The following is a 72089-nucleotide window of genomic DNA, read 5'->3' on the forward strand; positions in this document are numbered from 1 at the left end:
TCATGTCGCCTGTCATGTGCCTGGATGCCCCACTATCAACAATCCAATGACTACTGATAGTTCCTCCTGGAACACCCTGCACATGAACTCACTTGATTAGTTGGAGATGGGGACCCAAACCATTGTGGTCTTGGGTCTTCCATTTTTATCAACAACAATAACTTCCACCCTTTGATGATTAGGAAATTGTGATGGTCCCCCTGAAGTTGTGGTCACTTTAGGTTTCCATGTCTGTTGAGTGTTACCAGTTTGATTGTTTGAAAGTTTAACTTCGTGATTGTTTGAAGTTTTTGAAAACTTTGAATTTTCCGATTTAACTGGAACAGATTGTTTTTGAACCACATCAGTTTTAAGTGCTTTCTCAATCACCTTGACTTGTTGGCGTTTCTGTTTCTTTTCCCTTTCTCTTACAAGTCAGGGATCTTGTTTTGAAGAAACAGATCGCTTTTGGTGATTTCATTCACGGGGATCATCAGCCTTTGCTTTCAACTTATGAAGATACGGACAGTTTCGAATTATATGTCCAATTTCACCACATTCAAAACATGATCTTCGTTCAGCAAACCCCGAAGTATCATGTGATTGTCTTGTCAATGATGAACTTTGTGATCCCGAGGTACTAGGTTTTGAACTGTTTGGTTCATTTCTCTTCAACACTTTTGTTTGTTTAACAAAATCTAAGTTAGATTTGTTCTCAAATGTGTCAATTTTGTCCGTTCCCTTTGATTTCACAAAGTTCACCTTCTTGTTCTTCTTTTGGGTCTGTTTCTTTTGACCCTGAGTCGTTGATTTACCTTTTGGTTTGGTATGATTTTGCTGCTCTTTCATTGTCGATAACTTCTGATTGCCATATTGTTTTCGAACTTCGGCTTTTGGGATAGGAGGGCACTGTGTTACCACAACATGTGATCCTGTCTTTCCCAAAAACTTACTTGTTGAATTTTCAAAAACTGTACTGATTAAGGATTGATTTACATTCTTAATCGGAAAATCTTTGTCAGAATAAATTTTATCATCACCAACAAGAGTGTACAGCAAATTCACACTCTCCGACTCTTTTGCATACGAGGACTCGATTGCAACAGTCTTAGCGGGTTTGGCAGGAGGATCACATAGAATATGATTCTCAAGAGGTATGTCCTCTTCTTTGATTACCACATCAGACTTTGCTGAGTTAGTATCATCGGATTCATCATCAGAAGAATCAGCATCCTCAATAATCACTGGAGGATCCTGATTAGGTTCAGCAGAAGACACACATGTATCTGCTGACACATCTGAATCTGATGATACTTCTTTCTTTTATCCAAGTCCTGTTGCAAATTCTTAACGTCTAAAGGAACAGATGGTTCAAAGTAAGTTCTATCTTCCTCATCAGGCATGGCATCATAATTATGTCTCACAGGTGGTGGACATTTCTTGTATCCAATGCATGTGACATCCCATTTCTCTTTCTGAACATCAATGATGTGATCCAACACATAGCTAGAACTTAAATAACTATCTAACTTAAGCTGGATCGCCTCACTTTCAGTTTTAACACAAGCCATCTCTTTTTGCATTATCTCAAGGCGAGTGATATACAAATTTATGTCAGTTTGTTTTCTGGAAACCATTTTTGTTAGCTCGGTTTTATCTTTCTTTAATTTTTCGATTACCGATTTAAACTCCTTTTCATGGTTTTCATAAAACATGTTGGCTTCTGTGCACTTAGAAAGATCCACGGTCAACTTTTGGTTGTGGATGAATGTCACATCATACTTGACATGCAAAGCCTCATGTTTGCTTTGCAACTCACACCACTTAGCATTCAACGAAACATGTTTGTCTTGCAAGTCAAACAAACTAGCTTTTAAAGCATCATGTTTGCTTCCAAATCAGCACATTTACCACTTAATCTAGCACAATTATCACAATTAATAGCAGTAGGTTCATCGACACATACCTGACTTGATGAACTGTCGACATTAGCCATAAAGGCTTAATGGAGAGAAGAAGAAGAAGAATAAGCAGCTTGATCCACCAATATAGATCTTCTATGAGTTCCTGCTGCAGCTTCTTCCAATAGCTCATCAATATCTGCATCAACTGACGCACTTGAGGTGTCATCCAAATGATCATCGCCTGAACTTGAGGATTCTTCATCTGAGCTTCTATTGTAGCCAGAACTGTCTTCGTCTTCAGAAGATACATCACCATTGGTAGAAGATTCTCCACCACTGTCATGCTTAAGATCCTTGACAACCTCAGCAAAACACGCTGTTCCATTAGGAGCATCATTTCCCAACTAAATTGACCAATCACAACCTTCATCTACTTGAACCACAAGAGCCTGGTTGGCATTTGATGGTCCCGCTTGACTTGGGTTGTTGACAGGTATCAACGTATGCTCATTGTTCCTGTTCTGATTCTACTGGTTGCCTTGATTTCTGAACGGATTCTGGTTCCCATGCTGAGCTGGCTTTGTACATTCCCTTTTAAAATGACCCCGTTCACCGCAGTTGAAGCACTTGACAGCCTGCTTATCGAACCCATACTTGGTGTCTTTCTTGCTTTCCAAGCTAGTTCTGCCCGTTCTCTCCATGAAATCCTTTGCCCGCCTTACAGCACTTGCAAAGGCCCATTTGATGTCCATCAAATCCATCTCCTCTTTATCAATCTGCTGATAGTCTTCTTGTGTCAGATTAATGTTCCCAATCTGACCTTCTACTAACCCACAATAGGCGCTCACCAAAGTGTTTAGTAGCTCCATATGTTCCTTTGCTACTTCCACACTGACTTTCGAAAAGCTTGAAGTGTCGAGCCGTACTGTATTTTGCTTAGATGGCTGACCAGCAGATGATGTGCTTCCATAACAAGCTTGTTGTTGAGCAGGAAGTGGATTCCCATATAGATCAGTTGCTACGGTAGATGGCCGATAGACTTGTTGTTGTGGAGCTAGCTGTAGAGGATTTCCATACAAGTCTGTTGTTGGAGCTGGCTTGACCGGAACTTGTATCGGATTGCCATATAAATCTGTGCTTGTGACAAATGCCGTTTGAAGAGGAGCATGAGAGACTGGTCTTGTAGAAGAGGTGCTGGAAGTTCCATAATACATATCAGGATTCTGTGGTACTGGAACCCTTTTTACCTTTAGGGTTTCTTCCTGATCTTTGTTTTCCAAGAGCTGCACGAAGTCATTGATGTTTGTTGTAGCCAATACTCCATTGTACTTCAGAATCTCCAAGAAACTATTCCATTGAGGTGGCAACGCATCTGCAAACTTTTTCACTACCTCTGCTGGAGTTGTTACTACCCCAAAATTACCCAATTCAGTAAGCAAATGATAGAACCGACTTGTCATATCTCCCAAAGATTCCTTTTCCATACACGTGAAGCCATCAAATTTTTTCTTGAGTAAGTCGTGTCGCAATTGGCGTGTTGCTTCATTTCCTACCCCTCTTGTCTTCAATCCATCCCATAATTTCTTTGTCGTCTTGAAGCTGACAAATTGATGGTAAATATCCTTGCTTAATGCCTGAGTAAGAATGGCATATGCCTTCTTTTCCAAATCATATGTCTTTTTCTAATCTTCAGGAAGATCGGCAAATGTAGCCGCAGTTGAAGCGGCAACCTCTATAGCTTGATCGAAATCTGTGGTGAAACGTAGCCACAATTCTGTATTTTGCCCAAGGACGTATGTATAGAATCTATCAACCCATCCCAGATATTCGTTTAAGTGCATCAACTTTGGAGGCCGATTTAAACTTCCGGTTTCGCTCTCGCTTTAGAGAATGCTTTGAATACTTGGGGTTTGGTTTGATACGAATGCCCATTGACCGGTAGAAATTGCATTAGCTTGCGAAGATACCTGTACGGGAGACTCGGCCCACGAAGGAGACAAACCCGTACTTCTATACTTTCCTTCATCTATAGACGGAGTACCCCACCAACTTGGATTCATTTTAAATGCTTATTGATGAATACCTAGACAAAACACTTGAAACAAACAATTAAACCTTTTATGTAAACCTTCTGTTTAAAACTGAACAATAATCACGATGAAACACGTTCCACGAAACAGACTTTGATACTTTGGAGTTGACGAAACACTTTTATCTGATTCAAACGACGAAACACTTATACTTATGTAATCAGATATGTCAACAAAACAGGCCCTCGATGAAACAGAATTTTTCTGTTGGGCTCCCAGATTGACGAAACAGACCAAGTTAATCTAAAGGCCCAATGACGAAACCGGATAAGATATTGGACGACGAAACGAGTTTTTCTTTTTGGGCTCCCAGTCAACGAAATAGCCCCAAATATTATCGACGAAACAGGCTCTAACACCTTGGTGACGAAACAAAAAAAAAATATCCTTTGGGCTCCTAAACGACGAAACAACCCAATCCTAGCCCAAAGTTCTACGAAACAAGTTGGGCCCAAAGTATGGACGAAACAGATTAAGCCCAAGGATGTCGACGAAACACAAACTTGTTTCGTCGAGAATGCTGATGACGAAATAGAATTTTGTTTCGTTGATGTGCGTTTCATCGAAAAAGCAGCAGGAGTTGGTGAAAAGTTGGTGTGACTTTTTGGTTTAATCTTATCCTAACTGACATTGCAGACACTACTTTCGGCTACACCATCCTCATTTCACCAACCAAGGTATGGCAAACAATATTTTAATCTTTTCACAATTTTCAAAACACTAACAACTTTGACAAATACTTGACCAAGATCAAAAAGTGTAAAACTTGAAGAATAGCTTTGAAAATATGAAGAACACCTCAGAAACTTTGAAATTTCTGGTAAACCGACAACTTTCCGAAACACGATTTTGCTCAAAACTTCACTAAAAACCAAGGTTTAACATGTGAACATGAAGAAAAGGATGGTTTTTATAAGAACTTTCAGCAAAACATTAAGATTTTCGAAGCTTTAAACAGAATTTTTCAGAAAAACTAAACTTCAAAAACCCGAAACACACCCGAAAACACTCGGTTTTAACAAGGAGAAGAGCCAAGGCTCTGATACCACTTGTAGGTCCGGCTAGGGGAGGATCTAGTCACCTAATCCTTGTGTACAAACTAACCCAGTTGTGCGGAATCCAACCGAGATAGCAAACCGAGATCGAACATAACAAAGGTAAACACGAGATACAAGACACGAAGATTCAATGATTAACACCCTTGTATTAATACTTGAAAAACAGTTATAGCTCAATGTTTACAAATGCTCTCTGTAAACTCTCTCTAGTTCTCTCGTGTGTGTGTTCTATGTTTCCTATCTGTCTTCTGTCTATATATAGTCACAGAAACACAGCATCGACGAAATGGAATCGGCGAAACAAAACATTAGCGACGAAACAGAAGCAATAGCGACAAAACAGAATCAATGTCGACGAAACAGGCTTGTTTCGTCGACCCCTTCGTGTTTCGCCAACTTGGGCTTAGGCCCAAACAGTGAAGGCCCAGTTCTTGTGTTTCGTCGACTTTGTTTTGGCCCATAACTTGCTATCTTGTTATCTGTTCAAAGTTTGGCTCTAATCTTCGTGTATTGAACTTTGGAACGCACGACGGAGGAATGTCGTAACGTTAGACTTGAGCCGAATCCTTGTTGAACCGAACTGAGTTGCGTCCACATATCATATATCAACAGATCCTAACAAAACTTCAAAACACAAAGCTTTTGTTGCTCGAATTGAAGAAGATAGCGATGATGATAATGATTATTATGCAAAACGAATGCAGAAACACTTGAAAATGATGGCAGAAAGTGATAGTGAAGATGAAAAAGCTAAAAAGAAAATGAAAAAAATTAAAACTCCTGTCAGCAGTGATGATGAAGAAGCTCCAGTGATCAAAAGGAAAGTAAAAGAAGGTCCATCTTTCAAAATTGATGAAGAAGCTGATGCAAGAAAGATTCCAGTGAATTGTGAAAATTGTGAGATTATAAAAAAGAAAAATAGTGAATTAATTAACAACATGAACAAATTGAAGGAATCTTACGATGTTCTGAACAAAGCCATGAATATGTACAATGAAACAAGCGATGAACAAGCAACAGCAATGAAAACACTTCAAGGAGCTTTCATGACAAAGCAAAAAGTCGTGAACAATTACATCGAGAAGTGTGCTATTCTGGAACAAAAACTGGAAACTCAAAGAATTGAAACAGAAAGAGTTAATCGATTGTTAAAAAGTTACTCATGTACTTCTTATGTCATTGACAGGATTTATCCAACTGTTGAAGGCATGAAGGCATTTGAGGATGAAGAAGTAACTGAAGAACAGAAGGTTTCTGAAGAAAAGACTCCTGAAAAGAAGAAAGAAAAGAAGAAGGATACTAAAGTAAAAACATCTGGTAAGAAACAAGGTGTCAGTTATAACAAGTGTCCACCCCCGCTTGAAAATGGATATTCTCCGAGAAATCCAAATTCAGAAAGAGTCGAAAAGGCAACAAATTTACAGTGGGAGTCAGAGTCTTTAGTTAACTTGCCAGAAAGTATTGATGTCACATTTACATCGTCTGACACTGATCAACAATCTCAATTGATGAAGAAAGTGGTGGATCATGTGTTAAATAACGATGAAATAGAGGAGTCAAAGTCGGAGTCTATGTCGGAGTCAAAGTCTGAGTCCAGCACTCCGAGTCAAACCGAAAAACAGGGCAAAAGAGTTTACAATAAAGAATTCCTGTTATCAAAATCTAATTTGAATGACGAAACATTCAAAGTTGCATACACTTTGAATAATCAGACAAATTATATTCTGATGAGAAATTTCCAATAAGAGGTGTTAAATCAGAAATGATAAAAAAGGTTTTCAAACTAACAGAAATTGATATTTCTGAAATAAAAGATGTAAATCTTAATGATAAACCTAAAAAATACACCTTAAGAGTTCAACAAAGAGAAAACAAGAAAAAAGGTTACAGTTCTGGTTCTGGGTATCGAAAGAAACCAAACCATAATGGTAATTTCAAAAACAAAGGATTGGGATTTATTCCACCAGAAATCATAAAAATGAAAAATATGTTCGAGATTTTAAATCAAAGATGGTTTTTGTTTCAGGAACATCTTCTGAGGAAGAAAAAGAAAAATTGTTCAGAAAGCAGTCGAACAGAGATTTCCTTGCGAAGAAGCAAGAAGAATTGCAGAATGTTGATCAGAGGAAGGAAACTCGAACCTGTTTTAAATGTGGAAAAATTGGACATATTGCCATGAAATGTTCACAGGCAAAACAAATCAAACAGGGAGTTTCGAAACTGAAAGAAAAAGTGTTTGAGTTTGAACCACCAATTGAGAGAACAAAACTTTTCAAAAATTCAAAATTTTAAATTGGTGAATGTTCGAACAGGTTTTACAAAAGAAGTGCAAATCTTGACAATCAAAAGTGGGTTGTTAAGAAATCTGATGATGGGTCTAGCAATGATCCTGATATGTCAAAATCAGAAGAGCTATCTTCTGGCGATGAATCTGATTCCACAAAGTCAGATGAGCCATAGGTTGAAGAAAAAGGTGAAAAATCAGTGCCGACTGTGGATGATGTGAATTTTCCACCACTTCGGGCTGAAAATTTTAAGAAGAAAATTGGTAAAATTGAAATTTCAAACCAATTTTATTCTGATAAAAAGGTTTTTGATGTTGAAAAGGCCTTTAACCCCAAAGTGAAGCACATTTTCGGGAAAATGATTGATTGGAAGGCAAAAGGGGTTAAGGAATTTTATGAGAAGAAAATGAATGGTAAGAAACCGAGTGTTGGTAACTCGGTATCACCCAAGGCTGGTCAGGCTTGGGTGGATATATTCTTTGATTAAAAAACCTGAATTGCCGGAGCTCCCAAGTTGGTAAGAGTGGACCAGGAATCGGCATCATTATTTGTATCAGGTTTGATTGTGTATACATACAAGTGGTAATTGGTTTGACCTACAAGTGGTAAATCGGGGAGATTAAGTTGTACTTGATTTTCTACAAATGATAACTATTGATGAAAATTAAAAATTGAACAAGGTGATGAATTGAACCCCGAACCTACAAGTGGTAAAATCAACAAAATTTATTTTTTGGAAAAACCATTTTGATTAAAACAAACTTAAGTGTTTTGAAATCATAATGGGAAAATAGTTTGTTGTAAGGGGGAGTTCTGATTTTTTATGCCAAGTGAATGGAGAATTGAAGCGATTCACATCAGGTTGTCAGTTTCTTGTATAGTTTGTTTTCAAATTTTTTTAATGTGTTTGCATTTTAGGGGGAGTAAAAATTTCATAAAATCCAAAAACATTAGAAAATTTAACAAAGCCAAAAACATGATAAAATTCAAAATTGAGTTTTGTTGTGAAAAGAGGAAATGATAGTACATCAGTGGACTATCACAACACGCTAAAGAATTGGAAAATCAAATGTGATAAACAATTTCACTGTGGATATGCCAGTAGGTTTTTATACATTCAGTAGATTGTTTTTGAGATATAAACATAAATTCAAAACTTACTTATTTCGTGGGGAACATTTCTTGGATATATGGGTAACCCCCGAAATCTTGTTTGAAAGGTCCCTTTTTCTGAGATAGTAGGTCTTTATACTCAGTGATATCTGGGGTATTATTCCGGGACTTCTGATTTTGTGGAAGCAATGGCCTAGTCCCTGTATAATACTTTCTGCTTGCTTGAAATATAGCGCTGCCCTCAGTACAAAAATGATGAAACATTGAAAAATGCTAATCATGTGTTGTTGAAGAAAAGATTCTCTAAAGGGAACACACCAAAAGACGAGCCGTCATCTCTTCGCTGAACGGCAGTTCTGACCTGAACTCTCACGGTTTCACATTTAACCCTTTTACAGATATCATCTAGGTATACTCACCTGTAAGACTGAATATTGGGATCCGGATACGAGAGTATATTCAAGTGGTGGGACACGCGAATAAGTTTAAGTGCTTAAAACACTAATCTCGTATCTCGAAAGAATTGAACTTTGTGTGAAAATTTAAGTGGACCAGTATACTGACAATCTAAGTGAATTATTTAGAACTTAAAATGTTTAAAGCTTAACGGTGTTAGTGATTTGTCTCATAAACTGATATGATCCTCTTACACAAACTCACAAAAATATTGTTTGTAAATATTTCTTTACTTCATTTCTTTATAAAAATCCAAAAAGATTTTCAGTGTGTTTTAGCATAATTTTTGAAAAATTTCAAAAAGATTTTCGACAACTGATGTTGAAGAGCTGATTTTCAAAATTTCCAAGTGCTAAACATGATGAACATTTTGTGAAGGGGAGTTTGTGTGTGTGTGCTTACAAGTGGTGATCAGAAGATTTTAATTGTTAATTGTTACCTGCAAGTGATATAAATTTGTCAAATTATAAATTCGTGAAATTTACTTTTAGGTAGAGTATGTGCAGGTTAGCCAGGTTTCGATACCTGAGGATTCTGCGTTTAAAGAAAGCCAGGTTTCGATCCTGAGCAGAGTGTAAACCAGGTCATGATCCGGACTGTGATCCCAGCTTATCGAAAGGGGGAGTCTGTAGATGTTAAGAGCCAGGTTATGATTCTGGAAGCCTGATATTCACGCAAGCTGCTAATACTGATGAACTTAAGGAATCAAGAAATTTGATCAAGAGAATGAGAAAGCTTGAGAGCCAGATTGCGATCCTGATTCATTGAAGATCAACATCAGAGAAAAGATTATTTGTTCGAGGGGAGGCTGTTGGTGCTGAAAGAGAAGAGAAGAGAGAGATTTGAGGATGCTTTACAGTGTTATATATTTCAAAAGAGTTCAAGAGGACTGATAAAGATTGAAGATGTTGAAGACTCGACACTTAAGACTCGTCAACATTCGAGGGGGAGTCTGTTAGTGCATGCGTCTGTCGACTTCGTCTTGTATCGAGTCTTGTACTAAGAATGTTAGATCAGGGCACGTAGTTCGAGAATATAAGTAATTTCGCATGAGAGGGTAATTCCGCTTGAAAGTATTGTGCATGTAATTCTGTGCGGAATTAATTCCGCTTGGAATCTAATTTCGTTTGGACCTGTTCAAGCGGAATTAGTTCACTATAAATACCCTTCAAACGAAATCAGTTGTAACTTTCCGGCTTGGTGTAACGAAGTGCTGCCGAAGTGTCGTCTCGCTGTAACTTGTTGTCAAATCAATCAAATCGACAGTTAAAGTGTATTTCTAGCTGAATTGAACTCATTACGTCTGTTTCCGCCTTTCGTTTTGAGCATAAACTCTTCTGATCGACTCGTTCGGGTCTGAAAACGATCCTACAAGTTTTTGGGCCAGTAGTCCATACAACAAATGTTGTAAAACATATTAGAAACAAACAGGTCTTTTATGCTAATCAATAAATGAAAAGTAAATGGTATAAGGCAAAATTGGTGGCACAAGTATTTCGCAAAGACCTAATATTGATTATGCGGAATCGTATTCTCCAGTGGTGGATACAATAGCTTTCCAATATTTAACTAGTCTGGTAATAATATTAAAGAGAGAATTGACATGCGTCTTTTGAATAATATTTATCACTTGATACTGAAAGTTTACATGAAAGTCTCTGGAGGATTTAAATTATCAAAATCATGTAAATAAAGTTCTCGAGAACAATATGATCGTTGTATACATATTCATATTTGAATACGACTGAACTCCTGATGAGTTACCTAAAGGTGAATTGAAATATCTTAACGATGTAATTCTTGTGCGCCAATAATGATACATAGAAAACTTGTACATGATGATTATGATATCTCAATAAATAGTGTACACGCATTGTACAATATGGATTTTGGAGATAAAAGCAACTAAGCAAGTGTTCATGACATTTTTGCATATAATATAGATATCTATGTGTTAAATGGGCAAATTTATGTAGCAAAACTTCTGAAGAGTGAAAGCACATGCATATTTGGATAAGATGGAATGAATTCCCTCATGGATTGATAATGCCAGAAGCATTGATGTCAAAACCTCAAGAACATATTAGATGAAGTTGACAAAATATGTATGGACTAAAATAGTCGGGTCGAGTGTTGTACAACTCAAGATATTCGCCTAAAAAGGGATATAAGTTTGATTAAATTAGCCATGTTTTATCAACATTCTACTTTTAAAAATTCACTATAATCGCAGTTTACAGTGATGACGTCTAGGCATCATCGAGAGAAACTGTCGAGCTTTTAGAGGGAGAATTTTTGAAAGACATTGGCACAGTCTAATTATTACTCGAACTGCAGTTCGAGTATATATATGTAATCATATTTTATCAATCCCTCAAGTACATCTTGAAGATGATGTTGGGATATTTTAGTATGGACATAGTTGAACCTTAAAGTATGTTAAAGGTTCTTAAGTCACTTGTTATAAGAAATGCCTATTATCATTTCCTATCGAAGTAGAGATTCTCATTCTAGAAGTACCATCGTTAAATGCATATGTGCATTAATATGTTTTGCAAGCTATGTATGGTTATAATATCTTTAACTTGAGCTTATTGTCATGATATAACCTTTGTCAAGCGAAAAGACATTGGAACGAGTTCAAAGAAATATTTCAGGTATAAACGATATTTGATTATAATTTACTAACCCATCAAAACAAGCTTGGTTAGTCTTGTAGATGCAGGAATGTAACAACAGACAATCGTGGACATATGATATTTCTTGAAAGGAGGCACCTAAAGTCTCGTTAGAAGATTATACAACGTTGCTCAACATAAATGACTGCACATTAAGGGAGATGGACACGCGTCATTGACTACAAAATATTTGATCAACTTTCAAGGAAGATGGACACGCGTCACTTAAATGAGACATGTTAAAATGAGGGGGAGACTTATTCAAGTTGCACTCTTTTTCCCTTACTAAGTTTTGTCCCATTTGGGTTTTCTTTGTAAGGTTTTTAACGAGACAACAAACCTGATCTAGATGTAACAGGGGGAGAAAATATGCCTTACAGGCTGCACTCTTTTTCCCTTAGCTATGGTTTTGTCCCACTGGGTTTTCCTGGCAAGGTTTTTAACGAGGCAGTATCTCCAAGCATAAGAAGTTGATAACCAAGAGGGGGTATTATAAATATATTATTATTATTATTTATTATGGTTATCAACACCTAAAATAGATTAGGCTTATTCTCCAAGTTACATCTCCTATGTATATATATATACAATTATACATCTTGTATTATATACATCTCAATCAATGAAATATTAGATCTCTTCTCTCTATTATTTTCTTGTTCTTTCTTTCCTATTAGGTCAGTTTCACAACAACCTTGTCTTTTTGAGTTTTCCTTCAATTTGTATGTTTAGTATGTTAAAATTATTATCCATGTATTTTAAGTATTAACTGAAAGTGTCTCGCACGCTTCTTGCACGTGCCCTACTTGAACCCATATTCTCTAGTTTCATCATCTTTCATTTCTCACAACACAAATTATATTCCCAGTCGGAAATATTCAACCTGTAACAGATGTCATCGGCGATTGTGAGATCTACTCTTCGTACGGCGGTCCGCGGCGGCCCTCGCTTTAATCCGGCTCCCAGAAGGTCATTTTCCGCCGGAGCATCGGCTGAAGAAGAAGCTCGTACTATCCCTTTTCTTTTCAGTCTATTTTCATTTATAGTTGAATATTTTTTTCGTCTTTTAAAATTTAGGTGGTATGAAACGCAGTTATTTGTACTAATTTTTTTTAATAATATTACGATCTGAGCGATACATTTGCTAGATTTATGGTTAATTTGTCTCAATTGTGAATTTTAGGGTTTGTGTTTGAGATTAGGTGAATTGATTATATTGTTATTGTGTGTGTTTTTTTTAACGTGGAGTTCAAATTTGTTTGAATTTGTGTTATATGTTGATATAAATGAGTACAAATTGTTTGTGTGTACACAGGTGAGGCGTCGAAATGGGAGAAAATTACTTATGTAGGAATCGTTGCTTGTTCGATTCTTGCGGTTGTTAACCTGTCAAAGGGTCATCCTCATTTTGAAGAACCTCCTGTAAGCTTCAATTTTTTTCTGTTGATTATATGTGTTTAAATTAGTCTGTTGTAGTAGATGATTATTGGTGTCTGTATTGCCAAATAAGCTGCAATGGTTGTATGGGTTTATAATGGGGAAAGCGCGCCGAAGCAATAGGGTTTAAAAATGAGGCGCAAGACTTAAAAGTGCACTAGTTTTTGTACGAGGCACGATCTATGTTTTTGTACGAGGCGCAATCTATTTATATACATTTGGCATAAATAAGTTTTATATATGGTTTAATCTATATTTAAAATCTAAAAAGCTATATGTACCACTTCTTGATGCACAAACCTCCCCCCCCCCCCCCCCCCCCCCCCCCGGTCCCCCGAAACGCACCCCTCAAGACTGCGCCTCATGCCGATTTTCTGTGCGTGTTTTGCGCCTCAAGTGTGCTTTGTAAGCGTCCCTCGCTTTTTGTAGTTTGAAGTGCAAGCTTATATGCGACTTAGGTTGTCTTGAGCCTAGGTGTGTCGCGTGCTTTTTTAAACCAACACTGGTTGACATTTGCTCTATGACACTAATTCCACTGTCAGACGCCTTGTTTTTTGTTTTCATTATGTTCTTATGTTATGTGTACGTTTGTAGGCGTATCCATACTTGCACATTCGGAACAAGGAGTTTCCATGGGGTAAGCTTTTTGTAACCTAACTACAGATATACGGTGTAGTTGTTCACTGCATTCTTACTTTATTTTAGTTAAATCTTTTTTTCCCAAGTCAAGTGGTGTTATATTTTATTTGAATATCATGTTATTAGCACCTTGGTTTAAAAAAGCACGCTTAAGCGCAAAGCGACCCTAGGCGCAAAGAGCAGCGCCTTGTGTGGCATAAAGCGAGCTCTGTACAAAAAGCGAGCTTTTTTTGGAAAATAAACCTAGGCGCAAAAGCCCTCTGCTTTTGCGATTTGCGCTTTGATTTTAGACCTTGTTGCTTTTTTGCGCTTAGCACTTTTTTAAACCAAGATTAGCACTTAGCTTCAGGGGCCTTAGTGACATTTGGTGAACATGGTTGAACCTTTATTGACCAGTTTGTGTTTTGAGGGGTAGGCTGAAGTTGTCTTGGTTTTACTTCTGCGTGTATCTTGGTGTTCTCTTGTGCTCTAGAGTTTCTTGGTGTATACTATAGTATGAGTATGAAAATTAATGATGTCATGTGGTGCAATACGTGCCTTATTCAGAGTATAGAACTGTAATGTGATACAATTTTCTTTTTCTAGATTTTCTAGATGGATTTTTTTATTGTATTTTATTTTTAAATGGATCTAAACATTACAACACAAGCTGCCATGAAATAATGGGTTCAGGTTGATTCAGGTCATATTTTAGCATGTGTAAATTGGGCGAGTTAGGTTGACCCGCTAAACATTTTTCAAACAAAATAAGTAACTAATTTGTTAATCGTGATCGTAAAAAGTATAGTATTACGATGAGTATCTAGATCCTTGAATTAAACGATATAGGAGTTGATATGAATAAAAAATTTGACTTTGGACGATTTTGGATGCATTTGACCTATTTGACGAGTTTTCCTTTTAGTTACCCGTTTGAAATAAAAAGAAACAACCCAAGTCATCCATATATAATAAACGGGTTGAAATGGGCACCTCTTGCTGAAAGACAGTCAGTCATTCTAATGGTTACTACGTTGTAATGCTTTGAAATTATTAATCTCTACTGTTATTTTTGCAGGACCTGATGGGCTCTTTGAAATTAAGGAACACCACTGACGCCCTAGTTGGATTGGAACTTGTTCACGGGCATTCAAAATAATATATCATGCTTGTGTTCCATCCCATTTATTTTTGTTATAACTGGGGATTGTTTCTTTTTTCCATTTGTTTTTATTTTGCTTCTCACCGGCATCTAAGCCTAAAAATGAATTGATTCAAGACGATGTTTCATGTTTTCTTGCATCTAAGCCTAAAAAGAGCTTGTGCCTGTAAATTCGCTCGTTTAATAAACAAGTCTAAATCCTGAGCTTTACCTTATCAAGTTCAAGTAGGCTCGCAAGCTTGACCTCCTTGCTCTCGCTACTGAAGCCCTCACTCGAGAAGAAACCACACATGCGCAAGTCGCTGGTCTTATTAATGTGTCGAAGGAAATCGTATTTACCTCCGGCATGAAGCATTTTTACAAAGAGAAGAAAAACGTAATCACAACTCAATGGGAGCGCAAAATCGTTCTTGATTTCTGTTGGCCTTTACAACAGTTAATTTTGATCTGATGAATCTTCCGGTGAAATTGGACGGTTTGATTGATCTAATTGAGCTACGATCTTCAATTTGGAGTGACAGAGGCCTAATTACGGCGATGAGTGATGGCAATGAATATCCCCTTTTATATAGATGCTGCTGCACAGGCGTTAGGAAAGGTCCTAGTTAATGTGAACTAGTAAAATTTGCCGCGTGTTGTGGCGGAAATTTGGCCGGTGTTGATTTGGTTCATTATGGTACCAACACTCGTTACAATAACCGAAAGAGAACTTAAAAAACTAAAGTTATGATTTGCTCAAAAAGATAACGACACTTATTTTACATCGATCAAAAACTATAATATCTGTATCGGTACGGTACCAGCACTCGTATAGATTAAAGTCGTGATATGCGATTGTATTTAAGTTCTTTCTTGACATTACGATATAAATTGAACTTGAAAAAAGTTGTATCGAAATAACAGTAAAATGACGAACTGATATTTACAATGGTTTTGTTACACAAAAGTTGTTGGATGTAAGTCAAAAAATAATGTCATCTTTTACGTCCATCGAAAACCATAAAAACGAATACCGATACCGGTACCGGTATCGAAGTTGTTGGTCGATACAGACTTAGTTTGTCAATATACCATTATTTCAAATATAACTTCGTTTTAAATATAATTTATATGGGAATATCAAGAAATTTTTTAACATAAACAAGTATTTAGTTTAAAAAATAATAAAAATAACATATGAAAATTATAAGAAAAAAATAAAAATGTTGGATTAAATACGTACATTGTTTATACAATATACTGTATAAGATTAGTAATTAAAACTTATAGTAAAAAAAGAAATAAAGAAAAAGAAAGTCAAGACAAATATTAATTAAAACCTAAAAAAATAAAAAGAAATTCACGACAAATATTAATTAAAACCTAAAAAAATAAAAAGAAATTCACTGTTCATCAACTTTGTAAATGTTATATAGATAATGTTATATAGATAATAATAAGTGGAACATGAGCTTGATGTCATTGAGTGGGCATAAGATTTACGGTCTGAAGGGCGTGGGAGCTTTGTATATGAGTCATTGGCCTTGAACTAGGTTCAAGCCGCAGATGACCGAGGGTGGGCAGACCAGAGAATAAAAAGTGGTGTAGTGCCAAACTGCCAACACTGTTGGTGGTCGGAATGGGTGTTGCGTGCAAGATTGCAATGAAGGATATGAAATATGATGACAAAAAGGGTTAGAAAATTGAAAGATAGGCTGCTGAATGATACCAGGGATAAGCTTGATGGGGGGGGGGGGGGGGGGGGTTAATGGTATTACCGAAAGCCGGTATGAGGGTAATCTGAACTTGTCATTTGCATATGTTGAAGAGGAAAGCTTTTTGATGGGGTTGAAAACTTAAAAGAGGTGGCTGTGTCAAGTAGGAGTGCTTGTAGCAGTGCTCGTTTGGAGCCTTCTTATATGATAAGAGTATTGGGTGTGGATGAAGATAGGTGCATACTTCAATTGAGGACACGGGGTGGTCCGTTATACCACCCCACAACGCGTGAAACTTCAACGGGAATACCGCCGCCGCCGGTTATATAACGCGTGGAGCTATCACGGCGTTGAACCGAGCACGCGTTGAACATTTGAAAATTTCGACCGTTTGAACATTTGACCGTTTTAAAACGGTAAACAATCAATTAAAAAAAAAATTATCCATTTTATCTATTTATATATCTACATTTTAACCATTTTACACACACCACTCTACATATTTTATACCAATTTAAACCCATTTCACACAATTTTTATATCTTTCTCAAATGAAATTCCCTACGGATTCGACGTTTCCAATATCTAGCGATACCGATTCCGAGTCGTCTTCCGACAACGACACGCTAAACTATTTTGTGTCGGTGTATAACGAGCTTGATGCCGAGTCGTCCCGCCCAAAGAAGAAGATGGTCGACCGTGATCGTATACGTGCCAACGAAGTTTTGATGAACGATTATTTTGTAGAAAACCCGCTATACAATGCCGAAACGTTTAGAGATCGGTTTCGTTTACCCAAAGAATTATTTTTAAAGATTGTTGGAGACATCGAAGCAAGCGAGGAATGGTTTCAAGAACGTTACGATGCGAGGGGCAAACCAAGTTTCACGCCGATACAAAAATGCACGTCCGCCATTCGCCAACTAGCCACAGGTAACCCACCCGATCAGTATGATGAATACCTAGCTATGTCTGAAAGAACTTCACGTGAATGTTTGCAATTTTTTTGCAATGCGGTAATTAAGTTGTATGCTAACGAGTTTTTACGTAAACCGACGAGCCACGACATCTCACGTATTTACGCCGCACACGAGGCTAGATGGCATTTTCCCGGGATGCTCGGTAGCATCGATTGTACACATATCGAGTGGAAAAATTGTCCAAGAGAGTTGCGAGGGGCGTATGTGAGGGGAGACATCAAAAGACCAACCATCATACTAGAAGCGGTGACGTCGAATGATTTATGGATTTGGCATTCGTATTCGGTGTTCCAGGTTCAAACAACGACATCAATGTGTTGCACACGTCGCCGTTGTTCCAAAGCGTAACGGATGGTACCGCACCTTCCTCTCCTTTCTATGTTAACGGTCGACATTACAGACGAGGCTTTTATCTTGTGGATGGTATCTACCCGTCTTGGTCTGTTTTTGTGAAAGCTCCCTCATTTCCTGTCGAGGCTAAAGAAAAGGCGTTCAAAAAATTGCAAGAATCGGCAAGAAAAGATGTTGAGAGGGCATTTGGTGTTTTAAAGGGTAGATGGGGTATACTACACCGACCGGTTCGTTCGATGACCAAGAAATCAATACATAGCATAGTGTATGCATGTATCATATTGCACAATATGCTGATCAAACACGACGGACGTGCAATATCCCCGGATTGGGTGCCGGATCCTCCTACACAAGTTCAAGTTCCACAAGATATCCATTTACAATTGCGTAACGAAGAAACTCACTTTCGGTTGAGATTCGATTTAATCGAACTAGTAGGTTCTCTAGGTTTGGAGTTTCCGGATTCGGACGAGGAGTAGTTTTTTTTTTAAATTGTATGTTTCTAGTATGTTAAATTGAAGTAGTATGAATGAAATTTTTAATTTTAGTGTTTTATTGTTAATTTCTAATTTAAAATAAAAAAATTAAAAAAAATTAGTGAAATTTATAATTTTAAAATGAAAATTAAAAAAAGTTTGGGAGTGATAGAATTCCATCACTAGTGATTCCACCCCTCCTACATTTCTATCACTAGTGATAGAAATTTGGTTGATGACATGGCATGTTTTTATTGGATAGTTGGAGTGATAGAAACTATCACTAGTGAACCACCCCTCCTCCCCTTAGGTTTAGGATCAGGAGGTTTACCACTGAGGATGAGATAGATAAAGTGGTTGAGCTAACGGTTAATCAGGTCGAGAAGTCGAAGGAAATGAGCCCCCTTTATGAAATGTTGAGGAAGAGCTCAATATCAAAGATATACTATGGTCTCAACACTAGTTCGATTCGAGTATATCGAAGAGATGCAGGCTTGTACTAACCGGGTATACCTTTATTTACTATGTTGTAATCCTGAGATGAAAATAGTTTGGTTTTGGGTTTCCTACTTGTCATATATAACCTGTTAAACAAAACGGGTCGTGCTCTAGTTGGTTTGCTTAACTCGTTTCATTAAACAGACATGTTAAGTCATCTAAAAGAACAGGTTGACCTGCCAACCCTGTTTAACACATATATCACAGCCCTCTAACCTGTTTAACACTTTATGACAACCCTACCCATTTAAACATGTTTACAACTTGATTACAACCAACCAACATGTTTTGACCTGTTTAGATAAATGGTTTTGACAGGTTGTGTTCTAGTTGCATGATTCTAAGTGTGTCCGCTTTAGGGTGGATGTCTTTGGCACGAATAAAAATACGGGTCATGTCCAATTTGTCTAACATGCCATTTCCTTTACCACTAACGATGAAACTATTGGCACTATTACCAACCACATACCCAATGCAATCAAAGACTCCCCCTATCACACTGTACCCATATACATTCCACGAACCTAATTCGGACCAACCCCCACTCATATCTTAACAATTCTTCAACAGAACTATCCCTTTGAATCCAAAATCTTTGTTACATTTCAAGTAATCAACCCGGTTATCATTCCATGGAGTCGACCAATCCAACTTGTTCCTAACTTTTCACCGAAAGACCCGTTTGATTCAAATATTAGACCTGACCCATGATAGGATACAAAAGGAACAACATTTTTTAGGAGTCTAGGTACCAATCAACTCTTTTGCAGATTTAACCCAATGTAAACGCAAAGAAGTAGACTAGTTGGTCAAGTTTTGATTATCACACATAGTGTAATGTTCACCCTATTCTTTCAAAACTTGTGTTTTTGAACCCATCATGTATCACCTTCCTATGAAATTGCCATGGGATTCCAAAAAAGAGGTGAAAAACATCCAAAATATACCACTTCACACCATATCTCGGCCCTATACTTTGATCCTATTGAAAACTCCACCAAGTACCTTTTATCAGCTATGATCGTATCACACATCCTCAACCACACAGGTTGATATGGATCGAGATAATCCACTGTTTTCAATCCTAGATTCTCAACCGTGGCCAAGGCCACGACCTTTTCACAACTACCCCCATCAATCATTACATCACATACCTTGCCTTTGGCGATGCACTTGGTTCGGAAGAGACTATTCTAAAGCATCATCATCGTTGGTATCCTTAGGAGAGACGCTAAGCATCCTCTGGATGACTAAGGCCTCAGCACGATCGGGACAAACAACTCATCAGCGAAAACCACTTCTTCACCATCTGCAAGCTTCTCGTATTCATCAAAAGCTAGTAGCGTGTCATCCACAAGAGTTATCAACTGTTTATTGGAGTATTCCTTAGAATAGTGAGTAATCTCGTTACGTTGAAATCACATTACAACCCACCCAATGGTTGCGACTCTCTTGGCTAACAAGCCAATAGTACTAGTGGCTCGGTTGATGATCACCCGAGGGGTGGTAGTTATCGCGCATATTCCATTCGTAGGTATGACTGCTATCGCTTTAGTTTTCCTTTTTTTGTAGTTTCTCCACCTTATGTGCTAGCCTACACATATCTGTGTAGGTTGAGTATTTTTGCAGTTGTACCATATCCCAAAGTTTCAAAGCTGCGAGAAATATCGTGATCACATGTATCTCTTCTTCATCCACCACACACTGCATCCATAGACAAACAAATTAATAGGCGGTTGAACCATATGGTGATAATCGTGGAAAGATTCCCGCTGATGATTTGGTGAGAAAAACCTTTTGCTCCGTAAGCTCTTCATTTTGTACACGACTCAATCCAGGACATCATGTCTCTCTGTCATTGCCTCTTAACCTGCTCCTACCAAAGAGAAGCCTACCTTTTTAGCTTAATGGCCACCATATTGACCTTAAACTAATCAAGTACCTCTTTAAGGTCGAAGACCTGCTTATCTGTTTTGATCTAATCAATGAAGTCGTCAACTAGAATGCTTTTGTGAGAATATGGAGTTTCAGACCTAATCCTCATCTCATTCTTCGACCACCACGATGTTTGTAGCTGTCTATCTCGTATGCTGGATTCTGGTTCAGCTCTAACTCCCTGATTCTTTTTTACAGCCGTGTGATCTCGTCCTCACGTGGGTTGGGATGGGATCGATCCCCATGTTTTCTTCTTCGACGAGTCTAAGCAAAGTGGGTAACTTCTTTCACATCTAAGAATTTAATCACCATAGCTCTGATACCACTTGATGCAGATGTAGCACAAGCAAATAATAGTCAAGAAATCACAAATGATAACCAGATGATTTCAACTGAAGCTCCAATGCCGGATGCTTTGATCGAAAACTTTCAAATCAAATAATAATCAAGTCTGTGAACAATGTGAAACCGTAAAACCCTTTAAATAATGTAACACTAATGTATCAAAAGTAGGATACAAATCAACAAAAGACAATAAAAGATAATGATGAGATCTTGGATCTTAATCCAACCCTCAAAGAGCTGGATCCACCTTCTCAACATCTTCATCTTCAGTACAGTCCTCTTCCCTCGAATCGTCTTTTAGCCCATAATGCCAGCTGATCGGTTCCTCCTTCCAAGCTCCACCTGACCTAACTTGGCCCCTTGTAGTGTGCAAAATGGTTTGTCAAATTTGGAAAGAATGTTTTGCTTAACAATGTGGAGCAAATTTAGAAAGAATGTTTTGCTTAAAAATGGTTTGTCAAATTTGGAAAGAATGTTTTGCTCCACCTGACCTAACTTGGCCCCTTCCAAGCTCCACTCCTCTGGCTTGTCCCATCCGTCTCCCACCAGCCGATCTCGTCGGGCCTTATTCCTCTTTCCTCACACACACACATCTATACATACATACAACACACACACACACATATATATATATATATATATAGGGGAAGGTTCTATGCAGAACACTAAATATTGCGAGAACACGCAGAACATAATGAATCACTCATTTTTTCAATCCTAAAAACCTAAAAAGTAAATGAAAATGTTATAAATGTAAGATTTAGTGTTTCTCACATTAGAATTTAAAACAAAATATGAAAAATCTTCGTTTTTTAAATAACCTACACACATGTAGGTTATGTGTAGGCTAAATTACCTACATGTATGTAGACTATGTGTAGGGGAAAATATTTGATTTTTTTATGTATATATAATACACATATTAATGTAAGAAATATGAACCTTAAATCCCAAAATTTAGTGATTTAGAGTTGTTCTTTTTGTTCTCGCAATAATTAATGTTCTGTAATGATCCTTATCCTATATATATATATATATATATATATATATATATATGGTAAAGAGTATGGTACAAATATGGTTATCGTACATTACATACGCTATATTTTGAGCCGTACACGTGTCCTGATTCATTTTCGGTTCAATAAGGTTAGATCAGACAATTAACCTAATCATCAGAGGGCAAATTCGTCTCTTCATTCATTCAGCGAGGAGTTCGTTATACTATATCCCGGTAATTATTATTCAAATCAGTTTCAAATTTTCCATAATTCTCAATTGGCAGTTTTCGTTCTTCTTTGTTAGGGTTTCATTCAATTTGTTTATTTCGATGGATCCACAGAGTAGCATTGGACGAACAGAAGTTGATTTTGAAGAAAATCGACCGATCGGTGATCATGCTCAATTATCTGCTTATCAGAGAGTTTCGATTGAGGATGTTTTAAATCCGCGACCTGCAAATCCAATTCCAATTCCAATTTCAACTACAAGTGCTGCAAACGAGTTTTCTATTGGTAATTATGTTAATTCAGATATCTAAATTGTTCGTATATTTGTTTTTTGTTTAATCGTAACATTGTTGTAGCTGTTTTTGAAGTTTGAATGTTTGATTACACTATTGTATTTGAAAGCAACATGTATAAATTCGCATGTTATTACTCTTACAATTCGCATTTGATTTTATTTTTTTATTTTTTTGCTTTTTCGCATGTATTGTGTAATAAATCGCATATGTAATTCAGATTAATCAATATCATTATTTCGCATGCTTTGATCAGACAATTCGCATGTGTTTTTATGACGTTTATGTTTCTTATTTTGATTCATGTAGATGAAAGGGTTTACACTCCGGAGGTTCAGGCATCAGCTACACCTGTTGTTGGAATGCAATTTATCTCTATTGAACAAGCATATGCGTTTTATCAATCATATGCTAAGTTAGCTGGTTTTTCTATTCGGAAAGGTGGTGAAGTATATAGTGGTGGTATAATCAAAACTAAGTATTTTGTTTGTTCTAAAGAGGGACATAAGCCTTTGTGTATTGATGATCATTCGAAGTCAAAAAAGCAATTCAAAACAAGGAAGAGGGGGACTATTAGGACCGGATGCAAAGCTCAACTTATGATTTGCACTGTGGATGGTAGATTATATACAGTAAAGAGATTTGTTGATGGCCATAATCATAAGTTTGTATGTCAAAATGACATTCACATGCTCCTAGCTTACAGACAATTGTCAGATGTCCAGGAGGAGATGGTATGGGAACTTGGCACTTTAAACCTTGGTCCTGTCAAAGCTTTCCATATAATGAGGAAACGTTATGGTGGTTTTGAGAACGTTGGTGCCACGGTTAATGATTGCAAAAATTTTAGGAAGCGAATAAACAGCTATATAGGAGAATATGACGCTGACATGGTAATAAATAGGATGACTGACAAAACAAAGTATTTAGCTGATTATTCGTTTGAATACTCTGTTGATGATGGCAAACGGTTAACTGGTTTGTTCTGGGCTGATGGTTTATGCAAGCTTAACTATATTGAATTTGGGGATGTGATATCGTTCGATGCAACTTTCAAGACAAACAGGTAAGTGTTTCAAGACAAACATGTTTGTTACATATTTTCGCATGTTTGTTTGTTAATGCAATTTTAATATCGCATGTGTAGACAAACAGAGTGTGATGAATATATCGCATGCCATACTTCTGGTTTAACATGTGATTTTTAATAATTGCACATACTAAATGTTGTTTCGCATGTGTTGTTCAGGTACAAGATGGTGTTTGTTCCGTTCACTGTCATTAACAACCACTGTCGAAATGTAACAGTTTCAGCTGGGTTGCTGGCATCGGAGAGTATTGAATCATATAAATGGCTTCTGAATTCATTTTTAAAGTCATTTGGTCGGCAACCAAATGTCGTAGTGACGGATCAAGACCCTGCTATGAAACAGGCTATTGAGGAGGTTTTCCCTATTAGCAGACACAGATTGTGCATGTGGCACATAATGAAAAAAGTGGCAGATAAGGTATTTCATGCAATATTTTTGTCTTTTGTTAGGGTTATTTTTATTTTTAATTTTTTTTTTGTTATAGAATGATATAAAAAGCATTTATTGTTATAGATTGGACACGAGTTGTGCAATAATGATGAGTTTAAAAGGAGGATGTGCGACATTGTTTGGACTGATTCGATTTAGCCTGAAGAATTCGAGAGACAGTGGAAATTGGTGATGATTGAGTTCGGTCTCACTGAAAACAAATGGATTGATGATATGTTTGGAATGAGATCCATGTGGATTCCGGCTTTTTACCGGCATGAGCCAATGTCTGGTCTTATGAGAACAACTTCAAGATCAGAAAGTGAGAACCATTTTTTTTGCTAGGTTGCTAATTCACAACTCACACTCGTAGAGTTTATGAATCATTTTGATGGTGCAATGGATGTACAAAGGTTCAATCATAGAAAAAATGATCATATTTCAAGATGTACTGAGCCAGCTGATTGGAGTCAAACTACCTTGGAAAAAGATGCTGCTAAGATCTACACCAGGTCTATATTTTTTGATCAGCAAGTAGAGATACATGGAACAATTTCCGAATGTTTGCCGATGGGCACCAAAGTTGAAGGTCCACGTATCAGAATATTGTTGAAGGACTTTAAAGCACATGGAGATGGTTTATTGGAGGTATTTTACATGTTTTTTAGAGATGCGAATTTGTTTCATCACACATGCGATTTTAGTTTATTTATTTACATTATTTTTAGACATGCGAAATTGTTATGATTCACCTGCGATTTTAATTTTATTCACTTACATGATGGTTTAGACATGCGAAATTGTTATTTTTATATATGCGATTTTAAATTTTATTATTATTTTTTTTGGTTATTGCTAGGTGTGGTTCAAGAATCTTGAAAATGATGTAACTGCAGAGTGTAGCTGTTTGCGTTTTGAGCAGTATGGGCTGCTATGCAAACACATATATTTTCTTTTCAAGATGTTTGGTGTTAAAGAAATTCCAAACAAATATGTTATGAAGAGATGGACGAAGGATGTGGTGCCCAAAGAGTTAAATGTGAAGTACAATCTAAATATTGGTGGTAAGGATGTGCAAAACAAGGCTAAACGGATTGCTCGTGAAATCATTCACACAGGGGAGTATTTGGTTAGTAATTTGATTTCCGACCTTGATCAACTTGTCTTAGTGAGGGATCAAATGATGCAGCTTAAAGAGAGAGTTGATCAGAGTCGCATAACCAAGCAGCTTGATCCAAAATTTGACCGATTTTCAAAGTTGATTGGTTATCAACAACCAGTAACTAATGCTCCCCCTACTGTTCTTGTGCCGGCTGGTATAAGAAATAAAGGCCGCGGCTCGCATAGAAGGATTAAATCTAAGAAGGAACAAATGATCAGCCGCAAAGGGAAAAGGTCAAGGACATGTAGCGTATGCAATGAAAAAGGTCATGACATTCGGACTTGGGGCGAGCTTAAAGCCAAACAACAAGGTAAACAGGGAAAAAAAGAAGATGAAGGGTGTCCAGATTGAAAATGGTGGGAGAGACAAAGACAACGAGGTTGAAGACGACGAAGAGGAAGATGACTTTGAAGATTACAGTAGTGATGATGTATCTGAAGAAGAAGATCAGTGGGAAGAGGTGTCCGAAGATGACGAGGATGAGTAGGTTTTTATAAATGCACATGCGAATTATACTAAACACATGCAATTTTTATATTCATCTGTTTATATCAGTTTTCATGCGATTATAGTATTTAAACATGCGATTTTATAATCTCCAGTTTATAATCATTCTTACATGCGATTTCACTTTTTATTACATGCGATTTGTGAGTTATCTTGTTTTTGTTATGTGACAATGATGGCTATATCATTCATGCGATTTAATATTAAGAGCAAACATAATATGTGTTCAAAACATGTACCCAAAATATAATAATAGTTATTGTCTAACACATCCACAACCACAAAATGATTAAAAAGAGATTTTAGTTACTTGGAGCAAATATTTTGTCTCGTTCAGAAGAGCTGAACTCCATCTTCTCCTTCACAGTATTCAGAGTATCTGTCAAGAAAGAGAAGGCTAAGTCATCAGCTTGAGATTGCCCTTTTATGTGATCCAAAGCTTTGTCTTTGAAGCTTGATTGTGGTTCTTGAAGTAGCTGTTCCCATACATCTTGATTTTTCTTGATTTGTTCAAGAATTTTTCCTTACACATCAAGAACCAGATGAGAAGAGCTGACATTAGTGCTTATTTCTGTCAACGTCCTTGTTGACAATAGCTCTTTGATAGCAATGTTTTTGATTTTTTCTGATTCTTCAGTTGCCATTTTTTGTTGGTCTGTTTGTTGTGTGTCTTTATTTCGTATTATTTATCTTAATATGGAAGTAGTTATATCTAGGTTTTTTATATTAATATAGTAAATTTATTATATAGGTAGGGTGGTAAAGTTCAGTAGTATTTATTGTAAAATTCATCATTACATGTCAAATTATAGTCATATCGTTAATAAATTAAGTTTTTTATATAAAATAATACTATTTTTAGTTTTTAAGATTGGTATTTTGTTTTTTTTCCATTTTTATTACAAAGTATTTTTTAAAGTTTTTTTGCAGTGTTCTTATTCAAAATCGCACTTTGATTCGAAAGAAATTCGCAAACTGTAAGAAACCAACATATAAATATCCTGTTTTCTGATATCGCATGTGTAAAATATCTGAAATCGCACACTATATGAAAAGTTTTTTGAAAAGTTTTGAAATCGCATGTGTATTATCATGAATTCGCAAACTATATGAAATCTCATAGAATACTTAACTTTTTACTGAAATCGCATATGCATGTCATGAATTCGCAAACTATATGAAATTTCAAAGAATTCTTTTTTTACTGAATTCGCATTTGCATTGTCGATGATTTCGCACATGTTTTGACATTCTGCATCATCTTCTTCGATAGTCAGTCCATCCAGAATTTCTAAATTCATCAGAAGTTCATTTTCTCAGAAGAATTTGGTGAATAGGAATCGATCGATTTGGTGAATAGGAATCGATCGATTTGGTGAATAGGAATCGATCGATTTTTGATTAATTGTTATAATTTCGTTTTTGGTTTTGATTTAGGATCTTACATTATGATTTTTGAGGTTTTGTTTGCCGTTTATCAGGTGTTTTGATCTTAAATTTGACGATTTTAACCTTGGCGGTTTCTTTTTTATTAATCCTATGTTGATAAATTTAATAGAAAAACGCGCTGTTTAAGAAAGATGATCCGATGGTTGTGGATGAAGCGTACATAATGTACGATTAGGTTATTTGTATGATAAACCGGCCTATATATATATATATATATATATATATATATAGTGGAGAGTTCAAATGATAAGAAATTTTTTGTAAGAAGAAAAAAGAACAAATTTCAACCAATAAGAATGCTTTATTTTACTTCATTTAATATAAGTAGTTAATTTTACTATAAGGGTACATTGGTAAATCTACATAGGTCATTAATTTGTAGTCTTCCTCTTTAATAGCTAATACATTAAATTTTTTTATAACTTATCTTCAAAATATATATTTTTTCAAAAAAATAAAAAAAATAATTTAAAGTGTAGGATAAATTACGAGTTGTGTAGGATAAATTACGAGTTGTGTAGGATAAATTTCAACGTGTAGGATGAATTTCGAAATATGTAGGATAACTTTTGATGTGTGTAGGAAAAAAAAGTTAGTGTGGAGGATAATAGTTTTGATGACTAATTAATTAGTCAAAAATGATAATAAATGAGATAAGTGAAAAAACTATTTAATGTTTTACAAAATTACCCTTTGTTCTTTTTCTTCTCAATTAAATTTTCTTCTCAATTAAATTTTCTTCTCAAACGAATCTTCCCCTATATATATAGATATATATATATATATATATATATATATATATATATATATATATATATATATATATATATATATATTTAAAGGGGTTCATCCCCTACCCCCTACGTCCATCCCCTTCAAGCCCTTCCTACTGGAGCCGACGTGGCGGCCCATCCCCTTGGGGATGAGCCTCTCCATACCCTCTAGTCTTAAGCATCTTTCTAAACTAGGGATGAGCATATGCCACCGAATACCGATCCCATACTGATCCCGTACCGATCCTGATCCCGATCAGTATCCACTTTTTGGCGTTTTCGGTATCGGTACGGTACGGTATCGGTATTATACCGATACCGACCCTCAAAATACGGTATAATACCGATACCGTACCGTACCGATACCTAACCGACATGTTTCGGTATCGGTATCGGTATCTAGTTTGGGTGAAATTCGGGATCGGTATTAGGCGGTATCGGTATAGGTTCGGTATCGGATACCGATATGCTCATCCCTATTCTAAACTATTTGAATGAGAATTTACATTTACATGTACAAAACACTATTTCAGTCCATTAGTTTAATAATTGCGATTTCAGTCCCTGTGGTTTCACTTTCGTAACCATTTCAATCCATTTTTCTTTTAAGTACAGGGACTGAAATGATTATGAGGTGTACTGAAATGGTTACCAAAGTGAAACCACAGGGACTGAAATCGCAATTTTTAAACTAATGGACTAAAATAGTGATTTTTGACAAACCGTAGGGACGAAAACAGTAATTAACTCAGAACTCTTCTGAACGACTCGTTTGGTCGTGAAAACGATCCTACAAACTCTAAAAAAATTAATAATTCAGTAATGATTATGTTTGGTGTTATGTGGTGTTACCACTACACCACTTAGTAATATAACAACCATTGGGTGTCAGCCCAATGGCCACCAGCCCGCATTCTAACCCGGAGGTGGCGGGTTCGAGTCTTGCTCGTTCCGAATGCCCCTACGGTAGCGGATTTACCCCCAGACTCAGGCTTGCTGGGTGGCGGTCTGCGAGGTGGGATCACCTCGGCGGTTGGGAGGACCGTGGAATATCCCCCCCCCCCCCCCCACTTAGTAATATAACCACCTCATAACACCTCTCTTGCCATTTATCACATAACCCCCATGATTATATGATGTTATCACTACACATGGTCTAATAGCGAATATATTTCATAATGTGTGACCACGAGCCTCCTTTCAATCTCCTTACTTATAACATGTGTATCTCACTATTTAAATATCACTCTTCACATCTTACAAGTTAAAACTAATACAAATAACATTAAAAAATTCTGTGAGTTCTTTTATCACAATACACAACACTTAGCTATGCCTTAACATGCATAACAATAACCACGTATCCAGTAAAATTTCACAAATAGCAAAGTTATTGGCAGAAATGGCAATGGATCGGGCTTGGACCAGGTATTGGTAATTCGAGGTCCGTATTCGGTTGTAATTTTTTGTCCCATACGCGGTCCGTTACCCGTCGGGTATCGGGCATACCCGCGGGTATCAGGTATACCCGTTAATTTCATAAAAATATCCGTTGGGAGAAATGTGCAATTTTTACTTTGATGTTTATATAATTTACTATTTTAATGACTATAACAAATTAAATATGATTAATAACTTACATATCATATTCAGACTACATATACCAAACTAAATCAAAATGATTACTTAATTAAGTAATTGTATCAGAACCGCCTAATTGCATAAACATCCACATAATAAAGGGTGATAGCTTCCATATCCAATATACATGCTCAAAAATAAATTATTTGTTCACTAAGCACCTGCCAAATACATATCCACATATGACTATATAGAAGGTAATACGTACGTGTACTAAGTTTATATATATATGGAAATTTATAATATGATACTTTTGGGTAATATCGGGTAAAAAGGCCGCGTATCGGACGGATATCACTAAATACCATATCCGTACCCGTACCCGATTTTTTCCTTTTTTAAGCCCGTACCCGACCCATACCCATTGGGCTTCAGGTATACCCGGCCCGTATGTTTCGCGTTTCGGCTATACCCGTCGGACTTGGGCTTTTTTGCCATCCCTAGTTATTGGCAAGGTCTAGAGAGGATAAGATATAAGTAAACCTTACCTCTATATCTAGGAATAGAGAAACTGCTTACAAAGATACTCTGACTTCAAGATAAGTAGATTAAAAAAAATACAAATAAGCATCTAGAAAAATGAAAAATAAAAAATAAAACAAATAATAATAATAATAGTAATAGTAATAATAATAATAATAATAATAATAATAATAATAATAATAATAATAATAATAATTTATATACTATTAATTTTCAACATTGTGGTGCAATGCTATTTGTACAATGTGCAATCTAAGTGGTATGATGGTTTAGATAAATCCATGAGCTGCTTCTCTGATACAATTGTGGTGAGTCATACACTTCTGAATCTACACGTGTCTTGCACTTTTATAACCTTATGTATCTATTGGGTCAATTTGAAATAATAAAGAGAGAGAGAGAGGGAGAGTGTGTGTGTGATAGAGGTGTTGGTAAGGGTACGGAGGAACTGCGATAGCCGGCGACGTCGGAGGTGTTCCGGCACGACGGCGAAGGTCTTTCCAGTGCTTTCAAAACCTAAAACTATTAAACGGAAGGCAGATAGAACGATGGGTACGACTTTCGCAAACGAAGGACAGTGGGAATTTTTCCAATAGCACAGGTTCGAACTCTGGTTATTCTGACGACGACGGCAAGACATATGTATGTTTCTGATGGCTCAAATTAGTTTTACCACTTGTTCTTGAAACTCCGATGTTAGATTATACTTATCTTCATGTGTAGGTTTGCTTCAGCATTACAAAACAGTAAAGCGGCTAGGGTTTTACCCTAAGCTAACGATGACAACGGCCTAGATTTTTGTAACACAACCTAGGTTTTGACCTACGGCGGTTGGAACACAGACCAAAATGTAGTACCTGTGGCAAGGTAAACACCTGATGCAAGAATGTTTCTTTCTATACACAAATAGGGTCTCATATTCTTCTTGAATGCTTTATTATTTGTTCCCTAATATGTGTTTTAAGGTTACTGGAAACAAATGGGACACGTATCTTGATCTTCGGTGCCTTCAGCAAACGTGGTTTTAGGCAAACAGAATACCAGATCGGATATTGCATGCTTCCGATCTGTACACGAACCCTAATTTCATACAAGTAATCTCTATCTCTCTATACCATCTTCGTTTTCATATTTCTCTCTAGAAAGCCGAAACCTCATATATTGAATCTGAACTAAGATGATTTGGGTATGGTGGTTACAGAGGGATTAGACTGAAAGTTCTCTCAGGTGTTCGGTAAACCTGGTTCGGTAAACGTGCTACTGGTGAAGAGGTTTAGGAAGGTACAAGAATTCTTGATCGATGAATTATATATTTTTTTTGGGAAGTTTTTATGTATGATTGTAACATATTTGGTGTGACATTACAGTTGTAGTTATGTTTGTTATTGTGATTTGTTTGCCATAGATATTATGTTGTGTGATATTAGAGTTGTGCTGTAGTATGCATACATTTAGTGAACTCCACATTTCAGCAGTCACTAGGTTTTACAAAAGAGACCATTTGATGTATTGATTTCAGGGTTTTTTTTTTTATTTTGAAATTGGTGTTGATTTTGTTATATTTGGTATAGAATCTGTTATGCTGAACAGCTGAAGTTTAGAGATTTGACTTGAAAGGGTTAATTTTGTATAATGTTTGTAGTTTTTGTATAGGTAAAAAAAACTAATGGGTGAAGTTTGTGGTTGTCGTGATTTATACAAGCAAATACTTTAGTGGCGATTGTTTATACTTGCTTCTCTATAGTCAAACTGCATTGGTTCCTAGGCGTCCATGATCGGCTCTGCTCAACGCCTCAGCTAAAACACATTGAGAAATGTTCATTAGAATCCCAAAACGTCCCAAGTTGTATCAACGAACAAACAAACAAGTTGAGGAATCACATGAAAAACATCAAGACTGAAAAGCCAGTCAATGAGTCGTTGACTGCCATGGTAAGTTCTTTGAAATTTGAAATGTTGAGATCTGAAGTTGATACATGTCGTGACACCATTTGGTATAAAGTTGACCTAAAAGAGCTTTCTTGTTGAGTAAATTGAGTTGAATTTGATGGCATGGAGTCATGTATCTCTCTTTCTATTTTTGAACTTTTCAGGGATCGGGCGTAGTGAAATCCATGGAAGAAAAGAAAAATATTAAACCACAAAAGCCACAAGCTTTGAAGCTGAAAATATGGGGGAGGGTTAATAATGCACGTTCACTTATCCAAGAAACTAAGGGGCCTCTTAAAAAGGTAAGCTTGGGTCAATTTCTTATTGTGTTTATTTAAAGCTCTTTCTTTGTTTATATTCATCAAGGTAGAGGTAGCAAGATGGGCGGGTCAGTTGGGTTATGCGACGGGTCGAAGAGGATGAGGGTTAAAATGGGTGATGTTGGGTTGGATGACCTCTCAAAACGAGTTTTCATTGATTTTTGAATATTTTTTACATAGTTCACTTGTATATTATGATTACAAAAACAATATTATTACAATTATCGTCTGAATGTTTCAATAAGGAAAGATTAACTAACAAATTTTGGGTGTTCTAGCTTGCTTTAGGATGCATTTAAATTGACTAATTGTTGGCGTTTCGACTTGCTTTCTATATTCTTAATTTACTACTGAAATTATTTGCAAACTGTTTTTGTTGACTAAAATCTTTTTTACAGTAGCAAATGTAGCGAATATAGTGAAAATAGAAGCAATATTAAGAGGTTACATGTAGCGATTTTTCTTATTCCCCCAATTGAAAGTGGTGAGAGTCGTTACAAGAACCTGAAGGTAATTTAAGCCTTAAAAGGGGCCCTATCCTAGATTGTACAAAAGGGTTGTCGTTAGTAAAGCTTTAAAAGTCACGTTATCCATTATGATGATGACCCATATGAAAACCAGGCAAAGATGGACCCATAGCAAAACGTCTAGGATCAGCAGAGGTTGCAACCCTCTTGACAAACGGCTCACTCCTTATTGACCCATGATCACCACCATCAAACTCCATGTAAGTAACATTAGAACACTAAGCCATCATCTATGATATTGTACACAAATTTCGAACTAATCTACACTTGGTTATTCTAAAGAACACATTCTTTTGTATTTTTTTCTTTTTAGGTCAAGAATCTATATCATAAATTAAAATTAAATATATAGTATCTATAGTAAGCATTTGTAGCACAGTAGCGGTGGTACAGTTCCTCCATCTAGACATCAATAGCTTAATCATCTATAATAAAATGTGAATATTACTTAACATGGTTATTGTATTGCAGTTGAATCATGTGATAGAAAAAAGTTCGATCTTCGTGACACCACAGAGGCTTTTGATGTTCTCGAGAAACGATGGTTTGACCCGAACTTTGGAGCCCGACCCTTGAAAAGAGTGATTCAGTAGCTGGTTGAGAACGATATTTTAATGGGGACACTTCGAAGAGATTTCAGTGAAGATGATATATTATTATTGTTGACACGTTAGCAACGGTCAAGGATGGTATTCATATCAGGAAATTGGAGAGGGGAGAGGACATGGTTGCAAATAATTGAATAAAGGGCATGTGAGTTGTTAATGGTTTTAATAGTAGTAGTTATGTTCAGGTGCTGAGGTACTGCTTTGATTATTTGTTCCACATTGTTTTTCTTATGGAACTATATAGTTACTGCCTATCATCTCTATTTACATACACAAGAGTGATGTAATTTCAGTTTGATTTGGTGTGTTTGGTGGCTCTGATTATTACAAAGTGTACCATAGTATGTCTTTGGCTTATAGTGAGGTTTTAGCAGGATAACTAAGGATCGCTGAAGAAGACTTCTCAAAACAATTAATCGGAATCGAATTCCTTAAGTTATTACGCCGCCGCAACGCGCGACGGGTAAAAATTCTAGTAATAATAATAATACAAGATAAGCAGATTAAAAAAAATACAAATAGGCATCTAGAAAAATGAAAAATAAAAAATAAAACAAATAATAATAATAATAAGAGTTAATTAATGTTTTCGTCCATGTGGTTTCTCAAAAATCATTATTTTAGTCCATTAGTTTAAAAATTGTGATTTCAGTCCCTCTGGTTTCACTTTCGTAACCATTTTAGTCCCTGTGGTTTTACTTTCGTAACCATTTCAATCCATTTATTCTGTGAAGTACAGGGACTGAAATGGTTACGAAAGTGAAACCACAGGGACTGAAATCGCAATTTTTAAACTAATGGACTGAAATAGTGATTGTTGACAAATCACAGGGACGAAAACAGTAATTAACTCTAATAATAATAATAATAATAATAATAATAATAATAATAATAATAATAATAATAATAATCATAATCATAATCATAATAGTAATAATAGTAATAATAGTGATAATAATAATAATAATAATAATAATAATAATAATAATAATAATAATAATAATAATAATAATAATAATAGATAAAAGATTAAAATAGAGAAACAGAACATATAAAAAAACCACATGAGACCACACAGAGACATTAATACAGGAAGGCAATCATATGTAAAGAACTAAGTATAGTGTAGAAAAATCTAAACCTCGAAGACAAAGCGAGGACATAATTATACCATCCTCTAAAAGTCTTTTACCTTAATCATATATACGTCTTTACGAACTCATATCCTGGACTATATCGACATGTGCCACTCTAGCAAATCTTGCCTAATCTGTTCATCCCAAGTCAATTTGGGTCTGCTTCTACTCTTCCTCCCCTCCACCATGATTGTTTCCACTACTCTATTTGGCGCTGTTAAATGTGTCCTCTTCACATATCCAAATCATCTCGATCTCCTCTCTTTTATCTTATTGAATATACCAGCCACTTTTAGTTTTTCTCTAAAAAGCTCATTTCTGATACAATCTAATCTTGTGTACCCACATATCTACCTCAACATCCTCATCTCTGTCACCTCATCCTTCACACATGTGTCTTCCTGATGCCCACATATCTACCTCAACATCCTCATCTCTATAACCTCATCCTTCACACATGTGTCTTTCTGATGGCCCTATAGTCTGTCCCATACAACATGGTTGGTCTAACTACAACACTATTAAAATTTACCCTTTAATTTAGTTGGGAATCTCTTATCACATAATACCTCAGTGCCAACTCTCCACCTACACAAGCCGTTTTAACATCCATACATACTCTATAAACTAATATACAAAACCAAACAAGTCACCATCAAAATTACTTATCACTTTTGAAAACCTGAGAAGAACTATATCTAAATTACTTATCATTTCTGATACAATCTAATCTTGTGTGTCCACATATCTACCTTAACATCCTCATCTCTGTCACCTCATCCTTCACACATATGTCTTCCTGATGCCCACATATCTACCTCAACATCCTCATCTCTATGACCTCATCCTTCACACATGTGTCTTTCTGATGGCCCTATAGTCTGTCCCATACAACATGGTTGGTCTAACTACAACTCTATTAAAATTTACCCTTTAATTTAGTTGGGAATCTCTTATCACACAATACCTCAGTAGCAACTATCCACCAACACAAGCCGTTTTAACATCCATACATACTCTATAAACTAATATACAAAACCAAACAAGTCACCATCAAAATTACTTATCACTTTTGAAAACCTGAGAAGAACTATATCTAAACAAATGATTGAAGACAAATCCAAATGAGATATTCTCTTGTTATACTATAAACAGGAAATTATTTACACAACAAAATAAATAACAATACATTCTTTAGAAAAACAAAAAAATATGAGTGGGTATTCTGATATCTTTCTACAATATTCCAGTTTCATTATTTCTTCACCACTAGATAAGCCCATGACTCTGAAAAAAGGGTGGGGCTGTGCATGAGTGATTTAAATTTTATGCAACATAATCCACATATAAAATCAATTATCAACAAGCTGCCGATGAACTAGTGAAGGGGTTAAAAAAGATGGTTTTTTAGTACAAGGGTTTTTGCTTGTGGCAGACTTTGTGTCTCCGATCTGTTCACACGACGGACACACGGTGAGGGTGGTCGTGGGCAGCTGCATGTACAACGCTGGTGACACTTTTTGTGCTTTAAGTTCTTGAACCTCTTGCCGGAGTCTTTGGTTCTCATCGGTTAATGTCTTGCAGCATCTCTTTAAATACTCACAGTCCACCTCAGTTTGCTTCAGTTTTGTTCTTCAATATTAACAATAAAAAAACAAAGGTTTTCTTTTATTTTTTTGGTAATTATCAATGGTAATTTGATTGATAACAAAAAGTTATCAAGAAAGAGATAATGTTACACCCTCCAATTGAATTATTCTTTTGACAGACACGTAGCAAAAAATTTATAAATTTAGAAAATGACACAATGAATTATTGTCATATCTTGTTAGAATAATTGTAAGGAGGGTGTAACGTATATTTTAGGGAAATGAAACCTTGCTCTCCTGTTTTGGAACCATACTTCAACTTGTCTAGGCCTTAGCTTCAAGTCCCTTGCAAGCTCTTGCTTTTGTTTCTGCTAATATTAAACAACAATTATTGTTAGGGTTAAAGTGAACTAATTGATACGAGTACGAAAGTGTAAGAGCATCCCCAATGAATAAATTTGGCTGTTTTTGAGATGTAGATCGAGTGAGGAGACATGGAGGAGAGGGAGCGATTCTTTTTATTTATTTTTTTTTTAATTGTGAACTTTATGTATAAGGTTATCGCATTCAACAAATCGGAGAGTCCCTATTACCCCACTCTGGTCAGGCTAGACTATGTTGTCTTAACCGGGTCCATGCTAGCTTCAAAGTTTGGCTTTTTTGGGTGTTCCCCCGGGAAACCATACCGCCAGCTGTCACTTGATAGTCGTTGTGTCACCACAAGAGCATAACTCTCTGGCGTAACACATGGTGGGACGAAACCATATTGGGCTAGAGAATCAAACTGACAACCTTACACAAGGCCTAGTTCAAATCATTCATTGCCTATATCCACCCCATATGACAAAAGTGAGAATTGAACTTGAGTCTCCATTGGAATTCATAAACGTTTTGGAGGGTTTTGAACTTGTTTTGGTTTTCAAAGAGTCGGTTAGTCAAAGGAACAATTTTTTTTTTTTTTTTTTTTTTTTTTTTTTTTTTTTATATTTACCATTTCAGTGTATTCGAGCTAGGAGTTTACTTGCCACATAAATATCTGGTGTCAGTTTTTTTAGAGGCTGCTAGTCAAAATGGACATGACTATTTTTTTGAGTAGTCAAAATTTATCATTAAGAAAATGGATGATAATAAAAAAAAAAAAAAAAAAAACAAACAAAACCTTACAGGGTTTAAAGTTGTGTGAAGTTTGAAGGCTTCCTCTAATAGTCCAGATTGAGCTTTAGTTAACCTGAGTTTCTTCTTACCATTCACACCACCATCTTCATCTTCTTCACCACTAGTGTTCTCTCCTCCTCTCTCCGATTCTTCACTCGGAACCTCTCTTTCCCTCTTCGCACTAGCGATAGAGAACGACGAACCACCGCATGAATCACCAGAAAGAGCCAAAGTTAGAGATGGTTCAAGACAATGATCAGAACTCGGGCTAGGCTTCTTGATGGGATTCGTTGTGTTTTCGGCCACCGATGATGTTGTACTAAGGCGTAGTTCCAGTGCATGTTCGGCAAATCCATGAAAATCCATCTGAATAAAAGATGTGTAGATTGATCGATGTTTAGAAGAAGAAGATATGTTGGGTATGAGAAATGGCAAGAATATGGAGGAAAGGAGGGAATATAAGAAATTATTGGTGGTTATGATTATTAATAAAGAAATAAATGAATGGTAGAAAAACGAATATGGTGTGTGAAAGAAATATGCATATACAACTCAGAGGCGGTTATTGTATAAATTGTCTTAACGTACGATACGTACGAGATGCAATATTAACATGCGATTTTGGTTTAGGGGTAGTGCTTTCACGGTGGGTCAGGCTGCTTTAAAGGCTGCTTCAGGTAAAGTGACCAAACATGAGAAAGCGTGCCTTGACAACCAACACGTGTTTATCCCATTTGCTTTTGATACTTTTGGTTTTCTGGCGCCAGAGGCTGTGGACCTACTTAGTCGAGTTCAAAGGGTCATGCATAGTAATGTTATGACCCCGAGATCTATGAACGTAGTTTTTAAAAGGCTTAGTTTTGCTATTCAAAAAAGGGTAGCGGCGCAGCTTGTTGCCCGTTTACCAACTATTTCGATGTAAATTTTTCTCCTATATTTTCAATAAAATTTTGGTTTTTTAAGCAATATGTGATTTTTTTTTCAACATGCGAAATTATCTTTTTTAACATGCGATTTTTTTTTAACATGCGATCTTTGGTTTTTTTTTTCAACATACGAAATTTCCTTTCTGGGGTTATAACATGCGAACTTGCCTTTCTTTTCTGGGGTTATAACATGCGAACTTGCCTTAACATACGCTTTCATACGTTAAGACGTTTTGTACGATAAACTTTTCTAACAATTCTTTTCTAGAGTCTACAAACATTGAATTGTTTCTTTATTAATTTATGTTTTTTAAACGACAAGAATCACACGCTTATCTACTTTATGTTTTTTTAAAGGGAGTTTCACCTTAAATACACATGATTACATTAGAATATATAGTCTGCTTCTTTTGCATCTATATAAGTATTAAGTATTTGTCTTTATAGCATCTCAATTGGCAGATCAAATGTTACTTATTTTTAAATTCACACATTTTCTATCCAATTCTACATCTTTCTATACACATTGTTTCACTTGGACATTATCACTACTTTTATACATTTAATATTCATAACCAACTTATAATTTTATAAGAAACTGGTTTAAAGAAGTTCGTCGCGTTGCGGCGAATTTCTTTTGTTATTTAGTCTGTGTTTACATGTGTTTTGAAATCACTACGAGCATGTTGCGAACGGAACTGCTGACAACAATAAAAATAAAATGTAGAAAAAAACACTAAAAGATAACCGAAAGAAAATCAACCAAAAAAGTTGTATGGTAACGATGTTGTTCGTATGAAACCCATGGTCAGAGATGAGCAAATTGTTCTGGGTATCGGTACCAAGTTTGCCGAACCGAAAGATCTTAAGTACCAATTCGGTACTGACTTTTGGTGTTCCTGGTACCGGTTCACTACCGTTTTTTACCTTCATATATCGGTATCGTAACCGATATTTTCGGTATCATTATCGATTGGCACCGAGCTCATCCCTACCCTTGAAACTAAAAAAAGAAAAAATTAAAAGTTGAAGAAAATCAACAAAAAAAAGTTGTACGATACCGTTGTTCGTACGCTAACCGTAAAGGGATGAGCAAATGGTACTGGGTAGCAGCACTGAATTTCCCGAACCAAAAGATTTTCAATATCAATTCGGCACCAACTTTTGGCGTTTTCTGTATTAGTGCCGGTTTTTACCTTCATGTACTGATACCGAACACGACCGTCCATGTATTTTCGAAACCAGTACTGGTTCGATACCGGTTGACACCAAGCTTATCCCAACCCCTGATATTAAAAAAAAAAAATAGATTAAAGTTAAAAAGCAAAGAAAATAACTATTATTATAATATTAAAATAATAAAAGTATTTAACAAAATATATATTATTATTATAATATTAAAATCATTTCAATTCTATTATTAATATTAATTAATTAATAAATAGATAAATTAATTAATATATAGTAGAGTAATAATTATTTTTTTAATTACGTACTAATTTAAAACGATTAATATATGTTTTTACATACATATTCACATAAGTACTTGCCTGCTTAAGTGAATGCAGAAACATGTGTAAATCATAAGACCCGGGCATTTTAAAAGTGTGACAGGGCTGATGGGATTTTCCCGTTTTCCTCGGATTCGGGAGATGGGCCTCGTAGCAGAAAAAAACCATTTAATTTAGCTAAAGATAAGCATAGAAGTAAGCCCAATTTTGTCAGCCCAGATGCTCAGTCCAGACCCAAAAAAAGATCTAGACTGGATATGGAAGATTCATTCGAGGTTTTTGGTGGTCTGGGCCGGCCCAAGGACGGTATTAGTAAGGAGGATATTTTGGTGGGGAAGGTTGCAGAAGAAATTGACAGGAAAATGCTAGACCTAAATAGAAGTGGCAGTGAATCGGGAGGCGACGAGAAAGGAGGAGATGTTGAAATCCTCGAGGTGCAGACCGGAGGTATTGGGGTAGATGAGGCGACAGCGGTTCCGGAAGATGAAGGTAGCGAGATCTTGAAGGAAATTGATGCGACAGTATTTCTCGGCAACTGTGTTGGCGTCAATTTGAGGAATCATGGCACTTTGGTTGAGGAAGCGATCAGGTCTGAAGGTATTAATGCGATTAAACCATGAATTTTTTGTCGATTAATGCCTGTGGTATTGGAGGGGGTCAAAAGGACGGGTGGATCAGGGGGTTAAAACAGTCTCATGACGTTGACTTTTTGTTAATTCAAGAAACTAAGAAAGAGGACTTTTCTCGTGTTAATATTGCCAAATTCTGGGGGAATGGTGATTACGGGTCGGATTACGTTGGTTCTACGGGTCAGTCGGGGGGAATTCTAAGTATTTGGGATAAGGGGAAGTTTGAAGCGATCTCGGTGGTTAAAAATAGGAATTTTCTGGTTATTGCTGGGAAAATCAAAGGAAGTGGTTTAATGTTAAACGTGGTCAATGTTTATGCTCCCCAATCGGTGAGTGCGAAACAATTGGTTTGGAATGATTTATCGTCAGCCCTGGAGGGCCAGTCTGGTATGTGGGTGGTGGGAGGAGATTTTAACGCGGTCAGGGATCCCAGCGAGAGGAGAAACTCGAGGTTTAACAACCGGTGTGCAACGAACTTTAATAATTTCATTCAGAATTCGGGATTAATTGAGTATGACTTGAAAGGAAGAAGGTTTACGTGTATTAGAGGAAACGGTAAAAAATTGAGCAAAATTGATAGATTTTTGGTCAGCCCGGATTTTTTTAACCGGTGGCCGGATGCTGTTGTCAGGGCCCTCTCGGCTAGCTATTCTGACCATGGTCCTATAGTGCTCTCATCTCAAGTCAGAAATTTTGGAGCAAAACCATTTAGAGTTTTTAACTCGTGGTTGGAAAAAGATGGCTATAAGGAAGCAGTGGAGAAGTCGTTGGAGGATTTTTTCTTTAACGGTCCTCCTGACCTAGTGTTGAATCAGAAATTAGCATTCATTAGAAAGGGAGTTAAGTTATGGAGAGACGGGTTGAGAAAGAAAGAAGGGGAAGCAAGTAGCAGGGCTTTAGAGGAATTAGAGGATCTGGAAAGTAAAATGGAGGTTAGAGAGATTTCTGAAGAGGAAGAATGGGCATACATGGAAAATAAAAAAGTTTTGTACGATATTGAGAGGGGTAAGATGTTGGATCTTAGACAGAGAGCGAGAACGAAGTGGGCGTTGGATGGAGATGAAAACTCTAAGTTTTTTCATGCTCATGTTAATGCTAGGAAGGCGGTGAACGGTATTCCGGGTTTAATAATAGGATCCAGATGGGTTGACAAACCGGTTCAGGTGAAGTTAGAGGTTTTGAAGTTTTTTAGGAATCGATTCTCGGAAGTGGTGGTTAATAGACCGGATTGGGTCAGTCACGGCCTTCGGCAATTATCGGATACGGAAAAGGAAAGTCTTGTGATGCCTTTCTCATTATCGGAAATTAAATGCGCTTTAAAGGAGTGTGGTGATGATAAGGCGCCCGGACCAGATGGTTTTAATTTCAAGTTTATCAAAGTCTTCTGGCACCTCTTCGAGACGGATTTTTTGAAAGTGTTCGAGCGTTTTTTTGAAGATGGGGCTTTCAGTATGGGGTGCAACTCGTCGTTTATCAAATTGATTCCAAAGATTAAAGACCCGGTTGATCTAAAAAATTATAGACCTATTAACCTAATTGGCATAATTAGCAAGATGGTCTCCAAGGTTCTCGCTAATAGGCTGAAAAGTGTGATAGGGTCGGTGGTCTCGGAATCTCAATCGGCTTTTTTAAAAGGTAATTTCATTCTGGATGGTCCATTGATAGTGAATGAGTTGTATAATTGGTGCAAAAAGTCTAAGAAAAAGGTGTTCTTTTTAAAAATTGACTTTGAAAAGGCATATGATAACGTAAATTGGAATTTTTTGAATTCAATTATGGAGCAAATGGGTTTCCCGTCGAGGTGGTGTAATTGGATAAAAGGGAGTGTGGAATCGGCTAGGTCGTCTGTTCTAGTTAATGGATCACCGACTTTTGAATTCAAGTGCTCAAAAGGGATAAGACAGGGGGATCCGATCTCCCCGTTCTTATTTATATTGGTGATGGAAGCACTTTCGTATATGTTTGACAAGGAAAAAAGTGAAGGTCTCTTGGTCGGTATTCAAACTCCGCGGAACGGACCGGTTGTGTCCCATTTATTCTATGCGGATGATGCAATAATAATGGGGGAATGGTCAAGATCTAATATTACCAATGTGGTACGCATTCTTCGGGTTTTTCATATTTGTTCAGGTTTGAAGATAAATATTGCTAAATCAAATCTGTACGGGGTTGGAGTTAGCAATGGTGATCTAAGTGATATGGCGAACATCATTGGATGCCAAGCGGAGGAGTTCCCGTTTCGGTATTTGGGTTTGACCGTCGGAGCCAACATGAATAGGGTTGTCAATTGGAAACCGGTGTATGATATTTTCGATACGAGGCTTGCGAAATGGAAGGCGGGTTTGCTTTCGATGGGAGGGAGAATCACATTAATCAAGTCGGTCTTAGAAAGTTTGCCTAATTACTTCTTCTCGTTATATAAAGCCCCTGTTCAAGTGATAAAAGAATTGGAAGCAAAGATAAGGAAGTTTTTGTGGGGAGGAGATCCTTCTAGCAACAAGGTCCATTGGGCGGCGTGGGATCGGGTGGCTCTTCCGGTGGATAGAGGAGGCTTGGGGTTATGTAAGCTCAAGACTATAAACAACTCGCTTCTTTCTAAATGGGGCTGGAGGTTTTTAGTAGATAAGCAGAAACTATGGGTTAAAGTAATCGAAGCGGTGCATAAAACAAAGAATAGATGGGACTGTTTTCCGGTTAGAAAGTCGTTGGGAGGGGTGTGGGGCAACATCATCAATCTGGTTGATAACATGGTGTTGGATAATAAACCTTTAAAGAGTTTCTTCACAGGGGAGGTGGGGAATGGGAGGGCGTTTCAGTTCTGGATAGACCCCTGGTCGAGTCTCGGTCCGTTAAGGCTACGTTTCCCAGCCTTATTTGATCTTGAGGAGAAAAAAGAATGCCTCATTCATGAAAGAGTTATCATCGGCAGCGGAGTATCAAGATATGATTGGAAGTGGAGGCGTCCGTTGATGGCCGGTCAGGAAGTAAACGAGTTAATTGATTTGTGCGGGATGCTTCACAGTTTGGAATTAAAAGATGTCAAAGATAAGTGGTTATGGTCGGGTTCAGCGGATAATCAATTCAGCGTTGGGACGGTTAAGGCAGCTATAATCCGGAAAATTGATTCGGCAGTTGAGTGGTGGCCATCGAAATGTAAGTGGATCCCTTGGAAGTGTAACGTGTTTATTTGGAGACTGGGGCTGAACAAGTTGGCAACGATGGATGCTCTCAGGAAAAGAAATATGGCTGGGGATGATTGCTATTGTGTGCTATGTGGAGAAGTGGAAGAGACTGTGGATCATTTGTTCATTTCATGCGGTTTCTCGTCTACGATTTGGGCGTTAATCAGCTTATGGTGTAAAATCCCGAATATTTTCGCTTTTTCAATCAAAGACCTCCTTGATCTTCATGAAGATGTGGGCGGTTCAGAAAGGAAAAGAGCGGCGATTCAAGGCATAATAAGGATCGGGTGTTGGTGTATTTGGAAGGCTAGGAACGATCATAAATTCAACAATAAGGAAATCAAAGTGGAGGGGATTATAAGGGATATTAAATCGTTTGGTTTCTTTTGGTATAGCACTAGATCGAAAAGGAATGTTGTTAGTTGGGAAGATTGGCGGTCTTTTGTAAATATGTAATAAGGTGTTTTTGTGGCCGGGCCCCTCGTTTTGAGGGTGGCGGTGTTTGTTAATGAAATTCTCCTTTCAAAAAAAAAAATGTGTAAATCATCTAACTAGGTGTATTTAAACAGGTCGATGATTAAAATCTAGTGAATTAAGATATTGTATTTCTAACTAGACAAAAATTCAAACATGATCTAACAAGGTCTTTATTACGCACCATAAAGTGTTTCTTGTGAATATGACATTTGCTTAAAGAAGAAGCTTCGTCGAACCTCCCTATGTTGATATGATGCCTGTTAATTAATGGATATTATGGTTGTCTACTTTTTATATGATAATTCAATGCGTTGAAAAACAAATGTGATATTCAATAGCCGTAAGTCTAATGGTTTCATGGTTCAACCGTGTTATAAAGAAACTATTAGATATCAGGTTCTTTTCCTATGAAAATTTCCTATGCATTTTCTACAACGAAAATGCCAACACTTTTTCCACGAAATTCCAATGAACAAGAATTGGTCTTAATTATGAAACAAAAAGCGACAAAACGGTGTAGATAAATTAAAATTATATTGTTATATATCACAATTTACGTTAAGCTTAAAATTATATTATTATATATCACAATTTACGTCAAGCTTAGCAACATTGAACGATTCTCAACCATTGCTTTTCGATCCAACGTCCACTATGTGTTCATTTGTTATAAACATAAAGGAGTGTAGATAAATTACAACATAGTGATATTTTTACAAAGTACAAAAAGTTTTATGATGATGTTTATGATAAATATTATCTTTTGATCATACCTAAGTTAGGTAACCTAACATTATGAATTATACTTCATGGTGTAAGTTATATTTATCAGAGTTTTCCACCGAAATTATTACTACAAGCAAAATAATTAAAACTAATGCTCTTGTTATAAAAACATAATAACATTAATTTTGTTAAACATGCATTTAGATAAACTTAAAAGTTATGATGGAAGTTTTTCAACAACCAATTTACGGGTTTTTCTTAGCATCCCAAGCAGTGGCGGATCTTGACCAAAAACTCAGCATGGGCCGATGTTTTTTGGAGATAAAATCAGCATGGATCGAACCAATACACATTTAAAAACATTCTCGAAAACCTAAAATTTAACACCACTGGGCTAAAAAACCGCACGGGCCGAGGCCCGGTCCGGCCTCCTCTAAGCTCCTCCCCTGATCCCAAGTTGATGAGGGAAGGTATTAAATCTGGAAGTGGGAGGGAGTTATAAGATTTATATTCACAATGAGTGTTTTGCCAAAATGCATATGGACTCCAAATACTTACTAATGCATTCCAAAAGATGCACTACAAATACATACAAGTGCATTCCAAAAGATAAGTATGGTGACCATGAATCTATTCATTTAACACTTTTCCAGGTGGACTCGTACCTCAAATATTTGGCTCAGTGATGGAGCTTGACCAAAAGTTCAGTGGAGGGCGGAAAGTTATCAGAAAAAAAATTTCTATCGCTATGTTTTGGGTTATATGTCTGAGTTGGCTATTCGATTCGGGTCAAGTCAAACAATAATAACACCAAATAAAACTAAATAACTTTCATTCATTCAAAGGAGCCGTTCTTACTCATCAAAAAACTAAATATTGTTTAACCAAAAAAAAAACTAAAATATTTATAATGATGCAAAATATGTATACATAATTGAAGATTTGAAGGTTTCAAGAACTCTAAGAACACATAACATTTTTTTTTTCTGTTGAAGTCTAACAACACAGATGGGGCACCTTTATTCTCATGTATTGTTCTTTTTGTTTTTGCTAAAACGTCTTTCAATTAAGACAAAAATGAACCCCCAAGTTTTATTTATATAAAAACTAGTTTCAAACTTTATTAAACTCACTTCAAGTTTAAAACAATTATAAAAGATTATTAATAGCCCCGTTATTCACTTTTTTTACTCAATAAAAAAATATGTATAAAATTTTTGGACAATAAACTTGGTAGGAGCAGAAAATTTTTAGGCAAAATAATTGACGGGGGCGGACCGATATAATTTTAAAAATTTCGGATGAAAAATCAGAAAAATTACACTATTAACTGAAAGATTGGCGAGAACGAGTGCACTCCTTGCCCCTTAAAAGGTGCGCCCTTGATTTGACTTATGACATACTCCAACCACCATTTCATACTCGCACTTGTTTATGGCTGCTCCACACATAGGAGAACCCCCCGAATGTATTGGCCTTGATTTTGGCTTTATGGATAAAGGGTTACTCCACATTCATACATCCTACCCCATGTTCATCGACCACAATCCCTAATGGATTAGTCTACATACTCTCGATTTTAAAACCTAGGCTCCAATACGTAGGGACTAGTAAACCTCTTTGGCATGGTTCATTACTCTCCCTAGCAATTATCTTGCACAAGATTGTGTCTCGAAACCAGGTCATGTCAGATTGTGTGACATCCCAAAATAGTCATCTCATCCGTTGTCATAACTCATTGGTTATTGACCTTTTTTTGAAAAGTAAACTTTACAAAAACACTACCAACCTACAAAACGGGAAGGTCGACAAGGAAAAAAGCTACATAATTTTATATACAATCTCAATATTACGCTCCTACCACCATTGTGCATGGAACACTTTTTTTTATAGATTTGGAGGTGACATGAGTACACCCCTTAGTTTGATGGATCCAAGAGTTCATATATCACCTATCGCATAACTGTCTCGAAAAGGATTATGCAATTTACACTACAACTTATAAACTTTAGTTAAGTTATCATTACCACCTTCGATATTTTTCTCACCAAGCAGGTTACAAGACATGGTACATACACATAATAGTTTGGATTTTATTTCCTCTTATAACTTCAAATATATATGGGGTTTTATAGAATTTTTAAAGAGTAAATTACGATTTTGGCCCCTGTGGTTATATTACTTTTACCCTTTTAACCCAAAAAGGAATTTTTTAACATCAGAGCCTCTAACGTCTTTTTTTCTAACCCTTTTGACCCCTAACACTAACCCTATCCATTTACTTGGTTAAAAACTTGTCACGTGCCAACATTTTCCTCAAAGTACTCTATACATCTCAAACAATTATAACTCTAAATAAAATGGACGAGGTTAGTGTTAGGGGTCAAAAGGGTTAGAAAAAAAGACGTTGGGGCTCAGATGTTAAAAGATTATTTTTGGGCTAAAAGGTTAAAAGTGATAATACCAGAGGGGCCAAAATTTACTCATTTTTAAAATATGAAGCTTTATAAAGTTACAAATATAGCGCTCCGACATGATTATTCATCTATGTTTCGAAGTAAATATTTTCGAGAATCTAATCATGTGTGATCATGTACAGTTATGGAACCACAAATGTAGAAGTCGTTAAAGTTGCTTCAAGGATTCGTTTTTTGACATATTTTTTTTTCTTGTTACACTACTTTTATCAAAGTTTTGATGTGAATTTTTTCGTGCCACGACATGATTTTTTTTTTTTTTTTTTTTGCATGGTTAATACTAATGTATAGGTCGTCAAAACCATACGTTTACCATCCACCGCATAGCGTGGTTACCCCACTAGTTGCTATTAAAAATGTTTTCACCATGCATCGGATTGGAGTAGGAGTAGGTGCAAGTATGAAATTATTTCATGTTGAGACTTGAGAAGGATTGTAAAATCATTTGAACCGAGCAAGAAAGTTTATTATAACATTAATCCATCTTTACAACCTTTTAAAATTAAAATCCATTTTAAACATTTTGATTATTTCACACATACCCATAACACCAAAATTTGATTAGTTGGTTAAGATTCATATTTCGCTTCATGCATATCCAACTTTAACATAGCCCACACGAGTTATTTTGGTACGTAACTCTTTATCGAGTGCGACTTCATGTTATTCTTAGTTCCTTTATGCGGTTCCATGCATCTTATGTATGGGCATGTTTAACCCCATATATTTCTTGGGCCCGACTCTGATTTAGGAATCACCGATATTCTGATACCAATTCTAGAATTGAGTTAGGAATCACCCTGATATCTATTGCACAAAAAAAAAAAAAAAAAAAAAAAAAAAAAAAAAACTAGCCCGGTGGGAATACTCGGAACCTGAAATCCAAAGCATCCGGGACGGGTATACCCAATCATCGACGGGTATGGGACTAGATACTAGATTGAAAAAACAAATATTTCGGGGGTATGGGATCAGGAGATGTCCGACCCGATTACCCAAAACTATATACTGTTACCCGAACAATATGCCCGAAACAATACCTAAAAGCTTTTAACTTTTGTTTGTATATATTCCTTAACTATTGTTTAGTAATTTTTCATTCTAGTAGCTTCCTTATTTCTTAACTTTTTTTAGATTATATATTTTGATGAAATTTGATATACTTATATGTTACGAATTACAAAATTACTTTATGAGATTAATAGTATAGGCAAAAGATCAAATACAAATAATCTTAACATACTAAACATACAAATTGAAGGAAAACTCAAAAAGACAAGGTGTCATTTTTGTAATTACCACAAACTATCAAAGTTACTATACAAATATGAACTCAACCAAAAATACCTAAAAAACACAATTTTTTTTAACATTTTTTATTAAAAAATCGCTACATTTCGTTAGCAAAAAAAGAAATATTTTTTTTTGCTGCTACTAAAAGTAGCGATTTTTTTTAATAAAAAATGTTAAAAAAAATAAAATAAAATAATTTGTGTGTTTTTTTTTTATTTTTTTAGATTTTTTTTAGGTTTTTTGGGGGTTTAGTTTTTAGCATTTTAGCTTGGGTGGGGGGGGGGTTAGGTTTTGGGGGGTGGGGTGGTTTAGGTTTTTTTTTTATTTTATTTTATTTTTTTTTAGGTTTTTGGGGGTGGGGGGTTTAGGTTTTTTTTTTTTTTTTTTGGGGGGGGGGGGGAGGAGGGGTTAGGTTTTTTTAGGTATATTTGTAGAGTAACTTTGATAGTTATTGATAATTACAAAAATGCCACCTTGTCTTTTTGAGTTTTCTTTCAATTTGTATGTTTAGTATGTTAAGATTATTTGTACAAGAAGTTTACCCTAATAGTATAATATCTTTGTATTTTTTTTACGATCATATGTATGTTATTTATCACAATTTAATATATTGTAATGATTTTAAAAACTATAAACTATAGAGAAATATATATAGAAAAAATGTATTGTACAAAATGGCTTAACGTACGCTACGTACGCGATATGAAATCGCATGTTATAAAATAGCATGGATGAAATCGCATGTGATAATTTTGATGAAATCGCATGTTGGTTTTTGTAACAATTTCGCATGTGAAAATTTTGATGAAATCGTATGTTGGTTTTTTGTAACAATTTCGCATGTGGTAATTTTGATAAAATCGCATGTTAAAAAACCAAAATGCGAAATTGTTACAAAAAACCAACATGCGATTTCAATGTGGGATGAAGATCTGACGGCTGAGATGATCGCGTACGTAATGTAGGATAAGGGCTCTTGTACGTTAACCTAACTCATATATATATAACAAATTTCTCCTCTCAAAAATCACTCTTACTAGATTTTTTACACGTATGTAAATATAACAAATTTACACATGTGTAAATGGCAAACTTACACTTCATTTCTCCTCTCAAAATCACTCTTACTAGATTTGTTACACGTATGTAAATATAACAAATTTACACATGTGTAAATGGCAAACTTACACATGTGTAAATTTTCTTTATTTACGAATTCACGAAAATTTAAACGTGTAAATTTAAACGTGTAAATTTTCTTTATATATATATAGGGGAGGGTTTAAATGAGAACGCTAAATATCGCGAGAACCGTGAGAACAAATGAAAAAACCACGAGAACTTGGTCAAAAACAATTCAAATTCAAAATTTCTTTTTACACTTATCATTATTATTCAAATACAATGTTAGAAATTAAATTTACACGTTTAAATTTTCGTGAATTCGTAAATAAAGAAAATTTACACATGTGTAAGTTTGCCATTTACACATGTGTGAATTTGTTATATTTACATACGTGTAAAAAATCTAGTAAGAGTGATTTTGAGAGGAGAAATGAATTATTTGATGTTGTAAATTCTTTTTTGATGTTGTATTTTTATTACAATGAGGTTTGTATTAAAAAAAATCGGTTTTGATTGGTTTTTTCATTCGTTCTCACGGTTCTCGCAATATTTAGCGTTCTCAAGATAACCCTCCCCTATATATATATATATATATATATATATATATATATATATATATATATATATATATATATATATATAGAGTAGGGTTCCTGCGGAAAGTGTGTTTTTCCTAGAAAGTCTAGGAAGCGATCTTGTCCATCCGATTGGTGTGTTTAAGGGTTGATATCAAATCAATGGCAATCTTGTAATAATTTACTATATTTAATAGATTGTTTTAAATGAGGAGGGGCAATTTCGTCCTTATGTGTGTTTTAAATCAATAAAAAATAACTGTCAGAGATATCACATCTCCTTAATACACACCATTTTCCCTCTCTCTCTTTCTCTCTCTAAACCCACAACGAAAACCCTCTAAAATCATACCAAAAATACCTAAAATCATGGATCAAGATAAGAGATTTACCAACTTCTATATACGTAAGATCTTCTCAAACATTGTGTTCTGTGTTTTAGTAGGCGATTAGGGTTCAATCGTGTTCTACATTGAAGTAATTGATGTTTGAAGGGAAGAGATTCAAAGAACAGAGGGATTTGAACAAAATGGATGGAAGCATAGATGAAGTCGCAGGAAGAAAAGTTGAAGTTGCTGGAAGCACAGTTGAAGTCGCAAGAACCCTAGGTGTGTGTTTAAAATAACAAATGTTTGTAGGTGTTCCGTTTGTTGTGGATGACTCTGCTTGCTGGGGCGAAATCTGCTGATGTAAAACACATTTGTATGAATCTGCTTGCTGTTAAAACACAGCTGTATGAATCTGAATTGCTGTTAAAACACAGTTGTATGAATCTGAATGATAAAACACATTTGTATGAATCTGCTTGCTGTTAAAACACAGCTGTATGAGTCTGAATGGTAAAACACATTTGTATGAATCTGCTTGCTGTTAAAACACAGCTGTATGAATCTGAATTGCTGTTAAAACACAGCTGTATGAATCTGAATTGCTGTTAAAACACAGTTGTATGAATCTGAATAATAAAACACATTTGTATGAATCCGCTTGCTGTTAAAACACAGCTGTATGGATCTGAATGATAAAACACAACTGTATGAATCTGCTTGCTGTTAAAACACGGCTGTATGAATCTGAATGTTAAAACACAGTACCAAGAACATGCTGATAGATTCCAGCAAGAAAACGAAAGAATGATTGATATTAAGTGAGATAAAAAATCGAAAACAAAAAATTTCGAAATTTATGGATAGTTAGTTATTGAAGATAATTTACTAAAATTAAAATAGATTGTGAAAGTACATAAATGCCCTTTTAGATAAAATCATTCAATGCCACATGTCGCGTTCTTATTGCTTCCTAGACTTTCTAGGAAAAACACACTTTCCACCCAACTCCTACTCTCTCTCTCTCTCTCTCTCTCTCTATATATATATATATATATATATATATATATATATATATATATATATATATATATATATATATGGTAAGGTTCATGCGAGAACCCCCCCACCCCCCCAAAAAAAACCTAACCCCCCCCAAGCTAAAATGCTAAAAACTAAACCTCCAAAAAACCTAAAAAAATCTAATAAAATAAAAAAAAAATTCTAAATTTTTTTTTAGTATTTTTTATGCTAAAATCGCTACTTTTAGTAGGCAATTCCGCTTTTCTCAATATTGATTTATTAGTATTTTTTTTTAGTATTTTTGTCATTTTAAAATCGCTACTTTTAGTATTTTTTGTCATTTTATCTTCCACTTTTCCAATTCCGCTTTTCTCAATATTAATTTATTTTTGAGGTTTAAGATTTTTTGGGTTAACCAAATTCAATAATTATATGGCGTTTTAATGGTTTCATTGTATTAACATTTTGGCGTTTATGCCGTTTTTCAAATCGTATGCCATTGGAACCCCAAGGGGTCAGAATATCTCTCTGAATGGCTTCATCCATACTAAGTGGCCAGAACTTTTTAGGATGACGCCCCATTGTTTGTTCTTAGATTCAAAGGCGTTTTAAACAAGATGGCCCATTGTTCTATTATTTTTTATATACATTTTGGCGTTTGTGGTATTTTGGCGTTTTGCAATCGGAAAATTATATTACAACCACAGGGAAAAAAAATAGAATCGAAAAAAATAAATTAAAAATCCTAATCAGATCTCTCTTCACAATCTTCACTGTCATCAGTCTCCCTCTTCTTTAATACCACAAGAACTGTCACCAAATATATGGCGTTTTATGTAAAACTTAACAAACCCATCGGTTTGATTATTTTGCCTGCTCGTCTGTTGAAGTGGCTTTTGTGGATGTTTGGGGACATAGATCTATGACGTGTGGGTGAGTTTTTCTCTTTGTTCTTCAACTTGATCTTCATCTTTATAATCATCCCACTCTTCAGTGTCATTAATCTCTTCTCCTCATCCAAGCCTTCTTCAAGAACAAAGAACACAAAATGATATATGACTGTAATCAATATTTTTTTCTTAAAGATTTGTCTATCTCATGCAGCAAAATCTTACTGAGTTACTCCCCTCACCTAACAATCCATTCAGCGAAACTTCATGAAGAACAATACTGAATATCCAAGAAAGCATATTAGCCATCTTTGATTTTTTTATTTTTTTGGCGTTTTACAATGGGTGGTACTTAGTAGTATTGGCGTTTGTTTTATTGGTTTGATCATATGGAAGTTGCTGAGATGTATCGTTTTATAGGATGTCTTTTGGCGCGTAGGTTAGGCGGTGCATTATTATAATAAATTATTCGTCGTTTCAGTTACTGTTGTAATTACTTTTTTTTGATAAGCTTTATCTGTGAAGTCTGTAACACGTCCCATCTTTCAAGTTTGGCGTTTTAGATTCTAAAATTATAAATTTTCCGTCTCTTCAGTTTTACTCTTTTATAGTTATTGTTTCTAGTTACCTTTTCAAGTTTGGTTTTTATTTTTTTTTTATTTTTTTATTTTGGGTTTTTTATAATACTTGTCCAAATTAATTTTATTATAGTTTGGGAGTTTTGGGGGCGTTTTATAGCATGATGGCGTTTTAACAAGCATTTGGCTTTCTGGCGTTTTTATTACATATGACGTTGTTATTATATAACAATCAACTGAAAAAGAAACTAAAAAAAAATACAAACAATTGATCTTCCAAATCTTTACTGTCACCGGTCTCGTTCTTCTTTTTTGAAGCATCTTCACTGGTTGTTTCGACTTTCGTATGATTTATTTTGATTTTTTTTTGTTTTTGAAGTAGCTTTTTTTGTTGCCGTGTGGAAGCACAAAGTCTGAAATCAGCCTCTTTTTCTTGAAGATTTGTCCATCTCATGCAGCAAAATGTTATTGAGTTACACCATTCAGCTAACAATCTTGAATTTCCAAGGAACGATGTTTGATTTTTTAACCTTTTGGCGTTTTACCGAGAAAAAGAACGTCACTAAATAAAAGTACCTTAAACCTCTAAATTTGATCATCTTAAAATCAATAATGTTTTGCTGTATGAGATGGACAACATTGTTATCCTCAGTTAAGAAAGATGTCTAACAATGTTGTCCACCCTATACAGCTAAACTTTATTAAGAACAAACCTCAATAATGTTTTTGTATGTTTTGGCGTTATAAATTAGATGGAAGTTGAGGATAAAGTCAATAAGATTTTACTCAATTAATGGTATATATTAAATATGGCGTTTGGGGTTTTGTGTGTTTTTAATGGAAGGTCTGAGATGTTGTATATATAGGATGTTTTTTGGCGGTTTTTTAGGTGGGATTTTATTATAATTGAGTTTGGCGTTTTATATCTAATGGCGTTTTTAGATTAGGATGGTATGTGTTATTGTAGGTAAAGGCGGTAATTTTAATCGCGCTTTATTTCATGAGATGGCGTTTTGTGTAGAGAAGTCAAAAGACTTTTTTTACCCTTAATGAAGCGCGTCCACATAATAAAAGTGATATTATTTATGAAAACATCACCGCGCCAATCTAGTCCATAGATTGTTTTGATCGGACGATCCATAATAGTTCTCACCGTTCTCACACTTCCCAGCATTTTCTCTAAATCCTGACCCTATATATATATATATATATATATATATAGTGTGAGTTCATTGGGGAACATTAAAAAAGTGGGGAACCGGGGAACACTCTTAACAATTTAACTTAACATGTTAAAAGTCAATATTTTTAAAATTTTTTTCGACGCTTTTCCTTATATATACTTTTAGAAGCATTTTAATAAAACAAATAAAAAACTAAAAGTATAAAAAAAACAGTTAAAAAGGCTTAATTTTTTTTTACAAAAATGATTTTTTTATTGAAATAGTTTCTACTCATTTTTATAAGGAAACGCGCTGAAAAACAATTTAAAAAATTGATTTTAACATGTTAAGTTAATTTTATAAGATAATTTTTTTTAAATTGTTTTTTAAACATTTTTTATATTGTTTAGTTTTATATTTTTTTATTAAAAATGTTTCTACATGTATTTGTAAGGAAAAGCGCCAAATTTTTTTAGAAAAAGTTGATTTTTAACATGTTAACTTGAATTTTTGAAAGTGTTCCCCGTTTCCCACTTTTTAGTGTTCACCAATGAACACTCCCCTATATATATAGGATTAGGTTCAAGAGTGAACAACTTCTTAAGAGTGAACTAAGTGAACTAATCTTGGCCCTTGATCATTTTTTAGATTAAAAGGGTAAGATTGGCATTAACCAAGTATGTTTAATTAAAATCCCTTAATTTTCTCATTTCTTAACACACACACACACACACTCTCTCTCTCTCTCTCTCTCTCCCTCTCTCTCTCTCTCTCTCATTTTTAATTATTTCTCTATTATTTTAATTATAAGAAATTGAAGGACTTTAAATTTTGGTAGACCATCATGGATGACGACATTATCATTCTACATCTTCAGCTCATATTGTGAAGTTGATTAATGAATCTTGTAAGTATTCTTATCACTCAATAAAATGATAAAGACAAAACTATTATTTTTTCAAATGTTTTTTTTGGAAATATTCTGTTTACAAATTATTTAATTTCCAAATATTCGTAGCACTCATTTCTTTATCCATAGATTTTGTTTTAATTTTAACTTAAATATTGTTTTTCGTTTATTATCCGTATATATAGATATCATAATATATTGTTTTTAACTTTTTATAATTTTCAACAAATATTGAAAAATTTCTCTGGTATTGAAATTGTAATTATTTTGGGCATTAATTTTTTTTGAATATGTGATGAAGTTATTTATTTTTGCATACATATGACTTGTTTCGTTTTCATTAATTTCATAATTTTTATATGAATCTACTCGTGTGCATGCATAATATACACATATGTAACCATTTCTGAATATAATACACAGATGTATAAAAGTTTGTACACATGTGTATAAACTAATAGTTGTGTATTTTGTATAAACTGATTGTTAGCGAGACTGTACACATGTATATAAACTAAAAGTTGTGTATCTCGTATAAACTGATAGCTTGCGAGACTGTACACATGTGTATAAACTAACATATGTGTATCTTGTATAAACTGATACTATCGTGACTGTACACATATGTATACACTAACAGTTGTGTATCTTGTATATATGGAAACTAGCGAGATTTTAGGGATTTTGATTATATTGTTTAATAAATGCAATTAACAAAAGACGCAAATACCCTTATGTTATTTATTTTAAAGTTGAGTTACAAGATTATAATTACAATCTTGTCATTATTTAAAAATCTCTAGATGATGTAATCAAATGGCCCACATTAGTTCACATAGTTCACTCTCAACATAGTGTTCACTCTAGAACCCTACCCTATATATATATGAAAATCCCAAGGGTATTTTTTAAACACTGACTGATATACCTGATGACCGAAGGGTAAATACCTAACAAATACCCACCCAACAGGTAATGAGCCAGGAATAGGACAATATTTTACAACCGGGTTTGTTACACGATGAGCCCGTCTTTCTTCCGTTAATTGCTTAACGACCAGACTTAGGGTGGGGGTATAATTGTCTTTTCAAGCCAAAATCAAACCCTATATTAATCCCCCCTCCATGTTCTCATTTCCTATCCAATTGTATCTCTCTCCTTTCTTTACACGATGGTGAAACAAACGACTGAACCTGTAACGCCAGGATTTTTCAACTATATTTCTTCCATTGTACTTGATGTGCTCATAATTGCATATGCTTTTCACATCATTTAATACCCATTTTAAGATTGTTTTCATGAAAGTATTAGTAAATTAGTTCTAAATTTGTTTACTTTTGATTTTCAGGGCAATCGAGAAGCAAAATGACAACATAAGTGAAAAACAAAGAAAAATCAAGAAAAGGTTAAGTTGCAGCTCAAGACACGAGTCGTACCTAGCTGACAAGCCCCGTCAATGATCCTCAAGACATGAAACAGTAGTGGTCTCCTCAAGACATGAAATAGTAGTGGTCTCCTCAAGACAAAATGGTGGTCCCCTTAGCCAACTAAAAGTCAATGGTACAATCAGAAAACACCAAAACTCCATAGAAACATATCTCAGGCTAGGTAATGAGCTACGAAGACTATAATATATGAATCTTGAGTATCTTGATGTGACGACACTAAAAAAGTGGTCTTCAGGGTCAAATTATTGAGATACGAGCCATGCCTATAGTAACGACAAAAATGCATTTTGGCCTAAAACACCTAAGACATGTCCCATGCCTCTCAGACACGAGCTGTGCCTCGAGAAGAAACGACAAAAAGATCCTCTGATGACTTCCTAAGATCTCCCAGGGCTCGGATAGTCGAGACACGGCTCGTGCCTCCTAGGCACGAACAGTGTCCGACCATAAAGGGACAAAACGATTATCTAAAGATTTCCGAAGATTTCTAAAGATCTAGTTGGGCCCAAAAAATTTGACCATGGGCCGTGTCTGGTAGACACTCCCCGTGTCTGGGCAACTGGGAGTTGCCAGTGACTTCACTAGTGACGTGTCACTCAGACACGTCCTATGTCTCGCCTAGACACACCCTGTGTCTGGCCCTCACCAGCATATAGGTAGAGGCTTTTGGCCTCTATTTTCACTTGCTCAATTCTTCCGTCTACTCTACAACACACTTCTCTTCTACCATCATATCTAATCATTGTAATCATTAAGAAAAAACACAAGAATCATTAGTGTAATCATGTTTTTGATTATTAATATAATCTTTAAAGTTTTGTGAAAACTAGTTCCACGGACATTCTTGGCTAGATTTCTTGAGGGTGTTTAGGGGAACTTACCTCTTGATAGGGAATTAACAAAAGCAAACCATGGGTGAATAAGGTGTGTGTGTGTGTGTGTTAGTGACTTTAGCTACTTAGAAGTTTATTGAAAGTGAATGAAATATTAGATTCCCCAATAACTTGGGTCATTAGTCTTTTGGCTTAACTCTTAAAATCTACCAATAATCTTGCGTCGCCATTAACTTGGGTCGTTCATGTTTTCTATGTCTATGTAGAGTTAAAATATGTTAATGCAACAAAAGGAGGTTAAAGGTTTTGGAATGGGACTTTGGGTTGGTAAGCTCTAGCCAGTGCGTGGAGATATGTTCAAAGCGCAAAGAACTTGGTTTTATAAAAGTAACTACCTTTGGGAGAATTGGCAATTCACCAAGGGAACCATAGTCACAAGTAATTTAAACCCCTTAAACTATGTAATTAACTAATACTAATACATATTGGTATATACTTTCCTTGCTGATTGGGCGGTACCATTATGGTTTGATCCGACCTTGAGTGGTGTTTCCCTGCTGATTCAAAGCGATATGGTCAGGTGTGCTAGGGTCCCTAACAAAGAACTACACAACTTTATGCCTTAAGACACACCGTTTCTTATCAGACAATCGAGTTCTTGCTGCCCTCTGGTAAGATTTAGTTAACAGTGCATCAAAAGGTAAGTATATCATAAAAACCCCATTTTTCTTATCATTGATTACTATTTTTTTTATTTATTTCTTCATTTTTTAATTTGAGCCATTTTTAACCTTCTACTTTTGGTTTGACTAAACGCTAATGAAGACTCGGAACTAAAACTTGTTGTATCCTTGGACGACCTCGGTATCTTACCATCACTATATTACGCCAACGTTGGGTGCACTTGCCCAACATGAAGTGTAGTGTGATTGTATTTTATCATGTTTTTATAAATATTAAAACTTGAACTAATGTATAAAACGACTAAAAATGTACTACTTTTTATACGCACTTCTATTACGTCAAGTTTTTCGTGCCGTCGCCGGGGATACAAAGATTTTGGGGAAAGTCCAAGCTAACGACCTAGTCTAAATACCGTTAAAAAACTTGTTCAAAACCAAACACGCCCCGTGCCTTCCAGACACGGGTGGTGCCTCGCGCCTTGTTGCGAAATATTTATCATTTCTTAATAAAAATGTAAACTTTCATCTGTTGTTCTTGTGATGGATTATTATCATATATTATATGAAGAATATTATGATGCACGTGTAACAACCCGACTTTTTGAATTGATACCCGTTTGCTTTTGCTTCGACGTCTTGTATTCCGAGATTCGATATAAATAAAAGGGTTATGTTATACTAAATACATTTTCATCACACCGCACCGCTGCAAGTTTAAATGCTTTATATTCGCAAACGCTTACGCAACACGAATTACAGAGAATTGTGCTATATATATATATATTGCCGAGTGTGTTTGTTTGGTTACCTTACACCCCCGCATACGCTTATCACGACTAACACGCTAAATCGCAAACGCTGTTATTAGTAGTAGTAATGTTATGATGTGTGTTTTTATATGCTTTACTTGTGTGTGCTCATTATGTGTATTGTTTACTCGAAAACGCTATCGCAACACAAACTCAACGCTACTCGCACAACTCGATTTATCACTCTAAAACGCAACGCGACCCGAAACATAATGTTACGCTAAAATACTTAGAATACCAATACTAACTAACACAACAAAACACATTAAACGAGCATCATACACGTGAAACGAGGAGTTCCCACTCAAAACAGCACCTTAGAACGAAGCTAGCTGGCCTCGTACAAGGGCATTGCCTTCGTACGAAGGTAGCTGCTTCGAACGAATGCTGCTTGTTCGAACCCAACCCCTCTATAAATAGCCAAACCCCTTCTCCATTTCATTCACTTGTTGCCTTTTGAGTCGAAACTCTGCCAAATTGTTTTCCGACCATTTTCAAGTAAGATTTAACAGTTTGATTCGGTTACACAACGTTTTCCACTACAATTTTCCACAAGAATCACTTCATTTTCATCTAAACTCTTATGTTTTTCAGCTAAACTTCATCTTTTTACTTGAACTTTATCTTTTCATCATAACTTCTATGTTTTTACAAAAACTCTTCATCTTTTTCATCAAATCTTCTTGTTTTATCATAAATCTACACTTAATCGAGTTTATTGGGCCTAGCTTCGGTCTCCAAGTTAGAAATCTACTGATTTCACACTCACCAAGTGTTAGATTTAAATGAAAACTCTTTAAAACCTGTTTAAACTTGATTTTAACTTTAAAACGGACCTTAAACGGTATGTATTTCGTTCACTGAATAGTGGAACGAGATAGTTTCGAAACCAGCTTGAAAAGGACTCAAAAACACGCCCGATTCAGGTAGAAATGCAGCTCCATACGCCAAGAACAGCCACGTTTGTGAATTGGACTGTTTTATGTGAAGCCCAGCTTCGTACGAAAGCATTGCCTTCGTATGAAGGCACTCATGGCTTCGTACGAAGGCACTGACTTCTCACCTAACAGACCGATTCTCTCTCGCGACATAACCAAAGACCTCTCCAACTCTAAGTTAATCAATAGCTTAAGGTTGGAGGGATGAATACTCGATTTTCTGAAGACAGTCGCAAAGACAGTCGATTTTGGACAACGGATGCCCAACGTGTGCGAAGACCCACCTTCGTACGAAGGCACCAGCTTCGTACGAAGCTTCTGTTCCCACCAACACTCTGATTTTCGACCGTTTCAGCACTTTGTAGGACTCACGCTTCTGTTCTTGTACGTAGACTGATCCGACGCTCCGTTCAATCTATTGAGGATCGTGTTTCTTGATTATGATACGCACTGTGAGTATACTCGAACCCATTTTTTGTTTAACGCACTTTTGGGTGTTACATACGTTCTCTATCTAAACACAACACACAACGCAAACACTTCATAAACGCTAACCACTCCCGCATGTTATACGTGATTTGTTGAATGCTTGTTACTATGCTTACACAGTGTTATTGCTAGACCGCCTTTAGCAATGATAGTACTATAGTTTAGACTCAGCACCTGATTTGTCAGGGTTGCTAAGGATCACATACTTTACTTCACGTGTTCACTTCGGTGAACATGTGTCGCGCATATTCTACTCGCAGTCACGTGGTTAGGTTGTATCATTGTTGGTAGTTTACATGCATCGCCTGTTACGTGTTACATGTTGGTTATGCGTAAACGTTTTTTATACTATATCTATGCTAAACTTGTGTACTCACCTTTACTTTATGTATTGACTTTTATTTTAACGTATGTGATAGGTTGATTGGATGTTACGCTGCAAACAAGATAGGAAGTCGAGAAACTCACCAAATAAAATCTAGGTTGTCGGATCTGTTTTGTTTGAGAGATTTTGATATCTGTATGACTGTTTGTGGATATTTTGTTTGATAGTATGGGATATTAAACGTATTAAAAATATTGTCACATAATAGTTGTTATGGATTCTCTTGAGCAATCTGATTCGCCTAGTGTCGCGCCCCGATGATTCCGCCATCGGTTGGGGTGAGACAGCACGCACGTCTTGTGATACGTTGTATAGAAATTGTGTAGGCCCCTATTTTGAGCATGATTGCTATTTTCAAAACACCAACTCCACATATATTAAAGAAAAATCATTTACACACCCAGTTGAAGACGTGCACACCACAAACACTTTTAACCATCTTCTTTTTTTCTATATAAATCTGAACCATCCGTCTTATGCAAAGAAAGTGAGGGTTTTTATCAAAAATGTTTCATACGACACTCATTGTATGATCTTTGGGGGATTGGACTGGGAACAAAACTGTTATATTTCTACCAATCCCTCAATATTAAAAAAGAAGTAACTTTTCCAAACATAGAGCCATTTACCTTAGTACCGGAAGGTCTCCTCCGTAACCTAAGGGCTCTTGATTTTCAAATCCACATGCTACTTCAGACGAGAATAACTGATGTCGAGTCAAAATAAGTCGTATTTTATATAGTTCATGTCATTTTTTTGCGTGATAGATATGTTAATTAATATTTGTTAGATAATTATAGTGTTTTGGGTATTTTGTTGTTTAACAGGAGATCTAAAGGGTTAACGAAAGTAAACGAGAGAGAACGAACTTAAAACGAATTCGATGAGTTAATACAAGACTTGAAATGAAAGAAACACACATGGATACCTTTAGCGACACACGACAGCAAGAGCAATTACTTCCATGACCCACCTGGACACTAAGTCAACATTGAACGAATAAAAGTCAAGTCGGTCAACATGCATAGCCCCGCGACACGCGAGAGATTTGGGGGAAGTGTCCGCGACACGCTGGGAAACACCAAAGTTACGTCGGCTTGATAAATGGAAGTCGGTCCAATTAATGACCCCCACGACACTCGGGGGTGTGTTTGTTTACGTCTGCTACGTGCAGCATAAGTCAAGAAGGGAAATCTTATTTAAATCAATCAGGTCTTGATTTTTAGGGGACCTCTGATAATTACAAAACGTCAGCTGATGCGTAGTTGGTGTAATATATTTTTATGTATATTTTTAGCCCTTTTTAACCACTTTAGTCAAGTTTTAAATTTATAAACCACGATATTTACTAACACCAAACACACATATGGGCAAGTGCACCCATCGTGAGCGTAGTATAGTGTTGGTAAGATACCGAGGTTGTCCAAGGACACAAGAGCTTTTAATACCGATTTATCCTCAACGTCTAATCAAATCAAAAGTTAGAAAAAAGGTTTTTAAACTAGAAAAATAAAACTAACTAAAATGCTGAAAAATAAAATAAAAATAAAAACAGATAGACAAGATGAATCACTTGGATTCGACTCGTGTGTAGTGTAACCTTTGATTATTTCCACACTTTTGCACTTTTTAAGAGATTATCTTAGTTATTGTAGTAGGCCCCTCTTTTGAAGGTGACGTTACCCTCAACCCAGTAGTTTGAGTCAACAAGGATACAATCCTAAAAGGTCGGATTATTGAAAGATAATTAATTAACTTATTAATGCATAATGTGATAGGCCCCTCTTTTGAAGGTGACGTTACCCTCGGCTATGTAGTCTGAGTCAGCAGGGATACAGTCCTAAGTAACCGGGTTAAAGTTTTAATAGTAGCTTACTGATGAGGGAATCAAAGTGTTGGGACCCCCGCCATCCAATAGCGGTGGGTATTGAACGAGGTCCTACTAAATTTGACCCAGGTCCTTTGCAGGATCTATACACTGAACAATGGCAAGACTCTTACCAAACCGTTCCCTTAACCCCCGACCAGGTAGCCAACATATCTCCATATAGACCGTGGAGATACGAATGGTGAAAATCTTTTATTTTATATAGACAGTAAAATAATGCCAAGACACCACGGACAAACGATAAGAAAGAATCACCTTCAACATAAGAAACTAGTTATTAAAGTCATTAATACATAACTGTGACAACTGTGTTCTGTAATCGATGTTCAATGTAAAACGATGTTGATTATTAATAAAACAATGTGCCTTTGAGTTATTATATGTCTTTTTGTGTTATTATGTGTGTATTTGTGTTTGGTGATTTTTCAATTTGATTCAATTCCGATTTCAAGCTCTAAATCGCTTTCTGGAAGGTTATACGCGCACCGATGCGTAAATATAACCAGTTTAACGCAACGAATACTCCGGAATAGTGAAATAGGCTTAACATACCCTAAATAACCTCCACATAACTTAGAAATAAGTTTTGGATGGTTTGGTGTGTTGAAATCAAGTTTGTTCGATCGCAGGGACTATTTGTGTCAAAATGCGAAACTATACCGATTTGTATAGTAACGAACATTCCGGAACTTGATCATAAGTTAAACATACCCTAAATAACCTTTACATAGCATAGAAATTGTCACATCCAGGCTTTGCGGAAGCGTGGGTTTATTTGGTGTGACTTCTTAATACCATAGCTTAATCACAACCAAGCTATATGAATTTAAAACCATGATGATCATCCATTACTTCAAGTTTTAAAAACAAAATACCACAACATTGTTTTCAAACGTCGACGCATGCAACGAAAATGCAACACAACAAACTAAAAACATTGTTCAACAGACACAACCATAGACATGAAACAAACACAACTTAAGACTTGTGACTCGTCCAGGTAAAAGCCACAACTCCCAAACTTGGATGACATCGCCCTTCTTACGCAACTTGAAAACACAACATACCTCGCCAGATCCCTAATTCCCTGAAATACATGTAAGTTGAAAAATCAACGAAAATGTTGAGCGAGTTCATGTAAAGTGAGTATGTAAAACCTTTGTAATATGAAAAATCCCTGGTATGTAGCAAATAAGGAAATAAAGAGATCACCAATGGTTTGCAAGGCCATTGATATGTGTGAAGTGCAGTAGGAAGACTCAAACCTAGCAGATTTTTGCGTCGGGTACCAAGTCACCCCGAGGTCCGTTCTGTTGGGCCTGGGGCTGGGCTCGCTACACCCAGATAGATCTACCGCTAAAGACCCTCGGTCCTACAATGAGGATTAATGGCCTCCAGTTCCCGCCTACCCACTCACATGATCTAAGTAGTAACCCTCCTTACGCTAACCATACCATGTAAATAGTATTCGTAAACATTGTAACATGTATTTCACCCCCGCAGTATAAAAACTGAAAACAGTTAAAGGAAAAGGGGGACATGAACTCACATAAGTGCGTCTCGAAATAGTATCTCCCAATCAACCTGCTGCGTGACGACCTACACGTACTAACCTCTATAAGACGGACGACCGTGCCTTGCCTTAAGGTTTAACGTTTTTGGGAAATAGTTAGGCAACTATTTCGTATTTACACTTCTTAATTATTTAATAATTATATTCCTTCCCAAGGATGGGGGTTTTAATACATGTGCGTTTTTATAATTCCAAAAATATATTATTAAGTCTCACTTAATAAAATATATTTTGATTCAACTGTTTAAATATTCTATCTCCAAAATATACATATTTTTCCCAAAAATATTATATTTTATTCCTTACAATTTCCAAAATAATACTTTTATCAAAATACGCATTTAAGAGTATTTTCTAAAAATACATAAGTTACATTTTTAGAGTTCGTGTGGTAATAATAATACCAGTGTAACTTAAATATTTATTCGTGAAGGCGTTGGTATTATTTTGGAAGTCGTAACTTCATGATTTTTTTCCAAGTTATATTATTTTTACTCTAAAAATAATATATAGTTCACAAAATAATCATAAAATCACGCAAGCGTTTCTATGAAAACTATATATTCTAAATATATATTTAGCAAGTTTTATTTACGAAAATTCCACCTCCGACACTTGGAGATTTTGTAATAAAAATCATGGCGAATTTTTGTTTGGAAAAACAAGTTAAAAATATATTTATAGACACTTGTCATGAAAATATTCTAAGTGTTATTTTCTAGAGAAATTTCGCCAGAGTTTCCTCTGTAACTAGAGGTGGCCACGCTTATTAGCGTATCATTTTCTTTTCAAAATTCAATCAATCAATTTTCCAATTACCAACATACAATAGTCAAACATCAAACTAGTCATTTCTAGCAACCAACAACATAAAATAATCATTTCTAAACAAGATTCATAAGTTTTACACCAATAGTTACCCTTTATCCATCAAGTTTATCATTCTTACAAGATTTTAAGTTTTGATCTTTAGTGTTCTTGAATTTTATCCGTTAAATCTCTCATTAACCACCTTAAACATGAACAAGAGAGTGTTTAGAAGCAGTTACAACTAGCTCAAGGCTAGGGAAGAATCAAAGCGAAAACAAGGTGGATAAAAGTGATGTAGAGAGGTTCTTGAGATTCCGTAAGCACCGGGTCTCCTCGTATGTGACCTTTCACCTTTGTATGTAAGTGGTTTAGCAAGATTGGACTTGAATGATGATGGTGGGTGGGTTATGGTTCTCAGCCGACTTCAAAGAGAGGGGGAGAGAGAGTGAAATTTTTGTGTTGGTGTTTATGAATGAAATGGTGACCCAAGGGTTTACTTATAACCCAAAATTCTCTATTGTCCCTCATGTAATATGTCCTCATGATATTAGACATAGGTTAATATAATAATAAAAAACGTAAGGGTGTGTCCCACATGGGACCGATTCGGTTGAAGGGGGGGGGGTATTTAGTTTGATTTCAATGTTATAGCTAAGTGATAGTTAGTGTAGTTAGAACTTTAAGTTAACTACTAGTGTGTTATGTAATATAACGGGTGTTAGGGTGTTCAGGGACCCTAACTAGCTCAGAAAAGAAAAAACAATGTCATTGACAGTATTTTTATGTTCTGGGTAAAGTCCGGTTGTTCGGTTGGATATTAATCCGTTAAAGTGCTAAATAAGCATTTAAAGTGTCTTTAATATTAGTTTTAGTGACACAATGAATTCCCGACACTTTGGAAAGTGTCTAGTATTATTTTCCCATGCTTTTGCACTTTACTAGATAGCTTAAATGCTGAATTTTTGTTTAAAGTGCAGAATTTTTGTATTTAAAACATTTTTTAGGCACATCCGGTCACTATAACTATCACCTAGTGACGCAGTTTAACAATCCTCACCTCCCTACACTCCCTACTAGTGTAGTGATCTATTCCCGGCTCATACTGGCCTTAGAGACAGTGTCTGTCTAGTGCTGGCTATGTCAGCATGTTTACTGGGTTATCCGTTCATTGTGCTACTGTGCTTTTGTGCATCAAGTTTGTCACTATAGTTCTGTGTAAATAATGGAGTGACAGCAAATAAAGTATGATGCATGGTTATGTATATTTCAGAAATCATGTAGCAGTTTATTCACAACTGTAAGCAAGCACAGTAATTAAGCATTAATTAAATATTAATTAATTCATGCGGATACATGATTTGGTGAGGGTTGTCACATTCTCCCCCCATTAAGAAAATTTCGTCCCGAAATTTTAGGTTCTGCTCCTAGTTGCAGGGGTCTTAGGAAATAAGTGGGGTACTTTTCTTTCATTCGGTCCTCACGCTCCCAGGTGTATTCTGGACCGTGTCTTGCATTCCAACGAACCTTGACGAGTTTGACACTGCTCCGACGGGTTTTGTTGATCTTCCAATCTGTAACCTCAACCGGTTCTTCGACAAAATGGAGCGTGTTATCAATATGAATCTCGTCTGCGGGAATGACAACAGTATCTTGCGTTGGACTTTTCTTTAAGTTTGATACATGAAATGTATCATGAACACCATTCAGCTTGGCAGGTAATTCCAGTTTGTATGCTATTAACCCAACTCTTTCCAGAATCTTGAATGGACCAATATAACGCGGATTCAACTTTCCATGCTTCCCGAAGCGTGCCACACCCTTCCAGGGTGATACTTTCAACAATACCATATCACCTACCTCAAACTCCAGAGGTTTCCTTCTTCGGTCCGCATAGCATTTTTGTCGATCGCGAGCCGGCTCGATGCGATCTCGGATCTGTGCAATCTTATCTGTGGTTTCCTGGACCACATCCGGACCAACCAATTGTCTATCACCTGCATCGGACCAACAAAGTGGTGATCTGCACTTGCGGCCATATAAAGCTTCAAATGGCGCGGCTCCAATACTGGTGTGGTAGCTGTTGTTGTATGAAAATTCGACCAAGGGTAAATGTTTATCCCAGCTACCACCCAAATCCATAACACATGCTCCCAGCATATCTTCTAATGTCTGTGTCATTCTTTCGCTCTGGCCATCTGTTTGCGGGTGAAATGCGGTACTCAGATTCAACTAAGATCCGAATGCTTCTTGAAATGATTGCCAAATCCTTGACACAAACCTTCCGTCTCTATCAGAGATGATTGAGAGAGTCACTCCATGGCGTGCAACGATTTCTCTCATGTAAATTTCGGCCAACTTGCTCGTATTATCTTTCTCTCATGTAAATTTCGTTAATCTGTCCACTATTACCCAAATAGTGTCATGACCTCTTGGCGTTCTTGGCAACTTCGTTACAAAATCCATTGAAATTTGTTCCCATTTCCACTTGGGAATCTCAAGTTGTTGCAGAAGTCTCGAAGGCTACTGGTATTCAGCTTTAACCTTGGCGCACGTCAAACACTTGCTGACATAAACAGCAACATCGTCTTTCATCCTAGGCCACCAATAATAATCCTTAAGGTCCTGGTACATCTTATCCGCTCCTGGATGGATAGAGTACCGCGATTTGTGAGCTTCATCAAAGATAACCTTTCTCAAACCACCAAATAGAGGAACCCAATCCTTTTCATGAAACATAGCGTTCCTTCCTCGTTTGGCACGAATTGCTTCTCCATCCCACGGAGATATTCCTCTTCAATGTTCCTCTCTTTAAGAGCTTCTTTCTGCACGGCACGAATGCGCAGGGAAAGATCTTTTTGAATAATCATCTCCAAAGCCCTAACCCTTATGGGCTTGATCCTTTCTTTTTGACTAAGGGCGTCGGCGACCACATTCGCCTTTCCCAGATGATACTTGATCTCGCAGTCGTAATCATTCAACAATTCGACCCAACGTCTTTGTCTCATATTCAACTCCTTCTAGTCGAATATGTCTTGTAGGCTCTTATGATCCGTAAAGATTGTACACTTCGTGCCATACAAATAGTGTCTCCAGATTTTCAGCGCAAATACCACTGCGCCTAGCTCCAAATCATGCGTGGTATAGTTCTTTTCATGAACTTTCAACTGACGTGACGCGTAAGCTATAACTTTCTGGCGTTGCATCAACACGCAACCCAAACCTTGACGTGAGGCGTCATAGTATACCACGAAATCATCAGTTCCCTTTGGTAGTGATAAAATCGGCGCATTGCAAAGCTTGTCTTTCAACAACTGAAACTCTTCTTCCTGTTTGATTCCCCAATCAAACATCTTATCCTTCTGCGTGAGGTAAGTCAATGGTTGAGCGATCTTTGAAAAATCCTCAATAAACCTTCGATAGTAGCCAGCCAAACCTAAGAATTGTCGAATCTTGGTTGACATTTTTGGAGTCTCCCAATTCTTTATTGCCTCGATCTTGGTGGGGTCCACATGAATCCCATCTCCATTTACCACGTGTCCAAGGAATTTGTTGGTGCAGTTGTCTGTCGACTACATCTTAGTTCGAGTCTTAGGTTAGGGCTGTTTGTATCATGCACAGAAATCGAGAAATCATGATTTAGTAATAGTTTCGCTTATAGGTACATAGTGGAGGTTTCGCTTTTCAGTCATTGTAAAGGTTCCGCTTATGTGTCATGTACACATAAGCGAAATCATCTATCCTATATATAGGTGTGTCATTCAAGCGAACCTAGGTAGCAGTTATGTAGTGTAACGGCGAAGCCCTACCGAATCGTCTCCAGAGCTTGTAAATTGTTATCAAGTGCAATAAACAAAGACAAATTAGTGAAATCAAGCTAAACTAAGACAGAATCAATGAATTCCGCCTCTGATTCTGTCTGAGCACTCTTCTGATCGACTCGTCAGGTTGTATAACGATTCTACATGTGGTATCAGAGCTCAGGAGGAAGAGTTCTTACCGTTTAGCTCGATTTCGCTCAAAAATTCTGATTTCTACACCTTCTTTCATCAGTTCAGGAAGTTTTAACGGTCGAAATTCGCTCAAAATTTCACAGACTGTGTGGTATTGGACACTAACAAACCCTGGAAAGTTTTGGACCTAAATACGGACTAAAAATGGATCAAATCAGTTTCGGACTTGGTTTCGCTTATTCGAACACCTGATAGTTTCGCTTATTTGACCATATAGTTTCGCTTCTGTGTCACGAAATTGAGAGGTTCCGCTCCAAATTACCTGATAGTTCCGCTTTTGTGTCAACAAAATCCAGGGGTTTCGCTTGTAAGGTTTCGCTTCAAGTGTAAATTTGGAGTTTCGCTTGAGTAGTTCCGCTCCAAATTGATTGGTAGTTCCGCTTTTGTGTCCAAAATTCAAAGGTTCCGCTTGGTTGAACATCAAGTAGTTCCGCTTGGTTGAACTTCAAGTAGTTCCGCTTGTTTGAACATCAAGTAGTTTCGCTTATTTGGACAACAGGAGTTTCGCTTATTTGAACTTACTGGTTTCGTTTTTGTGTCACTTATATTTTGGAATTTCGCTTTTGTGACATTTTGAAAGAAAACGTGTCGGGATTATAAAAGAGTGAGCAAGGATGGCAATGGTCTTTGATGAACAAGAAAACTATTATTTTGAGAGATTTAATAATTGGAATCAAGGGTTTATAGATGACAGTTATAAAAGAGTGAGCAAGGATGGATGGGCAAAAAGGTTTAAATATTTTGTATGGTTGAAAGATGAAACTTTGGAAGATCTAGAAAACCGATATGGAGTCTTACTTAGTTACTTGAAAAATCATGAGATATTTCTGTCAGATGCTGAAAAGATAGAAAAGTTTGCAGACGCATTACCTGTTGAATGGAGTGAATGTTTGAAAAATTTAAGGAAGGATTCAAATTTTTCAAAATTACATCTAAACAGATTCATCAGCATACTTAAAACTCATGAATTTGAAAATAGAAAGAAAAGAAAAGATATGATTAAAGTGTTGGAAAATCATTTGATGGATATGGGATTAGATGTGATTGGTGAGATGAACAGAAGGATTGTTGAATGTGTTAGGGCAAAATATGTGATGAAATACGATATTAAGAGAGGTTGTTATATAGATAAGAATGAAAATCCTCTTGATTTTGTTAAAATATTTTGTGCAGGTACATTCAGGGCAAAGGAAGAAGAAGCTTCAAATGCTGAGGAATCTGTAGAGTTTGGATCCTCAAGTTGTGAATCAGTGTGCTCCAAATGTGATAACTTTAAGACTGACAATGACAAACTCTTGAAGAATGCGGAAAGTTTGACATTGGAAGTCAAGAAGTTGAACGATGAAAAACAAACTGATGAAAAACAGATTCTGAATTTACAGAGAAATTGTGCAAAACTGAAATATGAAAATGACAAACTGTTAAATAACTTAGACAGTTTGACATTGGAAAACCAGAAATTGAAAGAAAATGCAAAAGTTTTTGAAGAGAAGATTAAAAGTTTTGAAATAGAAAAATCAAGAATTGAAAAAGAATTTCAAAGTCAAATGAAAATTCTTGAAGATGGAAGAAATGTTTTTAGTCAAAACAACATTGAAAAGCAAAAAATGATAAATTCCCATCTTTAGAAAATTATTAAACTTGAAAAAGAAGGTGAATGTGCTCGGAAAAAAATCAAAGAGTTAGAAAAAGACGTTGAAAGCAACAAGAAATCCTCAGAAAATGAAGATTTCTGGATAAAGCTTGAGAACAAAAACTTGAAAGCAAATGAAACGAAATTTCAAGAACAGATAAAAGATTTGGAAAATGAAAAGTCTGTTCTTGAAAACATGAAGATTGAGAATGAAAATTCAATCAAGTCTCATCTTGTAAGAATATCTCAGCTTGAAAACGAAGCTGAGAATTCCAGAAGCAAGATTGATGTACTTGAAAAGAAATTGAAAGGTTTTGTGACTACATCAGACAGTTTAAATTTTCCTTGTCCGAAACCAATCAATTCCGTTCCAATAAGTGACAATGTCACAATCTTTGACAATGTCAAAGTTGAAGATTGCGATGAGAAATCTGATGATGAAAATGAAAAAATTGAAAAACAAAAATTGTCTTTGAAATTAAAAGAAAAATTTCAGAAAACTGTTCTACAATCGACTGAAAAGGGAGAATGCTCTAAGAAAAAACCTTTGAAGAAGAGAGTGGAACAGAAACAAAAAATTAAAAATGAGAAAAATGTTCAAAAAGATAATAAAAGTTCATCAGATCGATCATCCAATCGCAATGAAAAATTACAAAAAGTAAAAAATGAAAACTCAAAAATTGTTGGTAATAAGTGGTGCAGGTCGGACCACAGTACTCAAAAGTCAAATCCAGCAATCAATAGGAGAAAGGAATATCACCAAGCCAAACAGTGTTTTGATTTGAGCATTTGGACTGAAAATGGTGATTGGTACGATAACAGAGTGTGTTACCGATGCGGTTATCAAGGACACATTGCTGTTAACTGCCAGAGAAGGAATTTTGAGACGAGAAGATGCTTTAACTGTCAAATTAGAGGTCACATTGCCAGAGAGTGCCCAAGGAGATCGAATGACAGATTGAGGGCTAAGTCTCAGAAATTGGCAAAGATTCCAGTCAAAGTCAAGCCCCATGAACAGAAGGTTCTAAAACCTAAAGTTCAAGAACAGGCAATTCAAGAAAAGAAAGTTAAACTTTCACAGGGGCAGAAAGACAGACTGAGGAAGAAGAGAAAGAAGGCGAGAGAGTATCTCAAGAAGATCTTGTCCTCGGGTTCATCTGTTGGTAAAAATAATAGTTCTGATGAATCGACTCCCTCGATTGCAAAGTCAAGCAACACGAATTTATCGGATACAAATCTGAGGATGAAAGAAGAAAACAAGAAGAAGAAAATGGTCGGCGATGAATCTGGCATGTCAAAGTCAGACAAGCCACCTTCAGGCGATGAATCTGACAGGTCAAAATCAGACAAGCCATGTGTAGGCAATGAATCCGGTTCATTAAAGCCAGAGGAGCCATTG

General features: G+C 36.0%; 1 protein-coding gene and 2 pseudogenes across 1 annotated transcript; 2 read left to right on the plus strand and 1 right to left on the minus strand.

Annotated features, from left to right (window-relative positions):
• The first annotated feature begins 12403 nt into the window (after positions 1–12403).
• LOC110869041 (cytochrome c oxidase subunit 6a, mitochondrial) lies at positions 12404–14993 on the plus strand. Its single transcript, XM_022118340.2, has 4 exons — positions 12404–12570; positions 12879–12985; positions 13595–13637; positions 14697–14993. The coding sequence occupies exons 1-4, from the start codon at positions 12456–12458 to the stop codon at positions 14732–14734; spliced, it is 303 nt and encodes a 100-aa protein (XP_021974032.1). The 5' UTR covers positions 12404–12455; the 3' UTR covers positions 14735–14993.
• Positions 14994–15103: 110 nt separating this feature from the next.
• LOC110869040 lies at positions 15104–18744 on the plus strand (annotated as a pseudogene).
• A 17000-nt stretch (positions 18745–35744) lies between these two features.
• Positions 35745–37861, minus strand: LOC110869039 (annotated as a pseudogene).
• Positions 37862–72089: the final 34228 nt, after the last annotated feature.

Source organism: Helianthus annuus, chromosome 7 (assembly GCF_002127325.2).
Source record: "Helianthus annuus cultivar XRQ/B chromosome 7, HanXRQr2.0-SUNRISE, whole genome shotgun sequence".
NCBI classification, from domain to species: domain Eukaryota; kingdom Viridiplantae; phylum Streptophyta; class Magnoliopsida; order Asterales; family Asteraceae; genus Helianthus; species Helianthus annuus.

What these genes read in the sequence shown, in the direction of transcription:
- LOC110869041 (XM_022118340.2), top strand. Translation starts at nt 12,456, where the DNA reads ATGTCATCGGCGATTGTGAGATCTACTCTTCGTACGGCGGTCCGCGGC. An exon ending in ATCGGCTGAAGAAGAAGCTC is followed by an intron (nt 12,571 to 12,878) that starts GTACTATCCCTT and finishes GTGTGTACACAG; the next exon opens with GTGAGGCGTCGAAATGGGAG. An exon ending in CTCATTTTGAAGAACCTCCT is followed by an intron (nt 12,986 to 13,594) that starts GTAAGCTTCAAT and finishes GTACGTTTGTAG; the next exon opens with GCGTATCCATACTTGCACAT.